The sequence below is a fragment of the Jaculus jaculus genome, chromosome 8, assembly GCF_020740685.1.
Source record: "Jaculus jaculus isolate mJacJac1 chromosome 8, mJacJac1.mat.Y.cur, whole genome shotgun sequence".
NCBI classification, from domain to species: Eukaryota; Metazoa; Chordata; class Mammalia; order Rodentia; family Dipodidae; genus Jaculus; species Jaculus jaculus.
This window is the reverse complement of record NC_059109.1, coordinates 123,774,248-123,845,762: the sequence shown is the minus strand read 5'-3', so window position 1 is coordinate 123,845,762 and position 71,515 is coordinate 123,774,248. Positions and strand designations below refer to the sequence as shown.

Below are 71,515 nucleotides of genomic sequence, written 5' to 3'. Positions count from 1 at the left end.
TAAGGTGCTTGCCTGAAAAGCCAAAGACACCAGGTTTGATTCCCCAGGACCCACGTAAACCAGATGCACAAGGGGGCATGTGCGTCTGGAGCTCGTTTGCAGTGACTGGAGGCCCTGGTGTGCCCATTCTCTCTTTATCTGCCTTTCTCTCTGCTTCTTTCTCTTCCTCTCAATTTAATAAATAAATGATATTTTTTATTTTTTTTTATTTATTTATTTGAGAGCGACAGACACAGAGAGAAAGACAGATAGAGGGAGAGAGAGAGAATGGGTGCGCCAGGGCTTCCAGCCTCTGCAAACGAACTCCAGACGCGTGCGCCCCCTTGTGCATCTGGCTAATGTGGGACCTGGGGAACCGAGCCTCGAACAGGGGTCCTTAGGCTTCACAGGCAAGTGCTTAACCGCTAAGCCATCTCTCCAGCCCAATAAATGATATTTTTTAAACTACAGAATATGAATGTGAATTTATTTGAAAATTCCAAAGATGAGCTTACTAAACAATGAAATGGCATGAAAAAGAGACCCAAGGAAACAAGTTGAGACCAAACACAGATTGCAGTTTACTACAAATGCAAAACTGGAATGGACCCCGCTGAAAACAGAGTTATGGCTCGACGGGTAGCGGATGCTGAGAGAGGAATAGGCAGGTGACTGATCAGAAAGAAGCTCGTGGACACTGAAGACAATGGAAGCTGGCCCTGTCCTAGAAAATCTGGTGAACCATCAACAAAGACACGGAAGTACTACAGACAGCATGCCGGAAAAGGGCCTCTGCTGGGAGATGGCCTGGTGCTTAAGGAGCTTGCTTATAAAGCCTCATGGGTGCTGGAGAGATGGCTTAGCGGTTAAGCGCTTGCCTGTGAAGCCTAAGGACCCTGGTTCGAGGCTCGACTCCACATGACCCACGTTAGCCAGATGCACAAGGGGGCGCACGTGTCTGGAGTTCGTTTGCAGAGGCTGGAGGCCCTGGTGTGCCCATTCTCTGTCTTTGTGTCTGTTGCTATCAAATAAATAAAAATAAACAAAAAACATTTTTAAATAAATAAATAAAATACAGCCTCACGGCCCAGGTTCAATTCCCCAGTACCCACGTGCTCACACTACCCCTGCGGTGCCATTTTTGTGTCAGTTCAGGAGAGAATGAAGAAACAGACTGTTGTCTAGCCACCATAGCCAGCCAAATGTCTCAAAAATTCATTCTTCATCTGTGAAATTCACTGACTTTATTTACATAAAATCCCCTAATTATCTGAATCAGTATATATATATAAAGGACATCTTCTTTTTTGAAAGTATTTTTACTTATTTATGAGAGAGCATGGGCACTCCAGAGCCTCCTGCCACTGCAAAGGATCCCAGCTGCGTGCGCCATGACGTGCACCCGGCTTTACACAGCTGCTTTGGTACTACCTCAAAAAAATAAAAGCCAGGTGTGGTGGCGCACGCCTTTAATTCCGGCATTTAGGAAGCAGAGGTAGGAAGATTGCCATGAGTTCAAAACCAGCCTGAGATTACATAGTGAATTCCAGGTCAGACTGGGCTAGAGCAGAACCCTACTTCAAAAACAAACAAAAAAAAAAAAAAAAAAAAAAAAACATGATTTTGAGCCAGGTAGGGTGATACAAACCAGTAATCCCAGTACTCAGGAAACGGAGGCAGGAGGAGTGTGAGGTGTGATAATCCATACCTTTAATCCCAGCACGTGGGAGGCTGAGGTAAGAGGATCACCATGAGTTTAAGGTCAGGCTGGGACTACAAAGTGAGTGTCAGCTCAGCCTGGGCTACAGTGAGATCCTGCCTCCAAAAATAAAAATAAAAGTTAGAAGTTAAAAAGGCATACAATTCTCAGAGAAACCCAAATGGGCTCCCATACATCTATTACAATGACTCTTTTGTTTGTTTGTTTTTTGAGGCAAGCTCGACAGACTGGGCTTTTTTACTTAAGAGGGAGAGAATTGGTGCTCCAGGGCCTCCAGCCACTGTACTCAAACTCCGGAAGCATGTGCCACCTTGTGTGCATGTAGAGCCTTGCCTGTTGGCATCACCTTATGCATCTGGCTTATGTGGGATCTGAGGAGTTGAACATGGGTCCTTGGGCTTCGCAGGCAAGCACATTAACTGCTAAGCCATCTCTCCAGCCCATAATGATGGTTTTTAATTGAAACAAGATCTTACCATAGTGTCCAAACTGCCCTTGAACTTCTGAATTCTAGTGATCCTCCTGCCTCAGCATCCTGAGGAGCCAGGACTACAGGCCATGCCACTGCGCCCTGAAATGACAGCGCCCAATTCCAGCAAGGACAAGGAGCTGCTGTTCTCACATGCTCTTCACTGGAGACACAGAATGCTACAGCGACTTAGGAAGCAGCTTGGCAGTTTCTTACAAAAGTTGAGAGTGGGGCTGGAGAGATGGCTTAGCATTAAGGCGCTTTGCTTACAAAACCTAAGGACCCAGGTTTGATTCCCCAGGTCCCATGTAAGTTGGATGCACATGGTGGCACATGTGTCTGGAGTTTGCTTGCAGTGCCTGGAGACCCTGGCATGTCCATACAGTCTCTCTCTCCCTCTCTCTCTCTCTTTCTCATAAATAAATAAATAAAAAGATGAGCACCAGCCAGCAACCTCAAATCCTAGACATTCACCCAGGGAGAACAAAAGCTCATGTCCACACAAAACCCTGTATGGGGCTGGAGAGATGGCTTAGTGGTTAAGGCACCTGCCTGCAAAGCCTAAGGACCCAGGTTCGATTCTCCAGGTCCCAAGTTAGCCAGATGCACATTGTGGGGCATGCATCTGGAGTTGATTTGAGGTGGCTGGAGGCCCTGGCAGGCCCATTCTCTCTTCTCTCTCTCTCTTCCTCTGTCCCTCTGTATCTAATAAATAAATAAAATAATAAAAAAAATTAAAAAGGAAAAAGAAAACACTGCATGAGGGCAGCTTCACTCAGAAACTGGGCAACCACCCAAGCGTCCTGGCTCCTGGGGACTGAATAAGCAAACACATCTGAGTGAGGGGCTCGGCCACAGAGAGGTTCCAGTACGTGCGACCTGGATGGACCTCAAATGCAAGTTAAACTGCAAGACTATCTTCTCTGTGAAAGAAACGATTTTCTACCAGGTAATGCAAGCAGACCAGCGGTGACCAAAGTGCAGGTGTGGAAGGAGAGGCCCCTCTGCCCCCACCGCCACAGGGACCGTCTCACGCCAGGGGCTCCGAGGAGAGCTGCTACCGCTCCGAGCCCCACGCAGCTCCCGGTTGCCTGCTCACTGCCGTGGGAGAAACTTCTCAATAAAGGGCAAGTCAGCCGGGCATGGTGGCGCACGCCTTTAATCCCAGCACTCGGGAGGCAGAGGTAAGAGGATCGCTGTGAGTTCGAGGCCACCCTGAGACTACATAGTGAATTCCAGGTCAGCCTGAACTAGAGTGAGGACCCACCTCGAAAAATCAAAAAAAGGAGGGGGGCAAGTGGTCAGATTTGAGGCATAATTTAGAACAATCATATTCTGGGATCTTCACATCCCTAGGAAGTGTCAGGGATCTACTTTGAACAAGATCTTTTACTTGTGTTGAGTCATTTCTATGGATTAAAAGTATGGCCTTGGGGAGCCTTTAATCCCAGCCCTCGGGAGGCAGAGGTAGGAGGATCACCATGAGTTCAAGGCCAGCCTGAGACTACAGAGTGAGATCCAGGTCAGCCTGACTTAGAGAAAGACCCTACCTCGAAAAACAAGAACAAAAAAAAAAAAAAAGTATGACCCTGGGGCTGGAGAGATTTCCCAGTGGTTATTGGCTCTTGCTTGAAGTCTGCTGACCTGGGTTCAAATCCCTAGCATCCACATAAAGCCAAATGCCAAATGCACAAAGTGGTGCATGCATCCAGAGTTCATTTGCAGTGGCAAGAGGCCCTGGAGTGCCCATTCTCTTTCTCTCTCTCTCTCTCTCTCTCTCTCTCTCTCTCTCTCTTTCTCTCCTCACAAATAAACAAAAAATACTTTTTTTAAAGAATGACCTTACATGATACATGCAGAGCTTCAAGTGCATCATTGATGGTAATGAACTTGGAAAGAGTAATCAGGCAACCAGTGCCACCTTGGACACGGGTGACTGACGCACAGCCACCCTGCTACCAGGAGAAGAGGGCCCCACTCAGACCTCATCAGCTACTATTCCAAGCAAGGTGCGGTGGTCGCAAGGGGCACCCAGTGCGCACTGATCTGCCTTAGCTCGGGTGCAAGGCCAGCACTCAGGGAAACATTTTCCCAAAGTCATAGCTGCCGACGCTCTACACAAAGCCACAGAATGGCCACGCATGGCCCGGGAAGTTTCCATCGCTGAGCCAAGCCACAGGAAGAGGCACACGGGGAGTCTGAATGCAGCCCCTTGGGCACAGAGAGCTTCTGAGCCAGGCCAGGGTGTGGTGAAGAAGCAGAAGCTTCCCTGTGAAGTCGCCACTCTGTCTGCTAAGAAGACTTTGATGCTGGGAACTTGTTCATTGCCCTGTTTGCTGTTGTAAGGATTCAATAAGAGGGAGAGGGGGCTGGAGAGATGGCTCAGTGGTTAATGGCGCTTGCTTGCAATGCCTGATGGCCAGGATTCAATTCCCCAGGATCCACATAGCCAGCTACACAAAGTGGCTCATGCATTTGGAGTTTGTATGCAGGGGCATCCGGCCATGATGCAGCCATTCATATTCATTCTCTCTCTCTCTCTCTCTCTCTCTCTCTCTCTCTCTCTGCAAATAAATAATCTATAAATAAGTAACTAAATAAAAAGAGGTGGGGTCAGTTTGCAAGGTAGGGGAGAGGGCAGAAGTAAAAGGGCTTGAAAAGACATGTAGTCTCTGGCCTTGATCACTGCGTGGACTTGGAGACTTCCCGAGACCCTTTGCTCCTCAGGTGAGAGCCTTACACAGTCTGGGGAGGAGAAGACGGGTCATGGCCTGGCAGCTGCCTCCGGCACTGGCCCTTGGCAAGTCTAAGGCATCTTCGTCCCTGACATTTCACGAGTGTTCCCTGGCTGGTTTCAGAATGAGGAGGCAACCGCTGAGCGGCCCGGGGGCCTCTGGAACCCCTGTGGGTGGTACCGGACACCAGCAACACCAGGTGAGAACCAGTGGACTCCAATACTCCCACGTGGGGCCATGCTGGGCTCACATTCCCAGAGCAGACCACAGGGGGCTTACAAACTAAACCACTGACCACCCCTGGGAAAGAAACAAGGAGGCTCTCCATGCAGTCTGGAATCGCTGGATTTCCAAGGGAGGGCCCAGTCCATAGCACCAAGCAGCCCCTTCAAAAAACTCTAAAGTATCCAAAATAAATAAATAAATAAAGCCCAGAGAGGTAAAGATAACATCCAGGCAGCACGCCTCCCATAAACACCACAGAACAACAAAACAGGAGACCCAAAAAGAAGGGTGGTGAGAGGGGACTATGATCATGGTATATTGTCTGTATGTACGGAAGTTGTCAGTTAAAAAATACATTTAGGGCTGGAGAGATGGCTTAGCGGTTAAGCGCTCGCCTGTGAAGCCTAAGGACCCCGGTTCGAGGCTCGGTTCCCCAGGTCCCACGTTAGCCAGATGCACAAGGGGCCACACGCGTCTGGAGTTCGTTTGCAGAGGCTGGCGCGCCCATTCTCTCTCTCTCCCTCTATCTGTCTTTCTCTCTGTGTCTGTCGCTCTCAAATAAAAAAATTTAAAAAATTTTTAAAAAAAATACATTTAGAGGGCTACAGAGATGGCTCAGCGGGTAAGGCGCTTGCCTGCAAAGCCTAATGACCCGGATTCAATTCCCCTATACCCACATAAAGCCAGATGCACAAAGTGGTACGTGTATCTGGACTTCCTTTGCAGCAACTAGAGGCCCTGCCATGGTCATTCTTTCCCCCCACCCTCTCTTTCAGATACATAAATAAATAAATAAAAAGTGTTTGAAATTTTTTTTTTTTTCAAAAACAAACAGAACTAAAAAATAAATAAACTGGACAGGCCCTTGAGAATCATGTGGTTTTAGTCCCTCGCATTCCGGGTGGAGAACCTGAGGCCTGAGGAACGCAGCGGTTAACGAAGGTCGTGCAGCCAGTACGTGGCAAAGCCGCTCCGGGCCTCGGCTCCGACTGCAGCTCTGGCAGCGCCCATGTCCCTCTCCCTCGCGGTCGGGCAGAGGACTCCCGAGCGCAGCCACGACAGCTGCAGGGAGCTGAGGCCAACTTTGGTGTCGTGCCTGCGGTGACAACAGAGTGAACCCGAATGTCACAGTCATTGCACTCAGAAACTGCTCAAGAGCTCCAGCCATCGAGGGTTCAGAATGAACCGACGTGCCAGCTCTCCTCTCCACCGGGCCGCACGTCTGAACAGGACAACCTTTCGAAACAACTCGAATAATTAGTTATCGTGGCCTAACTGAAGCAAACAGCATGTGCTCCAGTTTCACCTGGTTTCCAACAGGAGAGGGTCTCCAACAGTAAGCTTCACCCTGCTGAAGACGTGCTTCTGGCCCAGGGTGGTCAGGTCACCAAGGTGGCCCTTGCCCCAGCACCTGCCCAGGGCATCTCCAGATGCAATCATTTTTAAAAAATTACTTATTAGCCAGGTGTGGTGGCACGTGCCTTTAATCCCAGCACTAGGGAGGCTAAGGTAGGATGATCGCCGTGAGTTCAAGGCCACCCTGAGCCTAAATAGTGAACTCCAGGTCAGCCTGGGCTAAAGTGAGACCCTGCCTTGAAAAACCAAAAAATAAAAAAAAAAAAAAATTAACTTATTTATTTACAAGCAGAAAGATACAGATACACACATACACAGAGAGAGACAGTGTGTGTGTGTAGGCACACCAGGGCCTCCAGCCACTGCAAATGAACTCCAGGTACATGTGCCGCTTTGTGCATCTGGGCTTTACGTGGGTACTGGAGAATCAAACCCAGGTTGTTAGGCTTTTCGGGCAAGCGCCTTAACCTCTGAGCCATCTCTCCAGGCCCCAGGTGCAATCTTCAACCCTCCACTTGGCCACACTCAGTTTACTCCCCCATACAGACGCCATCTGTGTGCTGGTCACTAGCAGGTGATTTCTGGCTCACATGACAATCTTCTCTTGAGAACCCGAGGGTCCCGGCCCTGCATCCTGGTATAAATCCCCACTCCGGCCACTCCCCCTCCTTCCCTTGTCCCAGCCATGCTTGCACTTTCCGCACTGCGCACTCTCGAATACATCAGGGCCTTTGCACATGACATCCCTCTGCCTAAAACTGCCTAGTGAGTCCCTGCTCAGCTCTCAGGCCCCGATTCCAGCATAACTTCCCAAGGGAAGACACCCTGGCATCCTTCCCATACCTCTTGTTCAGTCACATGTCGGGAGCAAGTGGCACCCTCCTTGGCAGCTGCTATAAATTCCCACTTCATATTTAAGCAACCTTTTGTTATTATCCGGCTCCTCCACAGAAGCACAAACTCTAGGAGGTCAGGGATGGTGTCTGTCTGTCCACCACACCTAGTAGAAGGGACACATGTGAAGGGAAGGGATTAGTTACTATATGGGATGGATGATGGAAGAAGGGAGAGAAGATGGATGGTGAGTGGACAGAGGATGAATGGGTAGCTTTCCTTTTTTTTTTTTTTTTTTAGGTAGGGTCTCACTCTAGCTCAGGCTGACCTGGAATTCACTATGTAGTCTCAGGGTGGCCTCAAACTCACAGTGATAGGTGGATTTTTTTTTTTAATATTTTGTTGCTGTTGTTTGAGAAAGAACAGAGAGAGAATAGGTCTGCCAGGATCTCTAGCAACAGAAAACGAACTCCAGATGCATGTGCTACCATGTGCATCTGGCTTACATGGGCCTTGGGGAATTGCACCTAGGTCCTTAGGCTTCGTGGGCAAGCGCCTTAACCACCAAACCATCTCTCCAGCCCAGATAGATGGATTTTAAAAATAAAACAAAACAAAACAAACTTGCCAGTTATCCAAGGAAAAGGTGGCCTAAATGCAAGGCCAGCCTCCGATGCCCATACTGCACGCAGCATGTGCCTGTGGGTGCACATGCTCAAGACCCCCAAACTACGATTCTGAGTTGTGGGTCCACCTCTCTCATGCCCCTGGAGCAGTGTTCTCAAAGCTGTCATGACCTTGATGTCCAAACCACCACCCCTTCCCCCCGTTCCACCCACTTGCTGGTTTAGTGAGTGCAGGAGAACAACAACAAAAATCTACACTGGGGCTGGAGAGATGCCTCTGTGGTTAAGGTGCTCGCCTGCAAGGCCTAATGACCTGGGTACAATTCCCCAATGCCCATATAAACCCAGATGCACAAAGTGATACACGCATCTGGAGTTCCTTTGCAGTGGCTGGAGGCCCTAGTGCTCCCATTCTCTCTCTCTCTCTCTCTCTCTCTCTCTCTCTCTCTCTCTCTCTCTCCCCTTCCAAATCAATAAATAAAAATATTTTTTAAAAATCTACCTTGTTAAAAACCATATAATTTGGAAGGGAGGACTGGAGAGATAGCTCAGCAGTTAAGAAGCTTGCCTACAAAGCCTTTCGACCTGGGTTCAATTCTCTAGTACCCACATAAGGCCAGATGCACAAAATAGCACATGCATCTGGAGTTCGTTTAAGCAGCTAGAGGTCCTGGCACATCATCTCTTTCTCTCTTTCTCTCTCTCTCTCTCTTCTTAAAAATGAATAAAAATATTTGAAAAAAAAATAACCTTTGGGGAAAAAACAAAGGCTAGAGAGATGTCCCAGCAGGTAAGGTGTTTGCCTACAAACCCTAACTACCAGGGTTCAAATTCCCCAGTACCCACATAAAGCCAGATGCACAAAATGACATATATGTCTGGAGTTCATTTGCAGGGGGTTGGAGGCCCTGGCACACCCATCTCTCTGTCTCTTTCCCCCCCCCCCCTCTCTCTCTCTCTCTGCTTGCAAATAAATAAGTAAATAAAACGATTTTTAAAGATGTCTTTAAGATGGGGGTGGTAGTGCACGCCTGTAATCCCAATACTCGAGAGGCAGAGATAAGAGGATCGCTGTGAGTTCAATGCCACCCTGAGACCACATAGTGAACTCCAGGTCTACCCGGGCTACAGTGAGACCCTACCTCGAAAAACCAGAAAAAGAAAAGAAAAAAAACCACAAAAAGCTATCTTTAATTTGGAAGGGAGTGTGCCCCAGGCCTCCTGTCTCAAGGTCTCTAGAGTATGGTCCATCAGGAGAAGTCAGCATCCCTGGGGCCAGCCGCCAGGGTCTCTCAGCCTCCCATTCCAGAAGCCTGGACTGTGCTGCCCTCTGGTGGTCTCTGGTGGCGCTGCAGCAGTATGGCTTCCCGAATTTCACCCAGCTGCGAGGCGCCTTCTACCGGCTGGTGATGCTCTGGCCGCAGAGTCTCACAGGTTGAGAACACCTGGGTTCTAATCCTTGACGCTGCAGACTTTTTCTTCATCAATGGAACATGACCAGTGGCTGCAGAACTTCAGCTCTTTGGGCACCACCATCCTCCTGCCCATCTCATAACCCTAACCCTACCACGGACTGTTTTCTAAATACATATCTGTAGATAACTGACAACTAAACAAGCAAACCCCAGCTCTCACTCCAGTACCTGGCTCTGCACAAAAGCCATCACTGTCAAGAGCAGTGGGCCCCAAACACTGAAATCTGACTGTCATCTCACAGGCTTCCCTGGGGCCTCCCTTCCCTCTGGGGACCTCAGCCCTTCAGGTACTTTCTTTCTTTTTCTTTCTTTCTCTTCTCCTCCCTCCCCCTTCCTCTTCTTCCTCCTCTTCCTCTCTTCTCTCTCGTCCTCCTTCATGTATGTATATATGTGACACAGGGTCTTTGACTGGGACCTGGAATTCTTCCTACCTCTGCCTCCCAAACACTGGGTTGCGGGCAATGCACTTCTGCTCCTGGATAAGATCTGCTTGTAGTGACCGCGAGCTCCATCCTCAGCACGGAGAAAAATGACAGTAACGACAGCGGTGGTCTTCAATGGCGCTTTGCTATGGCCTGAATGTGTCCCCCAAAAAAAACATATGCTGAAAACGTTATCACAGTTCTGTGAATGTTGGGACGTGGGGCCTCCGTGGAGGTGGGAAGAACGCCAGTGGGAAATGAGCTGAGGCTGTCCACAAACGTTGCATCTCCTTCTCATCGACGCCCTCTCTCGCTCTTCCACCTTCCACTGTGGGATGACGCAGAGCAGCTTTCCTCGCCAAGTTCCAGCCCTGCGACCCTGGGCTTCGCAGCTTCCAGAGCCAAAGAAAATAAGGAGATGAATTGATTGGTGCTGTATGGCTGATTCCTGTACACTGAAATCAGTAAACAACCATGGCCAGCACAATCAAAAGCAGCTGGGAGAATTGGTGAAAGACCCTCAATCTTGAGATTGAGCCTGTTGACATTTCCCCCACAAGAGGCAGGACAGGGATGGAGAGATGGCTTAGAGGTTAAGGTGCTGACTGGCAAAGCCAAAGTATTCAGGTTCAGTTTCCCAGTACCCAAGTCAAGCCAGATGCACAAGGTGGCACAAGTATCTGGAGTTCATTTGCAGTGAAGGCCTTAGCATGCCTATGTTTTCTCCCTCTCTCTCTGTCTCTGTCTCTCTGTCTCTGTCTCTCTCTCTCTCTCTCTCTCTCTCTCTTCCTATTTATATATATACATATAATATTAAAAATAGAAGCAGGACTGGAGAGATGGCTTAGCACTTAAGGTGTTTGCCTGCAAAGCCAAAGGATCCTTGTTTGACTCTCCAAGACCCACATAAGCCATATGCATAAGAGGGCACATGTATTTGGAGTTTGTTTGCAGTGGCTGGTGGCCCTGGTGTGCCTATCCTCTCCCTCCCTCCCTCCCTCTCTCCCTCCCTATTTCTCTCTATCAAATAAATAAACATATAAAATATATTTTAAAGAATAGAGGCAGGACATGGGGAAGGTCTATCATCAGACCACCACCCGAGATCTCAGGCCCTTCCAGGCCAGCTGTTGCAGTGACGCATGAGCTCTTGTGGCCTCACGGGCAGGTAGAGCAGATGGAGGGTAAGAGCAAGGGGCCACGAGCTCCATCCATGCAGCCGTGGGGAGGTCGTCCTCCGTGATGGGCTGGCTTCTCAGGGCTGTGGATGCTTTGGGGTCCCCATGCTCTGAAAGTGAGTCCTCACCCTGAGGCTGAGGGAGGAGCACGTGTGAGGTAATTCCAACACAGGGAGCTCCAAGCAGCCACGGCGAGGTTGTTGCCCACGCTGGGATGAGACTTCTCTGTGGTGCGGATGCTCTCCGCGCTCATATTCCTGTTAGGAACCCCCCCCCCCATCCTCTTCTGTAAATAACCCCATTGAACTCAAAAGCGCACCAGAACTGGATTTGCTATAATGGTACTTTGTTCTGTCATTTGTGACTTCTCTGGGGTGAATAGGCATGTGTTCACGTCCCCACAGGGAAAAGGCTTCATACATTTTCCAGGGACTGTGACTCAGGTCTCTAATCCTAGCAGCACTCAGGAGGCTGAGATAGGAGGATTGCTATAAGTTCAAGGCCAGCCTGGACTGCATTGAGAGTTCCAGGTCAGTCTAGGCTAGAGTGAGATCCTAGCTTAAGGTTGCCTCCAATAAGGTGTGGAAAAGCAAGTACCCGCCCAAAAGATGTTCTCTGACCTCCACACACGCACCATGGCACAAGTACATGGGCACGCGCACCCACAGAACAAGAGGGAGAAGCCGGGCATGATATGGTAGTGTGTCTTTAATCCCAGCGCTCAGGAGGCTGAGGTAGAAGGATCACCATGAGTTCAAGGCCAGCCTGGGCTACAGAGTGAGTTCCAGATCAGCCTGGGCTAGAGTAAGACTCTACCTAAAGAAGAGAGGGGGCGGTAGCAAATAAGTTGAAAACTGCCCTACAGTGTTACAAGGCAAGAATAGAGTCAGTGAGTTCAGCAGGGCTGACGGCCAAGGCCAGGGGGAAGCTGCGGCCCTCAGAGGAGACATGAACCAGAGCGCAGAGCCTGTGAGGCTGGTGGGGAGATGGAACGCAGACAAGAAGGGAATCACCTGCTAGGTGTGGCCAGGTGTTCTCAGTCCTCGGTGAGTGGGGCATGGGAAGAGTTTTGAATACAGCATCATGGGGCACAGCAGGGCCCAGGGAGTCTGCATTTCTAAATGTTGCTCTGGGGCCCAGTGTAGAAAGACAGAAGCTAAAGGAGCTGGGGGTCCTTAGATGAGGACAGCTTCAGCTGCCAGGACTGATGACGGTGGTGAGAATGAAGAGAACTGGGAAGACGGGCTGGAGAGGTGGCTTAGCCGTTAAACCTGCAAAGCCTGGGGCCACAGAGTGAGTTCCAGATCAGCCTTGGCCACAGTGAGACCCCGCCTTGATTTAAAAAAAAAATTAAAAAGAGCTGGAGAGATGGCTTAGCGGTTAAGCACTTGCCTGTGAAGCCTAAGGACCCCAGTTCAAGGCTCCATTCCTCAGGACCCACGTTAGCCAGATGCACAAGGGGGCGCATGCGTCTGGAGTTCTGCAGTGACTGAGGCCCTGGCATGCCCATTCTCTCTCTCTCTCTCTCTCTCTGCCTCTTTCTCTGTCTGTCGCTCTCAAATAAATAAAAATAACAAAAAATATTAAAAATCCAGGGCTGAAGAGATTGTTTATCAGTTAAGGCATTTGTCATTTAAGGACTCATGTTTGATTCCTCAGGTCCCACATAAGCCAGATGCACAAGGTGGTACATGCGTCTAGAGTTTGTCTACAGTGGCTGGAGACCCTGACACACCCATTCTTTCCCTCTCTCTTTCACCCTCTCTCTCCATCTATTTATCTGATTCTTTGTCTCTCTAAATAAATAAATAAAATTACAAAAATAATTTTTCCAAAGAAGTCTAAGTTGCTATACTTCCAAGCCAGGTTGTGATATCTGATAATAGTTTATTGGAAGACCCAGGGGACCCGACACCCTGAAGCAGCAGGACTCGCTCACCACAAGGTGGCGATAGAGAGCCGCTCAGTGCCGAGGCCCCTGGGGCTGAGACCGAACCCTCCCCAGGGACGGTCCTTTGCCCAGCTGCGCACCCAGGTGCAGCTGACTTTGCTGCCAGGCACCCAAAGACCTTGAGCACAGCAGCAGTGCGATGCTGCATCCGCCCAGACGAGTTGGCAGACCACCATGCAGAAGGACAGCAGACAGAGTCTGACAGACCCCCGCCCATAAAATGCCCACGCCAGCCTCTCCTGAGAACACGCGGTGCCTGGGTCAGACCTCATGAGTGGTCTCAAAAGCTCAAAGGAAGAGAGGTCAGACCTGGGGGAGGACTTCTAGGAAGGAGGAAAGATTTCCGGAAACCCGTGTCTTTGTTCTTCAAGAAACAAGAGTAGGCTGGAGGGGTGGCTCAGCTGTTAAAAAGCACGTGCTTGAAACACCTGATCGCCCTGATTCGAGTCCCCAGGACCCACAGGTGCATGCATTTATAGTTCATTTGCAGTAGCAAGAGGCTCTGACATGCCCATTCTCATTCTCTCTCTCCTTGCAAATAAATACGTAATTTTATTTTAATTTTTAGTTATTTATTTTATTATTTATTAGAGAGAGGGAGGGAGGGACAGAGAAGATTGGCACACCAGGCCTTCTAGCCACTGCAAACGAACTCCGGACACATGCGCCACCTTGTGTATCTGGCTTGCGTAGGTTCTGGGCAGTCGAACATGGCTCCTTAGGCTTTGCAGGCAAGCTCCTTGACCACTAAGCCGTCTCTCCAGCCCCATAAAATATTTTTTTAAACTTCAAAGCATAGCCAGACATGGTGGCGCATGCCTTTAATCCCAGCACTCGGGAGGCAGAGGTAGGAGGATCACTGTGAGTTTCAAGGCCACCCTGAGACTACATAGTGAATTCCAGGTCAGCCTAGGCTAGAGTGAGACCCTGCCTTGGGAAAAAAAAAAATTCAAAGCACAGATTTGTGAAATATATATGTCAGCAAAAAACTAGCTGTTAGAGGTCAGCGTTTCACTACTGTGACAAAATACCTGGAAAAGGTTTGTGTGTGTGTGAAGGATAGGTTTACTTTGGCTCATAGTCTCACAGATTGAAGCCCATAGTTGCCTGGCCTGTCTCTTCTGGAACTGTGGGACACAGAACACCAATGGCAGAAGCACACACTGAAGCAAACTGTTCACCTCGCAGCTGCCAAGAACCAAAGGCCCTAATTTCTCCTTCAAGGACACACTACCAATGATCCAGGCTCCTCCCACTAGGCTCCACTCCCCCCACCCCGACCCCACCCCTAGTAGCGCCACAGGATGGGGACCAAGCCTTCAACACAGAGGCCTGTGCAGGACATTTCAGATCCAAACTTCAGGAGGCCAAGGAGCTGAGGCTAGCCCTAGGAAACACTGGATGAAGCAAACGCTGGCTTGTTGGGCCCTGCAACCTCTAAGCTGTGTCCAGTGAGGATTCTGCAGGACAAAAGACAGCGTGTCAATTCCCAGAGTGACCTACAGGGAGAACTTATGTTCTGAGGAATGCCAAATTGGAAAGATGAGCTTCACTGCATAAACTAGGCGTCATAGTGTAAACGTATCATCCCAGCACACCAGAGGCCGAAGCAGGAGAATCACCATGAGTCAATCTGATCAACACAGCAAACTCAAGATCAGCCAGAGTGAGATCCCATCTCCCACAAAAAAATCAGGGGCCGGGAAGATGGCTCAGTGGTCAAAGGGGCTTGCTTGCAAAGCCCTCCAGCCTGCGTTAAATTCCTATCACACACACTTAAAGCTGGACCCCAAAAGAATGGCACAAGCATCTGGTGTTCATTTGCAGTGGCAGGAGTGCTTAGAGAGTATACACACACACACACACACACACACACACAAAGTAATTACAAACAAACAAACAGAAAAAAAGGAATGAAGAAAGTGTTAGCATACAGAATACAGCCAGACGTGGTGGCGCACGCCTTTAATCCCAGCACTCAGGAGATAGAGGTAGGAGGATTGCTGTGAGTTCAAGGCCAGCCTGAGACTACAGAGTGAATTCCAGGCCAGCCTGGCCTAGAGCGAGACTCTATCTCAAAAATAAATAAATAAAACTATTGTCTCATCTGGTACTTCTTGACCCCCTCAGCCCCTGCTCCCCCCCCCCCCGCACCCCCAGCCCCAACCCTGCCTTGCTCTCACAGCCTTTAAAAGACCAAAGGTCTTCTTTATAACCCACGGTCACCCACTGCCTCCTTGACATCTCTCAAGCAGTCTATGCCTGGACACGGCGCTCTCCCCCAGAAACCTAGAAAGGAAACATTACGTTTCGTTCTACGGAATGGAAGCCTCATTGTGCTGCCTGTGGCACGGGGCTAACAATCTCCTAATTGAGCTCCAATTCTAAGAGGGCAGTTCTTCTCAGTGCCTCTTGTGAACCAAGCTGCCCTCCCTATCGAGTATCTACAAGGGAAAAAGGCGGGGAGGAAGGTATGTACAAACAAAAATAGCATTGAATTGGAATACCTGTACCGAAGTGAGAAGATTTCAGACCACAAGGAGCTCTTCGGAGATCTAACAGTTATTCCTCAAATCACATTACCCACAGTGCAATGAAGACAGAAAATTAAACCAAAAATACCTCACTTGGAAGTGGATTCCTTAATAATTCAAATCAAAGAAAGGAAAGCTGCAATTATAGACCATTCAAAACAACGTGGCCGGGCGTGGTGGCACACGTCTTTAATCCCAGCCCTCAGGAGGCAGAGGTAGGAGTCCTTAGGCAACATAACTGTACTTTTTCCCAGTTGTAACCCGAGGAGGGGCCCTGGAAGCCAGTGGGCGGGAGCACGCGCACGCGCGCGCGCGCACACACACACACACCATGTGAGAAGGGGGAGGAAGTTCAGCAGAGGTGCAGAGGGGAGCTCTCAGACTAAAAGAGGGGAATGAACACGTGTGCAATGAGAGTGCAACACCACCAGGCTGACCGATGCTAATCTTACCTCTGTTGAACATTTAAGAAAAGGGGACCCGTCTGACAGCACCTTCAGTTAGGCAGAATGATGGAAGTGGAAAAATACAGAGAAATTAAATTTATTTGGTTAGGAAAAAAAAAAGCCAAAAAAATCCCAACAAGCCAAACAGGGATTAATGAGGGGGTTCCCTGCTCCTTTCCCCTTACTTGCTCAAGTGTTCTCTTACCCTTGTCTCTATGGCAAACACAATCAAACTTTTATCAGGAACACTTATGATTTCCGAACTTCCATCGCCTGTAGTATCACCATGACCAGCAGGTGGCGCTCCACAAACACAAAGAAGTGAGTAGTCCTTAGGCAACATAATTGTATTTTTTTCCCAGTTGTGGGGGGAGGGGGTTGGACTCCAAGATCAAAGTCCAGCAGGATTGGTTTTTGGTGAGGCTCTCTTCTAGTCTTCAAATGTTAATTTCTCCTCTGTGCACAAGGAGAGAAGGCTCTCGAGTCTTCCCCTTCTTTTTAGAAAATATTTTTTATTTGTTTTGAATGGTCTCCTCTGTGACTCCTCCTCTCTCAAATCAACAAATATTTTTAAAGTTTTTTAAAACTTTATTATATTTGTTTGGGAGAGAGAATGGACACACCAGGACCTTCAGCCACTGCAAACGAACTCCAGACTCATGTGCCACCATGTGCATCTGGCTTACGTGGGTCCTGGGGAATCAAACCTGGGTGCTTTGACTTTGCAGGCAAGTGTCTTAACCGCTAAGCCATTTCTCCAGCCCAATAAATATTTTTTTTAACATAGGATGCTTCTTTTGGAAAGTAGGAGTTGCCTGATAGAAACTCGTGTTTTATGGGCCTGGGACATGGTCGATTGGGATGAAGCACTGGCTGCTTAAGTATGAATGCCTGGATTTCAATTTCCAGCACCCACAGGAAGCTAGGTGCTGTGCTTAGCCAGCACACCTACAGAGGGAGGTGAGACAAAAGCATCTCCTAGCATCTTGAGGGCTAGCTAGCCTGACAAAGAATAGAGCGGTGGGCTGGAGAGATGGCTTTAGCAATTGAGGTGTTTGCCTGCAAAGCCTAAGGACCCAGGTCTGACTCCCAGCACCCATGTAAGCCAGACGCACAAGATGGCACATGTGTCTGGAGTTCGTTTGCAATGGCTTAAAGGCCCTGGCACACCCATTCTCTCCCTCTCCCTCTCTATCAATCAATCATAAATAAATAACATTTTAGAAAACAAAAAGAATAAAGCCAGGCGTGGTGGCTCACGCCTTTAATCCCAGCACTCGGGAGGCAGAGGTTGGAGGATTGCTGTGAATTTGATGTTAGCCAGGAACTACAGAGTGAGTTCCGGGTCAACCTGGCCTAGAGTGAGATCCTACCTCAAAAAGAAAAAATAATAATAATTGTGTTTTAGTGTACACTGTGTTACTACAACGAAATACCTGAGGCACCTGACTTTATAAAGAGATGTGGTTTTTTTTTCAGGTGTTTTTGTTGTTGTTTGTTTGTTTTAGTCTTTTTTTTTTTTTTTTTTTTTTTGAGGAAGGGTCTCACTCTAGCCCAGGCTGACCTGGAACTCACTATGTCGTCTCAGGCTGGCCTCAAACTCACAGCGATCCTCCTCCCTCTGCCTCCCAAGTGCTGGGATTAAAGGCGTGCGCCACCACACCCAGCTGTTTTAGTTTTTCAAGATAGGGTCAACTTCTGGACCTGGAATTCACTCTGTAGTCTCAGAGTGTCCCTGAACTCATGGCGATCCTACTTCTCCTCCCACTCAAATTAAAGGGATTCAAGGCAAGCATCACCACGCCCTGCAAGAAGTTTCTTTTTTAAATATTTTATTTGTGAGGGAGAATGGGCTCATCAGGGATTCTAGTCACTGCAAACAAACTCCAGATGTATGTGCCACCTTGTGCATCTGGCTTACATGGGTCCCTGGAGAACTGAACCTGGATCCTTTGACATTGCAGGCAAGTGCCTTAACTGCTAAGCCATCTCTCCAGCCCTGCAAGACATTTCTTTTTTTTTTTATTTTAATATTTTTTAAAAATTATTTATTTATTTATTTGAGAGCAACAGACACAGAGAGAAAGACAGGTAGAGGGAGAGAGAGAGAGAATGGGCGCGCCAGGGCTTCCAGCCTCTGCAAACGAACTCCGGACGCGTGCGCCCCCTTGTGCATCTGGCTAACGTGGGACCTGGGGAACCGAGCCTCGAACCGGGGTCCTTAGGCTTCACAGGCGAGCGCTTAACCGCTAAGCCATCTCTCCAGCCCTGCAAGACATTTCTTAAAGTCATAGTTTTGGAGGTTCAAGTCAGGTCACCTCATTGGTAAAGGCCTTTGAGGGTGACACATCATGGCAGGAACACATGCAAGGAACAGGACAGTCATGTCTTGAACCAGGTCTCACAACCCCTTCAAAGACATGTCCCCAGTGACTTGAGGACCTGCCCCTGGGTTCCATCTTTTGTTTTTCTTTTTTCGAGGTAGGTGAGATGAACAAGAGCACTGCTTGCATAGTGAGCCCGACAATCTGCACCAGGGTGACAGACAGATGCTGAGGAGACTCAGCACCTATCGCAGCAGGAACCCAGAAGCTGCTGAGAGCTTCACACTAAAGCAGACTTAAAACACACCCACCATGACTCAGGGAATTTTATGGAAGAGAAGGTGAAAAGATTGCTAAGAGCCACAGGTCAGGAGGGCATACCCAGAGGTATCCCCATGCCCCCCTGCCACCCAGTGACTGACTTCTGCTGTCAAAACATATAACCCACAACCCCATAGGGAATGCCAGCAACGCCACTGAAGTGGGCCCTCAGCGGAGTGGGGGCAGGGAGGAGGGAAATGACAGAACCAACGCATGATGGTGTCCATACAAAGCATATTCTTTTTTAAAAAATATTTATTTTTATTTATTTATTAGAGTCAGAGAGAGAGTGAGAATGGATGTGCCAGGGCTTCTAGCCACTGCAAATGAACTCCACACACATGTGCGTCTGGCTTACACAGGACCTGGAGAATCAAACCTGGGTCCTTAGGCTTCACAGGCATGTACCTTAACCACTAAGCCATCTCTCCAGCCCCAAAACATATTCTTAATTTTGCAAAAAGGAAAGAAAGAAGAGAGAGAGGAGAAAGAAAGAAAAAAGGAGACAAGAGAAAAGAAAGTTCCCTGCCTGACATGGCAGAAGATTTGGTCCCCTGCTGACCTTATGCTTGGGAGAATGTTCCTGTGACAGAAGGCAGTGTCCACACTGAGAATGGTAGTGGAGGCAGATCAGCCAAGGCTAAAACCTCCCCCGTGGCAGCATGCCCTCCTTCTGGGAATGCTAGGGAGGAAACACTGACTTGGAGAGAGGCCAGTTTTGATGGCATCGTACTTTTTCTAAGGCTGAAGAGTTCAAGCTCATAATGCCAATAAATTCCTTATTGCTCAGCCATTGAAATAATTGCTAACTTGACTGACCAGGACACACAGGTTTTCGCTTTTGGAAAACACTGATTGTGCATATGCTATGGCCTCTCCAGCTCTGTGCCTGCATTACCAACCGTCAGCACCTCTCAGGGTGGAGAGCCAGGCGAGAGGAGAACAGACCTGATCTCACTGCACTGTGGGCCACACCCATGCGCACAGGCCTGAGAAACCCCGCACGGACAGGTTATGTGGGTACCTCTCTCTCCACTCAGGTTGCCATGGTGAGCAACCTGTCAGCTCCCAGGTTCAGAATGGATGCTGTGAGCAGGCTTGACAACCACGCAAGATGTCCTTTAAAAGCACAAACAAGCACGCTTTTCTCTTTGCCCTTAATGGACTTAACATCTTCCCCCTGCACTAATTGGTGTTAGGCCACAAAAGAACTTGCTGCAGCAGCTAACGCCTTGCTCTTTGGGACGTAGTTTCCAGAGTGGATAGCGTGCTCTCGCCGTGATCTGCACGTGCTGCCTTGTAGGGCCCTGAGAATACCCCCCCCCCCGCCCCGCGACCGTGAGTGTGAAAAAGGCGGCAGCCCTGGGAGTGAAAAGGCACCTTGGTGGGTTGAGGAGCAGAGGCTGAATAACTGCCTGCTGAGTCCCAGCTGGGCCAATGTCATGGCCTCTCCTCAGGTGGGTTGCAGCCTTGAGGAAGGGACTATCCTGTCACATAAATGGTAGGAGGTTGCAACTTACCAAGGACACCTTCTCCACATTGCAAACCAAGGGCTTTCTGGTGGTGGGGACCCTGGGTGCACTGAGCACGACTTCTCAGTTGCTCTCCCCCACCCACCACCACACATACACTCTCCGGCCCACAGGAGATGCTAGAATCCCACCTGCCTGGAGTGGGATCCTATCTGACTTCAAGAAGCCCTACCTACAGGGCTGGAGAGGTGGGTTAGCAGTTAAGCGCTTGCCTGTGAAGCCTAAGGACCCTGGTTCGAGGCTTGATTCCATGTTAGCCAGATGCACAAAGAGGCGCATGCATCTGGAGTTCATCTGCAGTGGCTGGAGGCCCTGACATGCCCATTCTCTCTCTCCCTATGCTCCTTTCTCTGTCTGTCGCTGTCAAATAAAGAATTTTTTTTTTAAAAGTCCAACCTACAATTAAAATTTTTAAGGGGGTGGGGAGGGAGGGAATTACCACGGGATTTTTTTTTATAGTCATGGAAAATGTTAATAAAAATTTAAAAATTAAAATAAATAAATAAATAAAAAATAAAAAATTTAAAAGTCCAACCAGCGTGGCCCTGGCCCAAGATCTCGACCTCTCACTCTGATTTGGGACCTGTCTTTTCTCCCTAGCGTAGGAGGGACTAGCTTCTGTGTGTAGAGAAAAAGAAGTGTGCTCTGGTAAGGAGAAGGGAGGTAGGTAGGTCCTTGGGACTAGAAACAAAGTTCTAGTCTCCTTCCAGATGTGTGGTTGGCCCTTCCTGGACCCCTAAAGCTAGGTGTGACCACAGAACGACTTTGAACCGTGAACATCAGCCGGAGTGGTGTGTGTCATTTTCGGGGGGGGGTCACAGTTCTCCATGTCCTGCTCCTCCCCCCAGGAGGATCCATGACCCAGGCCCCTTTGACCACAAGGGACAGATCCCCCTCCCTGCCCCATCCTAGGCACCAGCTTCAGACAGAACATGAGAAGAAGACAAAGTTCTGTGGCTCTCTGAAGACTGAAAGTTGGGCACTGTGCAGTTGCGTAGCCTGTCCTTGCCTATCCTGATGGCACACCCAGGATAATTAAGCTGGGAAAGTCCCATCTGCTGGAGTCATGTGTCTAAGCCTGGGTTTCCACTATCAGGTTTATGAGGCCAATGGAGGACATGTTTGCAGTCAGCCCCACATTGCTAGGACAAACATCCAACCAGGCAGTTTAGGGGAGGAGCAGGCTTGTTTCGGGCTCACAGATCCAGGGGAAGCTCCGTCAGCAGTGGAAGAAGCCGCCTCCAACATGGCAGCAAGCGGGAACCGCGCGAGCTCAAACTACTGTGCACACACCTTTTGGTCTGGACTCCAAAATCCGACCCCAGACACACCTTAGGACTGGACCCCAGGCTCCAGCCCCAGTGGCACACCCCCTTGTAGCAGGAATCTACCTGCTAGGAGCTGAAGCTGAGAGAGAGGGAGAATGGGTGCGCCAGGGCCTCCAACCACTGCGAACCAACTCCAGATGCATGTGCCACCTTGTACATCTGGCTTACGTGGGTCCTGGGGAATCAAACCTGGGTCCTTTGGCTTTGCAGGCAAATGCCTTAGCCACTAAGCCACCTCTCCAGCCCTGTAGTCAATTTTAATAAAACACCAGAGTCTATGGGGCCATACATTTATTTACACTATCATATTCAAACTACCACAGACATGTTACTATGTTGGCCTCTCTATATGACCTAACAAGACATACCGTGCTCAGTCACATCGCAACAATGCAACACAGCCAATGACTTCAAGACTCAGTCATGGCTGAACACTATGGCCAGGATGTGGAGACAGGGAAATTTACCATTTAAAATGGCCCAGAAGGACTGGAGAGATGGCTTAGCAGTTAAGGCACTTGACTGCAAAGCCTAAGGACCCATGTTCAACTCTCCAGATTCCACATAAGCCAGATACACAAGGTGATGCAAGCGCAAGGTCACACATGCACACTAGGTGGCGCACATGTCTGGAGTTCAATTTCAGTGGCTGGAGGCTCTGAAGTGCCAATTCTTTCTCTCTCATTAAAAATAAATAAATAAAATGGCTCAGAAAGGGGGGAGGGAACAACCTATAAAATAAAACACCCAAGATAAAATTTAAACTAGAAGTGTAACATAAGGAAAACTACCAAGTTTACTAGAAAATATACCATTGTTACAGTTTAGAAAATTCAAGACCCACTTATACACACACATGAATATATAGGCTCAGACTCACCCACACATACCCTTTGCTCAAGTCACAAAGACAATAAGAGGTGGGAGGGAAAATCTAAATCCAAACAATAGGCTGGAAAGATGGCTTGGCATTTAAAGCATTTGCCTAGAAAGCCAAAGGACCCAGGTTCGATTCCCCAGTGCCCACGTAAGCCAGATGCACAAGGTGGCACATGAGTCTGAAGTTCATTTGCAACGGCTAGAGGCCCTGGCATGCCCATTGTCTCTCTCTCTCCATGTATACATATATATGTGTATATACATATATATATCTGCCTCTCTCAAATAAATAAGTAAAATATTTAAATCCAATCTGCCTGCTTTCTGAGCCACAATGCAGGCTGAACAGACATGGCAAAATTTCTCTGCAATCAGCCAGCCAGCAAACATTTGAGGTTGTGTGAGCCATCTGGACAATACTCCAACTACTCAAATATAGATAACATGTAAACAAGTGGGTGTGGTAATGTCTCATTAGTTCAACCTTTATTTACAAAAGCAGATATCAGGTACCTTAGGCCAGTTTGTTGATACTTGATCTAATCCCAGCACTAGAGGGCATGGTGGCACACACCTTTAATCCCAGCACTCAGGTGGCTAAAGTAGGGATATTTCCTGAGTTCAAGGCTAGTCTGGGCTAGAGTGAGACCATACTTCACACACAATAAATAAACAAAATAAATAATTGAAGGAGGGAAAGAAAGAAAAGAAGATTCACTGGGGCTATCAGAAATAGTGAACTGAAGTATAACTCAGTGCTGGCGAGACAGCTCAGTGGGTAAAGGTTTGACAGGCCAGTTTGAGGACCTGAGGACGGACCCCCAGAGTCACATGAAAATTCTAGCTGTGGAGGCGTGTGCTGAGGAAGTGCGCAGGAGAATCCCTGGGCCCTACTAGTCTGGCCAAATCAGTGAGCTCTAGGTTCAGTGCCTGGCCCTGTTGCTAAATGACTAAAGTGACTGAGAAGGACACGTGCACACAAGCACACACATGCACACACACATATATATTCTGTGCTCACCATACACACACGTGCAAAGCATTTAAAAAAAAAAGTTTAGATCAGAAGAAATTACAATAGAGTACAAGGGGGGAAATCCAGAGGAGAGAGTGAGGCAGTGTAAGAAGACAGTGAGGTCTAACTTTGGGGTTCTCAGAAAGAGGAGAAAAAATGAAAGAGAAGAGAGGTAGAGAGAGGGAGGAAAGGAGGGAGAATGAATAAGGCAGAAGCAATATTTGAAGAGAGTGTCTGAACGTTTCCCAAAACTAACAAGAGCCATCCAAAGATTCAAGAGGTCAAATAAATAAATACAAAGAACAAATAAAATAAATCAAAATCTAGGACTGAGAGATGGCTCCGTGGCCGAAGGCACACGCACGCAAAGCCTGCCCAGCCGGGTCCAGCTCTTCAGTCCTCACCACATAAAGTCAGGGTGCGCAGCGTGGCACATGCTATTCATTGGCAGTGGCAAGAAGCCCCAGCATACCCATGCTTTCTCAAATAAATAGAAACTTTAACTATATATATTTTATTTATTTGCAAGGAGATGGAAAGAATGGGCATGCCAGGGCTTCCTGCCCACTGCAAATGAACTCCAGACACAAACACCACTTTGTGCATCTGGCTTTATGTGGGCACTAGGGAACCGAACCCATGATGTCAAGCTTTGCAACAAGCACCTTAACTGCTTAGCCATCTCTCTAGCACATGTGCATGTGTGCGCATGCACATATGTACACATATACCTTGAAAAAACAAAAACTATACATATATATATATATTTTTTTTTTAAGAGGGGGATGGTTTTCAAAGAAGGGTCTCACACTAGGCAATCTGGCCTCGAACTCATGGCAAGCCTTCTACCACTTCCTCCCAAATGCTGGAATTAAAAGTGTGTACCACCATGCCTGGCCAAATATACATACATACATATATATATAATTTATTTGAGAGAAAGAGGCAGATAGAGAATGGGCAGACCAGGGCCTCTAGCCACTGCAAACAAACACCAGATGTACGTGCTACCTTGTGCATATTGCTTTATGTGGGTCCTGGGGAATCAAACCTAGGTCCTTGGCTTTACCAGCCAGTGCCATAACCTCTAAGCCCTCTCTCCAGCCCCCAAATATACATAGGTTTTTTTTTTTTTTTCTTTTTTTAGGAGAGAAAGTGAGACCAAGAGAGAGAATTGGCGTGACAGGACCTCCAGCTACTGCAATCAAGCTCCAGATGAGTGTGGCACTTTGTGCACATGTACAACCTTGCACATGCATCACCTTGTACATCTCACGTATGTGGAATCTGGGGAGTCAAACATGTGTCCTTAGGTTTCGCAGGCAAGCACCTTAACCACTAAGCCATCTCTCCAACCCCCCAAATATATTTTTTTTATGAGAGAGAAAGAACTGGCATGGCAGAATGCAAAGCCACTGCAGTCAGACGTGTGCACTGCCTTGTGTGCATGTGCAACCTTACATGCTTGCATCACCTTGTGTCTGCTTTACGTGGGAACTGGAAAGTCAACATGGGCCCATAGGCTTTGCAGGCAAAAGCCTTAACCTCTCAGCCATCTCTCCAGCCTGCCCTCATTTTTGTTTTGTTTTTTTGAGGTAGGGTCTTGCTCTAGTCCAGGCTGAGTAGTCCTCCTACCTCTGCTTTTCAAGTGCTGGGATCAAAAGCATGCGACACCACGCCTGGCTTAAAATGTATTTTTAAAAAATGCTTTTATGGGGGTGTAGAGATGCCTTAGCAGTTAAGGCATCTGCCTGCAAAGCCAAAGAATCTTGGTTTGACTCTCCAAGGCCCTCATAAGCCAGATGCACAAGGGGGCGTATGCACCTTAATTTGCTTGCAGTGACTGGAGGTCCTGGTATGCCCATTCTCTCTCTGCCTCTTTCATATAATATATATATATATATTTATATATTTTTTTAATGTGTTTGTGAGGGAGAGAGAAACAGAGAATGAGATGAGCATATCGGGGCTTCTTATTGCTGCAAATGAACTTCAGACACATACAGCACGTGTGTATCTAGCTTTATGTAGATACTAGGAAATTGAACCTGGGCCCTCAGGCTCTTCATGCAGGTACCTTTAATCACTGAACCATCTGCCAAGCCCAACAATTATTTAAAAGTTAGAAGTCTTGCCGGGCATGGTGGTGCAGGCCTTTAATACCAGCACTTGGGAGGCAGAGGTAGGAGGAATGCCATGAGTTTGAGGCCATCCTGATTCTACATAGTGAATTTCATTCAGGTCAGCCTGGTCTATAGCAAGACCCTACCTCAAAAAAAAAAAAAAAAAAAAAAAAAAAAAGCCAGGCGTGGTAGCGTACACCTTTAATCCCAGCACTCAGAAGGCAGAGGTAGGAGGATTGCCGTGAGTTCAAGGCCACCCTGAGACTACATAGTGAATTCCAGGTCAGCCTGAACTAGAGTGAGACCCTGCCTCAGGAAAAAATAAAAACAGTAAAATTTAGAAGTCTTGCATGGAGCCACAAGTGAGCTTCATGTCAGGCTAGAGTGAAATGCTGCCTTAGAAAAAAAATCAACCACCAAAAAAAAAAAAAAAAAAGTGCTGGAGAGATGTGTTAGTGGTCAAGGTGCTTGTCTGCAAAGTTTAAGGACCCATGTTTGACTCTCTAAATCCCACATAAGCCAGACACACAAGGTGACACATGTCTCTGGAGTTCAATTACAGTGGCTGTGGCCCTGGCACACTAATTCTCTCTCGTGCTCACAATCTCTCATTTAAAAAGTCGTAGCCAGCAGTGGACCCTATGAGGCCAGGTGGAATCACTAGTACAATTATTCTGACTGGATGTGAGGCCTGGTACTAAAAACAGTCAAAAGCCTGTGGGCTGGGCATGATGGCGCATGCCTTTAATCCCAGTCCTTGGGTGGCAGAGGTAAGGGGATTGCTGTATGAGGTCAGCCTAAGACTACACAGGCCAGCCTGGGCTAGAGAGAGAGACCTTACCTCGGCGGGGGGGTGGGGAAGGGGGAGCTCAGGGGGCTGGGGAGATGGTTTAGTGGTTAAAAGGTGCTTGCTTGTAAAACATGCTTGCCCAGGTTTGATTCCCTAGTAGACATAAAGCCAGATGCACAAAGAGATGCATGCATCAGAGTTCATTTGCAGTGTCAAGAGAGACCCTGGAGAGTCCATTTCATCTCCCTGGCTATTTCTCTCTGCTTGCAAATAAATATATTTTTTTTAAAAATTGTCATGGTGGCACACACCTTTAATCCCAGCACTCTGTAGGCTGAGGTAAGAGAATTGCTGTTCACTTCAAGGCCTGCTTGGGCTACAGAGTAAGTTCCAGGGCAGCTAGTGAGACCCTGCATCAAAAACAAAAGGGGCTGAAGAGATGGCTTAGCAGTGAACGGCTTGCCTACAAAGCCTAAGGGCCCAGGTTCAACTCCTTAGAACCCATGTAAGCCAGATACACAAAGTGATGCATGTGCACAAGGTGATGCACATATCTGGAGTTCATTTGCACTAGCTAAGGCGCTGGCACACCAATTCTCTCTCTCTCTCTCATAAATTTTTTTTAAAAAGCACAAAATAAGCAGATAGATTGGAACCCAAGTCTAGCAGTTTTATTAAACAAATATGGATAGTTAGAAGACTGAAGTGACAGACTGGAGAGATGGCTTAGTAGTTAAGGTGCTTCCCTGCAAAGCCAAAGGACCAAGGTTTGATTCCCCAGGACCCAAATAAGCCAGATGCACATGGTGGTGCGTGCGAGTGGAGTTCATTTGCAGCAGCTGAAGGCCCTGGTGTGCCCATTCTCTCTCTCTCTCTCTCTCCCAAACAAGTAAAATAAATAAATATTTGCTGGGTGTGGTGGGGCATGGCTTTAATCCCAGCAGTTGGGAGGCAGAGGTAGGAGGATCACAGTTCAAGGCCACTTTGAATTCCAGATTAGCCTGGGCTAGATCGAGGCCCTACCTCGAAAATAAAGAAAAATAAAAAAGTGACAATGTTTGCACACGTTTGAATAGTAGCTTTCCTCAAAGCCACTGGCCCAAGCAATGGACAATAGCCTTTTCCTGATGGCATAAACTGCCCACTGTGGTCACCTGTAATCATCACAGGGTACCCTAGTCCTGCATCAAGCAGTCTCCTAATTTCACCTCCTTCTTGGCGATGGCCCCTGCTAAAGGCTCCCTGCATAGCTATCAGTGACAACACTTACATAAGAGCTTTGCCATACAGGTATTTCATTCACACCCCAGCAGGTGGGATATTCAACTTCAAGGACAATTTCTCTTGGAGCCAGGAGCCTTAGAAATCTGCCCTTTGTACCCATCGCCACTGAATCCCACTCAGATCTCAGTGCCACCTGGCATTGTGCAGGAAAAAGAACCCTTAGGAATGCCTCCCATAAAACGATACCTGCCATGAGATCCCCACCAGAGTAGGAGGAAAGTGAAGCTGTCTATCCACAGCTTTGTGGAGGAAGAGGCCATCTTGAGCTCTCTGAAAGCTAGTCTTCCATAGTCAGAAACAAACGTGCATCCACACAGGTCTCCTGGCTTGCCAACCATCAGTATCTAGAATGTCGATGGCACTGCCACCCGATATGTCTTTAATGTTTTGTTTCCCAACATTTTATGAAACTGACACAGAAGGGCTGGAGAGATGGCTCAGTGGTTAAAGGTACTTGCTTGCAAAGTCTGCCAGCCTGGGGTTCAAGGCTCCATTACCCTCGAAAGGCCAGATGCACAAAGAGCTGCATGCATCTGAAGTGCATTCTAGTGGCAAGAGGAGTTTTAAGTGTCACACCAGAGACAGAGACAGAGTGAGTAGACCAACCACCTGAAGGTCTTCCAATCAGATTAAATCAACAGGAAGAGAAGGAACACAGCTCTCAAATGCATTAAGTAGATATGTATCTCATCAGAATAAAAGTATGTATGAGCCGAGGAGATGGCTCAGCAACTAAAGGCATTTGCTTGCAAAGCCTTCTGGCCAGGTTTGATTCCCTAGTACCCGCATAAAGCCAAATACACAAAGTGGCACATACATCTGTAGTTCAGTTGCAGAGGCAAGAAGCCCTGGAGTGCTCATTCTGTTTCTGCTATTATTCTATATAAATAATGTATATAAACATATCCACAAACACACACACACACATACACATATAAGATGACTTTGGTTTTTTGAGGTAGGGCCTTGCTCTAGCCCAGGCTGACCTGAAATTCACCATGTAGTCTCAGAGTGGCCTCGAACTCATGGCAAACCTCCTACCTCTGCCTCCCAAGTGTTGGGATTAAAGGCGTGCGCCACCACGCCCAGCTTAAAATATGTCTTTAAAAAAAGAATGCAAAATCGGCTGCAGTGGGATACTGATCTCTCTTCTGTCTCCTAGCATACAGGTGAATTATCAAAAGGCTTATAAGTGCTCTGCTGCCAAAGTGTTTGGTTTACCACGCTGATGAGAACGTAAGTTGACCCGATCTCCACGGGGAACACTTCGATCACAGCTATAAAGATGATGAGTGCACAGTGGAGTTGAATGAGCAATTCCACCCCCAAGATTCCATCTGTAAACACATTCTCAGGCAGAAAATGAGGTTAAGTGCAGGATTATTCACCGTGGCATTAAAGGTCAGAAGTGTTCGCAGAGCCTGTAAATGAATCATGATGCACCCTCACAATGAAACACACTGCCATGAGTGGAGCGTACAAGCTTTCTCTACAGATGTGGACATAGCGCTTGACTCAGAGGTCAACAAATGTGTTCAGCAAAGTCTATACATTAGGCTTTGTCTCCCACATGGCCTCTGTGCAACTACTTGGCATTTAGACCAGTGAAGCTCTATCCCAACACCTTTAATACCAGCACTCAGGAGGCAGCGGTAGGATCGCTGTGAGCTCAAGGCCACCCTGAGACTACATAGTGAATTCTAGGTCAGCCTGGGCTACAGTGAGACTCTACCTCAAAAAATAACAAAAAACTAGAGATGGGTGGCAGGCAGGACTTGGCTGGGGAGACAGTTTGCCAAGGGCCAGACTTAATTGATAAAAATCAAGTCCAGAGTACAGTGTGCATAAAATGTCATTTTTACAGGGTTGAGGGAGACGACATGCATGTGGATTTCTATGCAGTCACACACTAGGAATCTGACCGCAAATGTTTACCACCTGGTCCCTCACAGAGCTTGCAGACCTCTTTCTGATAGCCTCACCAGCTGCCTATAGGGAAGACATGCCCATCCTTTCCAAGTACATATATGTAAGTGTATTACCTGCTCGGCATTAAAACATGTATCTTAGGCTGGAGAGATGGCTTAACGGTTAAGGCGCTTTCCTGCGAAGTATAAGGACCCAGGTTCGATTCTCCAGATCCTATGTGTAAGCCAGATCCACAAGGTAGCACATGTGCCCACAGTTCTTTGTAGGGGCTAGGGTCCCTGACACACTCATTCTCTCTCAAATAAATAATATGCATCTTTAAAAACAGTGGCTGGATTAAGTCTTTTCAAAGTTTAAGGGAAAGTCTTTGGTTTATTTTGACTTCTGTGTGTTTGGGCATACACGTGCCAGTCACATGTGGAGATCAGAGGACTGCCCTAAGTGTCTGTGCCACACTTTCTTTGAGACAGACTCTTACCACTGAAAACCAGCTTTGGCTTCCCGTCTCTGCCCCCGACTGCTCAGACACACTGGGATCACATGCAAAGCGCCACTTTGTACATCCAGCTTTACAGGTGAGCCAGGGAATTGAATGTAAGCCAGCAGGCTTTGATAGCAAGTGCCTTGAAGAGCCATCTCCCCAGCCCCTACTTTTCTTGTTGGAGACAGAGCCTCACTGTGTAGCCTTGGCTGACGTGGGACAATGTAGAGCAGGCTAGCCTGAAACTTAGTGAGCTTCCTGCCTCTGCCTCATAAAAGCTGGAATCACAGGTTTGTCCCCCCACCCTGGCTTAGGAAAAAAGTGTTAAGTATGAAGTTTTCTAACGAGAGTAACTTTGCCACCCACCCCCATCTTCACTTTTGCAACTGTTTCTATAAAGTTAACTATCTTCCTTCCCCCTCAGAAAAGAAGACATGTCTGGCACGGTGGCATACACTTTTAACGTGGGATATACCTTCCAAGGAGTTGTTGATCAGGGAGGCCCCTGGTGCCTCCCAAATACTACAAGCTATTGCCAAAGCTCTTGGCTGCCCAACAGCACTAGCTGGTAAGACCCTATTGCTGAGGACTACACAAGCTTGGGCTTCAGGACACTTTCGAGCTACGCTGAGTTGGAAGTCGCTTCCCTGTTGGCTATCGGGATGCTGGGAAGAACTATGCACCTTTTGGGAGTGGGTAGTCATCAACGGTGTTAACCAACAGTTGACTCTACAAACTCTATGGCTAGCCTGCCAGGCCAAATGTACCAACTGGTGCAATAGTGGCATATCTGTTATGGGGAGAACCCAACTGCTCTGATTGAATTCGAGGCCCACTCCTTGATGGAATGAATTTCTGCCTGGTACTGACAACCTAATCAAAAGCCTATGTCAGCTGGGCATGGTGGAGCATGTCTTTAACCGCAGCACTAGAGAGGCAGAGGTAGGAGGATCGCCATGAGTTTGAGGCGACCCTGAGACTCCATAGTGAATTCCAGGTTAGCCTGAGCTGGAGTGAGACCCTACCTCAAAAAACCAAAAGAAAAAAGAAAAAAGCCTATGTCACAGACTGGAGAGATGGCTTAGTGGTTAAAGGTGCTTGCCTGCAAAGTCAAAGGACCCAGATGCACAAGATGGTATATGCATCTGGAGTTCATTTGCAGTGGCCAGAGCCACTTGGGCACACATCCCATCTGCCTCTCTCAAATATATAAAGAATATAAACAGAAATTAAAAAGCCAGGGATAACGAGATGGCTTAGCAGTTAAGGTACTTGCCTACAAAGCCTAAGGACCCAGGTTCAATTCTCCAGGTCCCACATAAGCCACATGCACAAGGTGGCACATGCATCTAGAGTTTGTTTGCAGTGGCTAGATGCCCTGATGCACCCATCCTCTTTTTCTCCTTCCTCTCTCTAATAAATAAATAAAAAGCCTATAGCTAGGGAAGTCATAAGCCATGAGAAAGTACTATTACTGTCATCTGGCTAAATGGACATTATGCTCATCCAATACTTATACCTATTTATTAATGCTGCTCTCACTTTTTTAAAACAACTTTTTATTTATTCATTCATTTTTTATTTGAGAAAAGGGCAGATAGAGAATGGACACACCAGGGCCATCAGCCACTGCAAATGAACTCCCAAAGCATGTGCCTCTTGTGCATCTGGTTTACGTGGGTCCTGGAAAATCAAACCTGGGTCCTCTGACTTTGTAGGCCAGTACCTTAACCACTGAGCCCTACCCTCACTTTTGGTTAGAGAAGTGTCTCTTTTTAGATGGTGGCAACCACACCAGGGTGAGTCAAAATCACCAAAGTGCTGAGAAGTGACAGCAGAGTGTTCAGCACTAAATGATACATCTCTATCACAGCCTCCAAGACTCAGGGCCCACTGCAGAAGAAATAAAGATTTTAAGAGCCAAAGAAAGGGGAGGACGTTAATGCGCCATTCTACCATTTTCTCTGAATGTGTGTCCATTCAGTCCACCAACTTCTACCTCATCCACGGTTCTGGGAGTTTTGTTGTAGACGTGCCCACTCAGTACAGAGCCAAGAGAAACGGCTTCCTAGTCATGCGGCTCTCCTAGGGAAAAAAGTGTAGAAACTCCTGGGCTGGATTATATAGGCAAAGCTGCACTGCAAAGGTCTGGGCCCATGTGCCTGTATCCCAGAAAGGGACAGTCACCAGGGAACTTTAAGCAGGGCCCAGGAGAAAGGCAGAGTCCAGGGCTGCAGAGAAAGAAAGGCAATTTTTATTCTTTCAAGAAACTGTACCAACAGGGCTGAGGCATGGAACACCCCAGCCACATCCCCTGTCCTAAACAGGGGTCTGAGATGAGAGCCAGGCCTGACCAAAGCTTGGGTGAAGCTAAAAGGGTTCCCTGTAGCATCAGCAAAGGGACAAGTAGGCCCAGGAGTGGAACTTTGTTCTGTTAGCACCAAGAACTGCCCACAGCTGGACTTGAAGACAGGACAGTGTATGGTCCCTCCACTGCCACCTGAGCAGTCTGAGGAGGGGCTGGTGGCAGAAGGCTTCCTGGAGGTTGTCACCTGCACCTGAGGGTGACTTTCAACAAATCCCTTCCATGCTCACCCAAGCCCCTGTAAACATAAGAACAGGCTTGTGCCTGTCAGGATAGGATGAGGGTCCGAGACGTATGGCTGGGCTTCAGGCGGCCCAGGAGCTGCCGGGCTTTCTCCTGCATGAAGAGCTGGTCCTTGGTCCCTCCACAGGCCACCATCTTCCAGGCACTAGTCATCTAGGAAGAGGTAAGAAGTTTATCATCACACAGGATCATGTGCTCCCCACATACCCTGCAGGTCCTTGCCGGGGAGGGTAGAGACATTTCTAGAACCATCTCTCTAATAGAGGCCTGTGCTTGACTATCTTCTTGGGTAGCTCCAAGAGACTCATGACCCATCTGTGGCTTCCTCAACAGTGAAGTACAGGGCCGGGCCAGGAGACAGGGTGCCATGCCCATGAGCCTCACTGAAAAGTCACAGCCAAGCAGACTGGTGAGGCCAGAGATACAAGTGGCCTAGGGCTAGCTCCTTCCCTCAAGAACAGATGGACATTATGCAAATCGAAGAGACATAATGACCTAGTGACAAGTGAGAGCCACGCCACAGGAAAAGAATAAGGCCAGGGAAGGCCTCCTTGAGGAAGTGGCATTTGGATGAAGGTCAGAAGAGCCAGGCAGGCAGTTAAAGTCAGGAAGCAGGAGGAGCAGTCGGCCTGGGCAGGGGCCCTGCAGGGATCAGAATAAGAAGGATGGTCAGCACTCACAGGGGCAGGGGCTGGAATGTGGCCCCGGGGCTTCTGGGCTGTCATCACCTTCTCGGGCTTAGCCTGTAGGAAGCCCTGATTGAGCAAGCTGTTGTCCTCTTTGATACTTGGAAGGGTGAGGCTACAGGAGCCAGATGGGACGTTTGAAGGCTGAAACCAAAACCAAGTCAGTCACTACTTTACCACAAGAAAAAACAAAACAACACATCAATAAAACCTTCCTGGTCCCTTGCACTGCTCACAACTGGCTGCTGAGAGGATGTTAGCTTCTCTAAGCTTCCATTCACTCTTGCAGGTGTGAAGCTTAAACGAATGCTCTTCTGGTCTGGAGAGACAGCCCAATGGGTAAAGACCCTTGCTTGCAAAGTCTGCCAGCCCAGGTTCAATTTCCCAGTACCCACATAAAGTCAGATGCACTAACTAGCACATTTCTGGAGTTCTTTTGTACAAGATACACTGGTGCATCCCTTTCCCCCTTCTCCCTTCCTTTCTCCCTCTGAAATAAAAATTTAAAAAAAAAAAAAAAAAGTGCAGGAGAGATGGCTTAGCAGTTAAGGCACATGCCTGTGAAGCCTAAGGGCCCAGGTTTGATTCTCCAGGTCCCACATAAGCCAGATACACATGGGGGCGCATGCATCGGGAGTTTGTTTGCAGTGGCTAGAGGCCCTGGCATACCCATTCTCTCTCTCTCTTTCTTTAGAAAATGAAAGCTCTTCCGTCTGTTTACTTAGATGATTAGAGAGCCCTGCACTGAGCATGAGCCCGGCACTGCTGGCTTCCACACATAAAGCCCTACGTGGGGACCAGTAGTTTCTGGGCCACCTGGTCCAGAAACAACTACAAAAGGAGTGTGGCATGGGCCTATGAATGGACGCTGTGTCCAGCCCCTCCTGAAACGTGTCCAGCTCCTGTTCTGCCCAATGGCGCATCCCACTCCTGCCTGCACTCCTCTTATGGGCTTTTTGATAGCAAAGTGTGCCTAGCTGGAGCCCTTAAGTGTGCTGTGTGGTGTGGCTTTTGACTTTCTCTCTCTCTCGGACCTGTGAAAGCAAGGCCAGTTTCTTCTGCCATTATGGAGCTCACCCTGGATCTGTAAAGCTTCAATGAATATTCTTTTCTCCATAACTGTGCCTGGTTTGGAAGTTCATCTCAGAGACCCTGAGACACCATACAAAACTTGGAAACAACACAGTAGAGCTGCTAAGTGAAGGCTGGGCTGAGCACCCAGACCTGCCAACCTTTGCCAATCCTCCTGCCCGTCTCACTGCAAAGCCAGTCTTTCCAAAGCCCAGCCTGAGAATCACAGACGACTCCACCTGGAAGGTCTACTCCACAACTACAAAAAGGCAGAGGGCGGGGACAAGAAAGCCCTCTGCAGTTCTGCAGCAGTAGACACTGTTGACCCCTTACCAAGGACAGAGTCTTAGGCAGTGTAGACATCATCAGCTTCCCATCTTCATCCACAATGTCAAGAGCCAGAGATTTTCGAACTTTCTTGATGGGGCTCCTCCGCAGCTGGGGGTTGGGATAGAAGAGGGTAGTTATTGTGGCCACCAGGGGATTCCATAGTCAGCACCTTAATGTCCACAGCCATTGATAGCCACATAATCAGGCTTTACCAAAAGTGAGGCCTTCAAGGCCTAGCTGGTGGGACTTGCTTTATCTAGGGAAGACCAGGAGACCCTGGCCCATCAGACTCTTCTGAAGAGGAACTTCCCCATAGCAGCAAGCAGGACTCAAGAACATCCAAGCACCATGACACCCACTCCTCACCCAGAATCGGACCAGATACAGACCCCCAGGTCTCTACCACACCATGCTGCCTCTCAACATTCCTGGCACAGAATTATCCAAGTCCAGTTTCCCCCACCTTGCCCAGGCAAGCCTTCCCCTGTCAGGTTCCCACCTCTCCTTATGGCATGATACTCCCCATGACTCCAACCCCCTAGTCCTTCTGCCACTCACCCCAGGCTTCCTTTTCTGCTTCTCGGGCCTCACATCGTCCTCAATGATGAGCTCAATGCCAGCCTCGGAGCGCAGCACCTCCTTCAAGTCCTCCTCCAGGTGTGGGGTCTGGGGCTGTGGGCAAAGGGAAAAGTGGCCCACATGAAGCCCACTCCAGCCTTATTATTATTATTATTATTATTTGGACGCAGGGTCTCATGTAGGCCATGCTAGTCTTGAACTTGATATTTAGTATTTAGCTGAGTGTGACCTTGAACTCCTGATCCTCCTGACTCCACCTCCCAAGGGCTGGGCTTAGAGGGATAAGTAGTCACACCCAGTGCAGTTCTCTCTTTACACAGTATGTGTTATAAGCACTAAGTGTTTGTTTTAATGTCCACCTCTGACAACCGACACTCTAAGCTTCTACCAGGTTCCACTGGCTCCACCACCAGCTAATGCCAGCCTCGCACACTGCAGGCACTGAGAAAATGTTGCTAAGGTGACAACTATCAGCTTTGTCATTACCTTGGTGAAAGGAATCTGGAGATCTCAAAAGGCAGCTATGAGCCCTAAATGTTGGATGAACCAAGTACACAGAGACCCACAGACACCATACCACATACCAGGGGCTTCAGTGGTCCATATTTCTCCAGCGCGTTCTTGAACGGGGTTGGCGTGTGGGGAGTGTTGTCCATGGAGTACTTCTGATCTGGAGTTACAAACCTGCCAGGGGCCAGAGGAGGAGATTAGCAAGACAGAACAGATTCCTCCACTTTCTCTGTTATGACCTCATGTTCAGTGGCTACCCTCCTCCTCCCCACAAAAAAATGCTCTTCCCTGTCCCATAATACTGGTCCTATGGTGCCTGCCCGCCTGCCCCTGCCAGGTCCAGGACAGGGGACCAACAGAAGAGCTATCCTCAGAAAATAAAGAGCAAAAGCCAGGCATGGTGGTGCACAACTTTTATCCTAGCACTTGGGAGGCAGAGGTAGGAGGATCACTATGAGTTCGAGTGAGACCTGAGACTACATAGTGAATTCCTGGTCAGCCTGAGCTAGAGTGAGACCCTACCTCAAAAATAAATAAATAAAATAAAATAAAAATAAATAAATAAAGGGCAGAACAGAGGCAGCAGGAAACCCAGATATTGACAGAGAATGCTGTTCCATTCCAGAACTTCGCAGAAACAAAGCAGTCCTGTGGTCATGTTTCAGAGCCAGTGGGTGAAGGAGTATGATCCTGGAAGACCACAACCCTGTGCATCCCCTCTGTAGAAAGTACATCATAAGAGGCTAGAGATGGCTTAGCGGTTAAGACATTTGCCTGCAAAGCCAGGGGACCCCAGTTCGATTCCCCAGGGCCCACGTAAGTCAGATGCACAAGTGGGTGCATGCATCTGGAATTCATTTACAGTGGCTGGAGGCCCTGGTGTGCCCATACTCTCTCTCTAATAAATAATAAATAAATAGAAATTACATCATAAGCAAACTTAAGTGTAAGACTGTATGGCCATGACATCCCCAAGTTCACTGAAATCATCACGGTGGGGGCAGAAATATGAAGAGAACACAGTAGCGGTGAGCAATCCAGGAACAGCTGGACCATAGGCACAGCCATGAAGGCTCCTCTGTCAGATGTGGGCTACCCCACCACTCCTGCACGCAGGCCTGCTTTCTGCTGTGATGGAGAAGCCCGCTGGGAGAGGGGAGGGCCAGAAAAGGCACTTTATACGCCAGAATTCCAGGGCTGAGGGCTTGACAAATTTGAACTTTTCTGGTAGGTACAAGCCTCCACAAACATGTCCCTTCATGTTTCATATCATAAGGTCTGCTTGGTCCTGGTCACCTACAGATACTGCCCAACTGGTTTTCAGCGTATACCGGGGAAGTCAGACAAACATGGAGAGCAGAGGGCAACTTCTGGACATGGCAGCCTGTGCCCCACTAGCCCCTAGGCCATTCCACCGGGGGAGAGGAAGATGCCCAAGTGCAGATCACTCCCTTTCCTTCTTCAGGTTGTCGATTAAGTTAAACAAGGATCCAAACAACCTCTTCCCAACCCTCACTTGTTTTTTGTTTGAAAGTGTGAGCTGTTTATTGAATGCTAAGCTCACATCCTACCACTGAGCTACAATCCAACCACTGCGTAGAGCAGTTTTAACTTACACTGGGTTTACTGGGATATACAGCTCCATTGTAAACTAAGAACATCTATCTTTGTTAGTGATTGGTTCTTTCCAATAAACTACAACCCCCCTGAGAAGGAGGGGGAGGCGCCAAGAGTGGCGGATGATGCCTGTTATCCCTGCACTGGGGAAGTGGAGGAGCAGACGTCCAAGGCCCTCCTCAGCTATATAGTGAATCTGAGACCAGCGTGGGATTACATGAGTCCCTGACACAGGAAGTGAATGCTAGCAAAAGCCCCTCCAAAGAGCAGGCCAAGGGTGGACAGGAACTGATGCCCTCTAGGGAAGGTAGGGTCAGACAGAGCCCAAGGTCCTCTTCTGCTCAAACACACTGATTTGCACTTGGTATTCATAAAGTGGGGGCAGACACACAGATGAACAGTGTTTCTTGCGGCAATCTGAACTGTTCCTGTGGTTACAAAATGAAGGGGTACAGTAGCCAGAAGGGAGAAAAACCCTGCTTTCCAAGGCCAGATTCTCTGTTGCTTTTCCCAGAGCACCTCCCCAGTGCCCAAGATGAACAGGCAGGCCACTGCTGAGCTAGGACCAGGGACTGAGCAGCACTCACGCGGCGTGCTTCTGGTGCAAGGGCGTCTTGTCCCGGTGCAGAGGTGTGGTGACCACCACCTTTTGGCTGCACACTGGAGTGGATGTCAGTGAGGGGTTCTCCAGCTCCAAGGTGTCCTGTTTGTTCCAGAAGTTCAGAAACTACAAGGGGAAAGGGGGACAAGAGGTCCTGAGCCCTTCTTCATGCCATGACTGTTCACTGAGGCTGAGCCCCCTTCCTGACCTGCAGGCTACCAGCAAACAGTAGCACCAACAGGTTCTCAAGACCCTGGGCTCATCATCACTCAAATCCTATGAAGAAAGCTAACTGCGGGAGAGATGGCGCCTTTCAAAGAAACAAAACCAGCTCTTAGCTAACCTAAAGAGATCCAGGGGACAGTGACAGCTTTGTCCATGACCTGCTCCTACTAAGGCTCAGCAGGTGATAGAGACAAGCATTATTGCCACCACCATCCCCTTCACTGAAAACCCTAAAACCTTTATATCCTTGCACTGACAGTAAAGATTCAGATCCAGTTAGCGTCAGTGTCAAGGATCTCAAGCTCTTCCATTTGCTTTGAGGAGCAACCATGGGCTTCAGGTATATGAACAAAGACAGAGACTCTGGGTAAGATGACCACCACGCTCCATCCTTCCAGGATGCTGGAGCAGCTCCGAGCACTGTGATCTTCCTTCTGTAGCCAACAGCTCTCACTGGAGCAGCCTCACTCTTTAGCCACGGCCTTCCCTGTTTCTGGCTCTACGCAAGGCAATGAAGGCAAGGTTACCATCTGAGCACTTCCCTGGGATCCTACAACAAACCTGGTTCCTCTTTCTGTATTGAGTCCTTGGAGACAGACCAGAATCCAGACAGCTCTTGAGGACTCAGAAGTTGCTGTCACCAGAATCCTCTCCAACCTCCAGTCTAGTGAATTCATCAAGAGCCCATCCCAAGAGCTACCCAACAGCAAGACACAGCTGGGTCATGTCTACACAGCCACCCGCTGCCCAACCACTGCTGAAAAGGTTTCTGTGAACAGGGCATGGAAGAGCTTCTTTCTTCAACTACGACTCAATCCTCTGGCCCTCCTCCTTCCCTGCCCAGCAACTCCCTGCTGCTTCCTCAGTGCAAGCCATGTCCCCGGCCGCCTTCCTGAATCAAGCTAGCCACAAGCCCAGCACCATGAACTTCCGCTGTACACCATTTATCACCCTCATCTGAGTCTTGTTATAACCCACTGCAGGCGCCAGGCACATAGATCCCAACTGGGCACTGTGTGTCTGTAAACAGAAGTGACAGGTGAGCAGAGGGGCCCACGCACCTGGGAAGGAGAGAAAGGAAGGGTCTTGACAGGTGTGCTCTTCGGGGTGAGACTGTTACAGGAGTCCAGGAAGGATAGGCTGGCGCTGTTCTCCGTGACAGGGGAAAGGGCCACACGCCGCTTCTTCTGCCTCTTGAGCACTGAGGGCGGTGTGCCAATACCTGAGCCCCCAACCTCGGTGTTGGGGGAGATGGGGATCAACTCCCCCCGGCTGCTACGGCTCAGGTCCGAGATAGTGTGGCCATCGAGCCGATACTCAGTCATGCTGGGCCCCAGGGCAACGGCCTGATGGGCTGGCAGTGCCTGTGGCTGGTGCTCCTGTGATGACTGGGGTTGTCCTGGACTGCTGCTGCTGCTGTTGCCTTCTGCAGATGGCTCCTCAGGGAGGTCAAATTTACTTAGGTCACACCAAGCATCGGGGTCCTACCCAGAGATGGAGGTTAAAAAGTACTCTTCTTACAGTACAGTAGGACTTATCCACTAAAAGAAAATAAAGCTGGGCGTGGCGGTGCACGCCTTTAAGCCCAGCACTTAGAAGGCCAGAGATAGGAGGATTGCTGTGAGTTCGAGGCCACACTGAGACTATATTGGGAATTCCAGGTCAGCCTAGGCTACAGCAAGACCCTACCTCAAAAATAAATAAATAAAAGAAAGCCAGGAATGGCAGTGCACACCTTTAATCCCAGCACTTGGGAGGCAGAAATAGGAGGCTCACTGTTGAGTTTGAGGAAAGCCTGGGACTACAGAGTACCAGATCAACCTGGGCTAGAGTGAGACCCTACCTCAAAAAAAAAAAAAAAAAAAGGCAATGTCGCACATGCACCACAGGGTCACATGGGTCTGGAGTTTTTTTACAGTGGATGAAAGGCCTTAGCATGCCCATTCTCTCCCTCTCTTTTTCTTCTTCCCTCCCTCCCTCCTTCTAGCCCCCCTCTCTCACACTCACTCAAAAACAAAATTTTTTTAAAAACTGGGAAAGGGTTAATCAAAACTTAAGAGGTTATGAATATGGAAACCTACTTTTTTGGACAACAGCACACCCAGAAGCCATAGATTGTTAATAGGAAAATTTCACGGCCAAAAGATGGGATACCTTCCAGTGAGTTGTTGGTCAAGAGGTCCCTGATACCCTCAAAACATTACAGGTCATTGCCAAGACTCTTGTTTCCCCACCAGGAATTGATGGTAAGACCCTATTGCTAAAGAGTCCACATGCTTGGGCTGCAAGGTTACTGAGAAACCCTGCTGGAGTTGAGCTGAAAACCTCCACCATGTAGACCAGCTGACAGAAAGCTGGAAAAAGCTATACTCCATGCAGCCCTATGGGAGAGAGAAGTCATCAGTGGAGATAAATAACAGTGGACACTGCAAGCCTTAAGTTTAGCCAGCCAGGCCAAATGAGCCAATGGGTGCAATGGTGGCACATCTGTTATGGGGGAAACCAACCACTCTAATTAGACTGGAGGCCTGCTCTATAGAAGGGAATACATGCCTGGTATTGAAAACCAATGATGGGGGAAGTTATGAACCCTAGGGGTGTAAAGCCTGCTGGGGTCTGGCTAAATACATATGTTATGCTCACCAAACTGCACAGTAGGCACTGTTCTTAACATCCACACCCATATATTAATGCTGTTCTCACTTTTGGTTAGAGAGGATTTGAAGTACTAAGAAGTAACAGAGGAGCACTCAGCACTGAAACGTCTCTTCACACCCTCCAGGGATCAGAGTCCATTGCAGAAGAGGTGGAGGAAGTTAATATAAGAGCCGAAAGAAGAGTAAGACTGCTTACAATGCAGTTTTCCAGACACAAAATGGCCTGGGTCTTCACGACCTCTCAGTGCCTGGTAGTATCTACACAGGACCCTCATATCAGGAGAAAAAGATAATGACATTAAAATAGGAGAGTAATTGAGAGGAGGAGGGGAAATGATGGAGAGTAAGTAGATTTGTAAAGGGGAAAGTGAGGGGGGATTATCATGCTTTATTGTCTAGAATTATGAAAGTTGTCAATAAAAATAAAATAGCCAAAACTAGATAAAAGAAAAAGAAAACACATGTTGCTCAGTGACTAAAGGGGCTTGCTTACAAACCTGCCAACCCAAGCTTGCATCCCCAGCACCCACATAAGGCTGGACACAAAAGAGGTATAAATGTCACCACAAATGACCTTTGGCAATGGGAGGTGGAGTCAAGAGACTCCTGAGGTTTGTGGGACCAGCCTGGCCTGCCCAACAGCAAAACCAGACAGATCCTGTCTCAAATACAGTCAAAGGAGCCCAACACTTTAAGGTTATCCTCTGATCTTCATGCACACGGGCATGTCCACACACACAAAAGGAAACCACACAAGTACCATACATGGCTCCTACAGACCAATCATTAAGGACCAACCCTGAAAGAGTGGATGGGATGCTTGCCCATCCTGGCCTCCATTTTGGGGCACCTCACAAGTTGTTTGCAGTCCCCACAGCAACCCTGCTGGCCTCAATGACTTCCCTGCTTTCACACCAAGGAACCTGCACTGAGCTTCAAGGAACAAACCTGAGAGTCAGGACAGGTCCTTCCACCTTTACTCAAAGGCTTCTAGAAGGAGAATTCCACTGATTCTGAAAGTATTGCCTTGAGTTAATCCAGATAAAAGGGGAAAATTGTGATTCTTAGGATAGGCTGGAGCTTGGGGCAGTTCATTCCTAAGAGTGGAGATGAGTTCAACCACATTCTGACCTCAGAGGTTAAAGAACCGATTAAATCTGGAAGCCAGAAGCTCATCCTACAAGGACTGCCTTGTGGCAAATGCTGCAGGGAAGGGATAGCAGGTTTTTGCAATTGTTGTCACTCTGCTGCCAAAGGAGGAAGGTAACTGGAAAAAGCCCAAGCTCTGACCAAACATCAGGGTACCGTCTTAACTCCCTCTGGTACAGCTGAGCGGGACTGTCACACAAGTGGGGCAACACAGACCCACCAAGTCTGAAGCATGCTCTCCTGGAGGGAGGTTCTGAAGACAGGAAGCCCAGAAAGTTACAGGATTCACAAGGCTATAAAAGCAGAAAGGAATGGGCTGGGAGATGGCTCAGCAGTAAAAGGGGCTTGCTTGCAAAGCTGGCCAGCCAGGGTTCATTTCCCCAGCACCTATGCAAAAGCTTCTATCATTTTCAGTCTGGCAGTTCATTTGTAGCAGAGAAAACGGTCTCCAAGAAGGTAGGGCACAGACACCTCGAAGCTCTCTAACTGACAGAGCCAGGCGGCACGTGTGCATAGAGACAGATCAAGACAGTCTAAGGAAGGGGAGAGTCTCTGAAGGAGCGTCCTGCTAGGGTGGGCATTCCTCTAGTGATGTAGCTGCCTTTGAGGCACCCACACTCCTGTAACCATCTCCAGAAAACTTACCCGTTCAGAATCATCTCTTTGATCTGTCAGTGCCCTATCTGTGGTGAAGAGACATTTGTTCACATCTCCTCAGGAAGAGCCACACAACAGGGGCACAATGGACACCTAGCATAGCAATCACAACATGGCCTTGAACTAAGTAGCCCAATTCACTTAGCCAGCACCCCCAAGCAAGGAAATCTAATCGTATGGCGCCTGGGTCTGCTCTGCTATTATGGCCCAGTAGCTGTAGGCAGTGCTGTGCCCTCTCTGGGAGGGATTCACACCCCACCCCATGCAAGGGCAAGGACGGCACAGCGGGTCTGGTGCTCTTGCGCCCTGCTCAGGGCCGTGTTCATACTGGTCAGTAAATGGTAACAGGGTGACAGAAGGATCAAAAAGGTGCAGGCTCACAAGAGAAATACTCTCCACCCTGTGCCTGCTGTAAGGTGCTGGGACCAACATACCGACTCGATCAGGTCCAGGGCTTCAGAGAGGCTGGAGCCTACAGCAGGGATGAGCAGGTTTGCCGCCTCCACTACCCACTTGTAGGGCAGGCTCGTTTCTGGGGAGGAGTCCTCCTGGTCTTCACGCTTAGGGAAGACCTCCAGGGGCTGGGGGCTGTGCACGTCACACAGCCCTACAGGAATGGGCTGCTGCTCCTTAAGAGTGGCAGCTGCTGTGGCTTCCTCCTCACTGCTTTCCTCCTCTTTCATGGCAAGCGGCGCCAGGGGCCCAGTGGTCACAAGGCTTCCCTGTTAAAGACACAAGGCCACACCATTTGTACATGTTTGTGGAGATACAGACTATGCGATCGTTTCTACCTGAAAAATATACAACCCAAATCAACCAACACCTAGGGCTGGAGGGATGGCTTAGCAGTTAAGGTGTTTGCCTACAAAGCCAAAGGGCCCAGGTCTGATTCCCCAGAACCCACGTTAGCCAGATGCACAAGGGAGTGCACGCGTCTGGAGTTTGTTTGCAGTGGCTGGAATCACTGGCATGCCCATTCTCTCTCCCTCTTTCCGTCATATAAATAAATAAAATATTGAAAAAGAAAAAAATCTAATGTCGAAATGATCATGGAAAAATTGACCACAGACTACAGATAAGACAAAACTTCAGAACAGGGCTCGAAAGATGTTAACATGCAACACAGGTGAATCCGTAAAGTATTACGTTGATTGAAACAAGACACACAAACATAACTATGGCTCCATGAATACAACATGCTTGAAAAGTCAAAAACAGCAGGCAGGCAGACAATAGGCAAGTGGTTCCCAGGGGTCTATCGCAGCAGGGTAGACCAGCACAATCTGGAATTTGGGGGCTGATGGAAATGTATTTTGTTTGTGCTAATAGTCACGTGACAACTGTATGTGTTGCTGGCACAAGCAGAACTCTCAAGTGAGAGACTTTCACTGAGGGTGACATGTGCACTGCTAAAACCTTTCCTAACAGAAAGGAAGCTACCAACAAAATTAGGGGATAAACACTAAGATAAAGTAATAAAAAGATAATATGCAGTATAAATGCAAGATTTTTTTTTTTTTTTGAGGTAGGGTCTCACTCTAGCTTTAGGCTAACCTGGAATTCACTATGTAGTCTGGGGTGGCCTTGAACTCGTGGTGATCCTCCTACCACTGCCTCCCAAGTGCTGGAATTAAAGGTGTGTGCCGCCACACCCAGCTAAATGCAAGATTTTTAAAAAGGCAAAAGCAAACCAGCACATTCAGGCGCCAAGGAGAAAACTTCATGGTTAAAGGCATTCGCTCGTAAAGTCAGATGCACAAAGAGCGCACGGAAATCATTTGCGGCAGCTGGTGTGTACAGGCAAACAGTATATTCTGAACTTGGGTTGGTTTGCTTAGTTGTTTTGAGACATGAGCTATATAGCCACAGTCTGGCCTTGAACTTAGAATCCTCTTGTTTTAACTTCCCCAACACTGGTGTCTCTCACTTTCATGGAAACACAGATGAGCAACAGCGGACAGCCAACACTGTATTCAGGCCCATGCACGTGTGTGCACATACCTGTAACCCCAGCACTTGGGAAGCGGAGGCAAGATGATTGCCCCAAGTTCAAGCCCAGCTTGAGCTACACAGTGAGACCCTGTCTCATAAAAAGCAAACTCAAACACTCATGCTGGAGATGAGGGAGATTGAGGGCAAAGGTTCATGGCCTCCTGGGCTCAGGGCATTGGTGTGGGGCAGTCCTGGCTTAGCAAGGCCAGCTTCCTGGAGCACAACGGTGTGGGGGATGAAAGGAACATCAATAAACCGATTTCAACAAATCAGGATTTCTAAAGGCTAATGAAGCTCTCCCACTCTGCCTCAGGCTGAAACCTTCACCTCTGCTGGGATCAAAGGTGTAGGCTACCACACCTGGCTGCCTCCCCCCTCCCCCCTCCAGTCTCACTCTAGCCCAAACTAGCCTGGAATCCACTATCTAGCCTCAGGTTGGCCTTGATCCTATCTCTGCCTCCCAAGTGCTGAGACCATGCCTGACTTATTTTTTTTTAATATTTTATTTGTTTGAGAGAGGAAAGGAGAGAGAATGGGCACACCAGGGCCTCAAGCCACGGCAGAGGAATTCCAGACATATGCACCACTTCGTGCATCTGGCTTTCATGGGTACTGGGGAATCAAACTAACGTCTTTTGGCTTTGTAGGCAAAAGCCTTAACTGCTAAGCCATCTCTACCAGCCCTTACTTTTTCTTTTTTTTTTAATTTGCCTTTATTTGCGAGAGAAACAGGCAAGGAGAGAGAGAATGGACACACCTCCTACCACTGCAAACAAACTCCAGATGTTTGCACCCTTGTGAATCTAGCTTACATGGGTCCTGAGGAATTGAACCTTGGTCCTTTGGCTGTGTAGGCAAGTGCCTTAAACCACTAAGCTATTTCTCCAGACCTCTTACTATTATTTTTTGATGGCAAACCTGATTCAGTTCGGGGATTGGAAAAAGCAAATTTAAGAACATTTTTTTTTTCTCAAAAAACAAATGAGAAAGATTGTGATGGTTAAGGTGTTATCAACTTGATCTGCTTAGTAATCCACAGAAATCCCTTTGGGGTGGGTCTCCGAGGCTGCTTCCAGGAAGGATTAACTGAAGAAGGAAGTCCTTCCCCTAAAGCTGGCAACCTTTCTCGGAGAGGGACTTCATATAAGGAAGCTCTGGGTGAAAAGAGCCCTTGCTTCCTTCCACTTGGCTGTCCGAGCTGCTCGCTACCTTACAGTGCTGACTGAAGACCAGCAGCTCAGGAAGACTCCAGGCCTTCAGTGCAGCGTTTGGAATGCTGAGGCATCTGGCCAAGTGGACTGAGCAGCTATTGGGTTCCTTGATCCTTGGGCCTGCAACTACTATTGGACTACCATAAACTAATCCAATTCCTATTTTGTTTTTCGAGGTAGGATCTCACTCTAGCCCAGGCTGACCTGGAATTCACTACATAGCCTCAGGCTGGCCTTGAACTCATCGAGATCCTCCTACCTCTGCCTCCTGAGTGCTGGGTTTAAAGGCATGTGTCACCATGCCCAGCTAAATTCCCCTCTTAATATAAATAATTCTAGCAGTTCTGTTCCTCTAAAGAACCCTAATACAAATTTTGGTACCAGGAGTGGTTCTAGAGAAACAGAATTGTAAGGATGGATTTCTCTAGTGGGCTTGGTGCTATCTGGGGTTGGCTTTCCAACTTCAGTGCCACTAAAGGCCCTCCTGGTGATAAAGAGGGCTTTTACTGGAAATAATCCATGTGTGAACTATTTAAAGAACTCTGTGAGATAGATGTATTTGGTGAACTTCAGTCATGTCTTATGAAGAGCAAGGAATTTAGTGGCTCTGTATTTAAAACATTTGAATATTTGAGAAAGAGTAAGACAAACGAGGAGGCTGGTTGGTTGCTTAGATTTTAGATTTAACTCTGCAGTTCGTGCAGCTGGAAGAGGTACCAAGAGTTTATTTGGTTGGTTGGCTGGAGTATGAATACTTATACTTTGAATGAGCTCGAGCTGCCTGGTATCTCTTGGTTTAACACTGATGGAGGGATTAAAAGGTTCAGAGAACTTGGAATGCTGGAGTGGATTTGCCACGTAAACTCATCTTTTCCCCCACAATGGGAGTGTCCAGAAGATGTGCCCTTCACTAAGACTATAAGAAACAGATTTGTGGGCTGGAGAGATTTCTTAGCAGTTAGACACTTGCCTGTGAAGCCTAAGGACCTTGGTTCAAGGCTCAATTCCCCAGGACCCACATTAGCCAGATGCACAAGAGGGCGCACACGTCTGGAATTTGTTTGCACTGGCTGGAGGCCCTGGCGTGCCCATTTTCTCTCTCCCTCTTTCTCTGTCTGTTGCTCTCAAATAAATAAATAAGTGGAGCATGGTGGCACACGCCTTTAATCCCAGCACTGGGGAGGCAGAGGTAGGAGGATCACCATGAGTTTGAGGCCACCCTGAGAACACAGAGTGAATTCCAGGTCAGCCTGGACTACAGTGAGACCCTACCTCGAAAAACTAAAATAAAAAAATAAAAAATAAAAAAAGATTTGTGAGGAAAGCAGCAGCATACTTGAAATCCCATCATTGGTCTTTTATATTAAAAAAGACCTCACAGTGGGAGCTGCAGTTGCTGCATTAGGTGATTTAGATGCAATGGGTATAACTGGATCTCGGGGTAACAAGGGCCAAGTGGCAGTGCTGAATTGCCAAAGGTATGGTGAGTGTTTTTCATAAAAGACAGCATAGGCAATTGCACATAAAGGCATGACTCATATGGACCTTTGGCATTGGCTGATTAATCATGGTGTTCCCAGAAGTCAAATAGATAAGAAGCCTACTGAGCTCCTGCTTGATCTGTATCTGAACTGCAGAACAGTTCCAGAGCAAAGGAACATAAGGCCACTTTGACTTATAGCAACAGAGAATCAAGTCCTCTTAATCAGTTTCCATACTTGAGCCAGTTTACACATCCTAAGCCCCTTGACTGAAAGGGTGGCTGGATCCCCTTGAGGAAGTACCTTTCCACAATCCCCAAAAGTTTCAATATTAAGTTTATTCCTATCCTTCTTCAGAGGGACCTGTGGCCTTTTGCTGGAGTGACTGTACACCGAGGAAAGGAAATAACCAGACCTTTGGGGGCCTACTGGACCCTGGCTCTGAATTGACATTGGTTCCAGGAGACCCCAAAAAGCACCGTGGCCCTCCAGTTAAAGTAGGTGCTTACGGAGGTCAGGTGATCAATGAAGTCTTGGCAAATAGACTGACAGTGGGTGCAGTGGGTCCCAGGACTCACACTGTGGTTATTTCCCCAGTCCCAGAATACATAATTAGGATATACTTTAGAAGAACCCCAACATTGGTTCCCTTTGTGGAGGGCTATTATAGTTGGAAAGGCCAAAGGGAAACCATTGAGGTTCCCACCACCAGGAAAAATGGTGAATCAAAAACAGTATCACAGGCTGGAGAGATGGCTTAGCAGTTAAGGCACTTCCCTGCAAAGCCAAAGGACCCTGGTTCGATTTCCCAGGACCCATGTAAACCAGATGCACAAAGGGGAACATATGTCTGGAATTTGTTTGCATTGGCTGGAGGCCCTGGTGTCCCCATTCTCTAATAAATAAATAGGTTTTTCAAAATCCCTGGAGGGATTGCAAAAAATAATGCCACTATATAGGACTTGATGGATGCAGGGATGATGGATCCCACCACATCTCCCTTCAACTCTATTTGGCCTGTTCAGAAGACAGATGGATCCTGTAGAACGACAGTGGATTATCGGAAATTTAATCAGGTGGTGACTCCAATTGCAGCTGCTGGACCAGATGTGGCTTCTTTACTTGAGCAGATTAACACATCTTCTTGTACCTGATATGCAGCTATTTGTCTTGTGAATGCTTTCTCCATTCCTATCCATAAGGACCACCAGAAGCAATTTGCCTTCAGCTGGCAAGGTCAGCAGTACACTTTTACTGTTTTACCTCAAGGTTATATTAGCTCTGCAGCCCTGTGTCATAGCTTAGTTCACAGGGATCTTGATTGCCTGTCCCTTCCACAGGGTGTCACATTGATCCATTATATCAATAACATAATCTGATTGGATCTAATGAGCAGGAGGTGGCAACCACTTCAGAGGTGCTGGTACAGCATATGCGCATCAGGGGATGGAAAATAAATCTACCCAAAATTCAAGGACCTTCCACCTCAGTGAAATTTCTAATTTACTGGTATGGGGCATGCAGGGATATTCCTTCTAAGGTGAAGAATAAGTTGTTGCATCTGGCCCCTCCCACCACTAAGAAAATCATCTAGCGGGCCTATTTGGATTTTGGAGACAGCACATTCCTCATTTGGATGCTTACGCTGTCCCATACCAAGTGACTCAGAAAGCTACTACTTTTCAGTGGGACCCAGACAACAGAAGGCTCTTCAACAGGTCCAGGCTGCTGTGCAGGCTGTTCTCCATTTGGGCCATATGATCCAGCAGATCCGATGGTACTTGAGGTGTCGGTGGCAGATAGGGATGCCGTTCGGAGGCTCTGGCAGGCCCTCATAGGTGAATCACAGTGGAGGCCCTTGGGATTTTTGGAGCAGCACCCTGCCATCATCTGCAGACAATTATTCTCCCTTTGAGATAGCTCTTGGCTTGCTATCGGGCCTTAGTGCATCAAGTTACTATGCGGCTTGAGCTGCCCATTAAGAGCTGGGTGTTATCTGACCTGCCAGACCATAAAGTTGGATGTACATAGCAGCAGTCTGTCCATCAAATGGAAGTGGTATATACATGACCTGCTCGAGCAGGCCTTGAAGGCATAATAAGTAAGTTACGTGAGGAAGTTGCCCAAATGCCTATGACTTCTACTCCTGTAACAATGCCTTCTGTCCCCAAGCATGCACCTATGGCATCATGGGGTGTGCACTCTGATCAGCGGACTGAAGAAGAAAGGACAAGGACATGGTTTACAGATGGCTCAGCACATTATGTGGGCACCTCCCAGAAGTGGACAACTACAGCATTACAGCCCCTTTCTGAGACAACTCTGAGGGACTGTGATGAAGGGAAGTCGTCATAATTTGTGGAACTTTGGGCAGTGCACACGGTTGTGCATTTTGCTTGGAAAGAAAAATAGCCAGATGGATAGTAATACACTGACTCATGGGTTATGACCAACAGCTTGGCTAGATGGTCTGAGACTTGGAAGGAGCACAGTTGGAAAATTGGTGAGAAGAACATTTGGGGGAGGTGTATGTGGATAGAACTCTCTGAATGGGAAAAGGATATAAAGATACTTGTGGGTCTAGAGAGATGGCTTAGCATTTAAGGCGTTTGCCTGCAAAGCGAAAGGATCCCAGTTCAGTTCTCCAGAACCCACATCAGCCAGATGCACAAGGGGGCACATGCATCTCATGTTTATTTGCAGCGGCTGGAGGCCCTGGCAAGCCTATTCTTTCTCTCCCCCCTCCCTTTTTCTCTCTCTCAAATAAATAAATAAAATAATTTTTTAAAAATATTGGCATTCTATGTTAATACTCACCAGAAGGTGACCTCATCAGAGTATGGCTTTAATAATCAAGTAGATAAGCTGACCCGTTCTGTAGATGGTGGTCAACCTCTTTCCTCAGCAATCCCTGTCATTGCTTAAGAGGCCCATGAACAACGTGGCCATGGTGGCAGGGATGCAAGCTATGCATGGGTCCAACAACATGGACTTCCACTAACTAAGGCTGACCTGGCTACGGCTGCTGCTGAGTGCCAAACTTCCAGCATCATCTTCCAGGGATCAACTCTGAGCTCCTGATATGGTAGTATTCCTCGAGGTGACTAGTCAGCAAGCTGGTGGCAGGTTGACTACATTGGACCACTTCCATCATGGAAAGGGCAGCATTTTGTCCTTGCTGGAATAGACACTGCTTCTGGGTATGCATTTGCTTTTCCTGCATGTAGTGCTATTGCCAAAACTACTATCCATGGGCTTATAGAATGCCTTGTCTACCATCATGGTATTCCACACAGCATTGCTCCTGACCAAAGGAACTCACTTCACAGCCAAGGAAGTATGATAATGGGCTCAGGATCATGGAATTCACTGGTCTATGCACCCCACCACCCTGAAGCAGCTGGCTTGATAGAATGATGGAATGACCTTTTAAAGAAACAGCTACAATGCCAACGAGATGGCAATCACTTGGAGTACTGGGAGAGTGTCCTCCAGCAGGCTGTATATGCTCTGAATCAGTGTCCTATACAAGGTACTGTTTCTCCTGTGGCCCAGATTCACGGGTCCAGGAATCAAGGGGTAGAAATGGGAATGGTTCTGTTTAACATCAGCCGAAGTCATCCCTTAGCCAAATTTTTGCTTGCTGTTTCCACAACCTTACACTTGGCTGGTCTAGAGGTCTTGGTGCCAGAGAGGGAAGTGCTTTTGCCAGGAGACATGAACATTCCACTGAACTAGCTAAAACTTCCCCCTGGGCACTTTGGGCTCCTGATGCCCTCCACTCAACAATGTTACAATGTAAGCAGGTGTGAATGATCCAGGCTACTAGGGGGGAAATGGACTGCTCCTCCACAATGGAGGTAAGGAAGAGTATGTCTGCAGAACAGGAGATCCTTTAGGCGTTTTCTTAGTGTTACCATGCCCTGTAATCAAAGTCAATGGACAACTGCAACAACCCAACAGAGGTAGTGTGATAGGCACCTGCTGAGATGCTTGCTGAAGGTGCAGGAAATACAGAATGGATAGGAAAAGAAGGTAGTTACAAATACCAGCTAAGGCCATGTGACCAGTTACAAAAACGAGGACTGTAATTGCAATGTTTCTGTTCTACCTTGATATGGAATGTTTGTACATATCTATACTAATATTAAGATTATATCACTAAGTATTGTTGAATATATATAAGACCTATTAGAGACTAAGCATTCCTCAAGGAACCTTGCTTTGTGTTGGCAGACGATTTTGCATTTCTGGTTGTACATGGAATAGTTAGACCATGTTAAGCAGAATTATGAGCTTGTTACTGTTTTCATTTGGAAATTAACTATGCTGTAAGGAGATATGGTTTGGTGTCAAGTTGACAAGGGGTGGACTTGTGATAGTTAAGGTGTTGCCAACTTGATCTGTTTAGTAATCCACAGAAATCCCTTTCTAGTGGGTCTCCGAGATTGCTTCCAGGAAGGATTAACTGAAGGAGGAAGTCCTTCTCCCAGAGCTGGCGGCCTCTCTCGGGGGGACTTTATATAAGGAAGCTCTGGGTAAAAAGAGCCCATGCTTCCTTCCATTTGTCTGCCAGAGCTGCTCGCTGCCTTCCAGCGCTGACTGAAGACCAGCATCAACTGAAGACCAGCGTAGATTGAAACCCAGCAGCTCCTCAGAAAGCCTCCAGAACTTCAGTGCCTAATCAGGACTGCCGAGGCATCTGGCCATGTGGACTGAGCAGCTACCGGGTTCCTTGATTCTCTAGCCTCAACTGCTATTGGACTACCATAAACTAATCCAATAAATTCCCTTTTTAATATAATTCATTCTAGCAGTTCTGTTCCTCTACAGAGCTCTGACTAATACAAATACTCTGCTAATAAGGATATCCCGTGCCTCAGCATCACTGACCAGACTGCTGTTGTCCTGCAGGCAAGACAAGTGCCAGTCACTGTACAAAAATGTCACAAGGGAAGCCGGACGTGGTGGTGCACACCTTTAATCCCAGCACTCGGGAGGCAAAGGTAGGAGGATCATCATGAGATTGAGGCCACCCTGAGACTACATAGTTAATTCCAGGTCAGCCTGAGCCAGAGTGAGACCCTACCTCAAAAAAAGATTTTTAAAAAAAGGTCACAAGGGGGGTTGAGAGATGGCTCAGCGGTTAAGGTACTTGCCTGTAGAGCCTAAGGGCTCAGGTTTGATTCTCCAGGTCCCACGTAAGCCAGATACACAAGGTGGCACATGTGTCTAGAGTTTGCCTGCAGTGGCTACAGGCCCTTGTGTGCCCATTCTCCATCTCTCTATCTCTAATAAATAAATAAACAAATAAATAAAAATAAATCTAAAAAAAGAATGTCAGAAGGAAAGGCCCTAGAAACATGGAGGCCGTACTCAAGAGTGTGTAGAAGAAACCAGTGAGCAGCTAAGGATACAGGAGTCAAGAGAATAGTGCCAAGTAAGTGGGAAAGAAAAAAACTAACCATCTGGGAATGACACCGGAGAACCCCCTCACCTGCCCTTCTGCAGACTGGGCCCTCTGGTGGCCATCCTTGTCCTCAAGCTCCAGCAACAGGTAGACTGGGGGCTTGCAGTCTTTGGATTCATTCAGAAAGCCTCCTGTGTCCACCTTCCTTTTGATGGTGGAGTTCCAGTGATTCTTCACAGCATTGTCTGTCCTGCAAGGGAAAATGAGCGACCTTTGAACTGCAACTCTGGTTGCACGTGAGGCACATCACACCCACGAGCTGAGTTCTCACTGCTGTGAGTGGAAACTCAGTTCTAGAATGAAGTCTCACTGCTTCAAGCCCCCGACGGTTTACAGAGAACGTCCACACATCTTTATGAAATAAGCAGATGTAATTCAAGAGTATTTCAAGCTATGACAGAAATTACAAAGCTGAAAATGTGTTTGAAACCTTTATCCTCCTTCTTTTAAAAAATATATTTTAGGGCTGGAGAGACGGCTTGGCGGTTAAGCGCTTGCCTGTGAAGCCTAACGACCCCAGTTCGAGGCTCGGTTCCCCAGGTCCCACGTTAGCCAGATGCACAAGGGGGCGCACACATCTGGAGTTCGTTTGCAGAGGCTGGAAGCCCTGGCGCACCCATTCCCTCTCTCTCCCTCTATCTGTCTTTCTCTCTGTGTCTGTTGCTCTCAAATAAATAAATAAAAATTAAAAAATATTTTAAAAATATATTTTATTTATTTATTTTATAGAGAAAGAGGAAGAACGAGAGAATGAGCATGCCAGGGCCTCCAGCCACTGCAAATGAACTCCAGATGTGTGCGCCCCCTTGTGCATCTGGCTAACAGGGATCCTTGGGAATCAAACCTGGATCTTTTAGCTTTGCAGGCAAACACCTTAACCACTAAGCCAGCCCTCTAGCCCTTATCCACCCCTTAGCACCCTGTGCATCCGTAGAAATTGTAGGCAAACTATTGGCTGCTGCTGACTTCTCATCTGGGTCTGGATCTAGGTGGGCATGGTGGCACACACCTTTAATTCCAGTAATCAGCAGGCAGAGGTAGGAGGATTACCGTGAGTTCAAGGCCACCCTGAGTCTACATAGTGAATTGCGGGTCAGCCATGAAACAAATACAAATGCACAAGGACAAAGATAACAGGGTAGAAGAGGATGGCAAGTTTTCAGGAAATAAAAAGCAGTGAGGGCAGTGCTCACACTACCTACCTAAGACCATCATAATAGGAGGAAAAGATCAGGACATCAAAATAAAAGAGACTGACTGGGGGCGGGGATATGACGGAGAGTGGAGTTTCAAGGGGAAAGTAGGGGGAAGGAGGGAATTACCATGGAATATTGTTTACAATTATGGAAGTTGTCAATAAAAAAGAAATTAATTAAATTAATTTAATTAAATTAAAAAGCAGTGAGGGAAACTTGCCAAGCTGTCAGGGGACAGGGAATTGAAACGGAAGTGACCTCAAAGACAAGAGTCTGGCACAAACTGGGCCAAGTCATCCCAAGCTCCTCAGAGAACCCCAAAAGCCCCAGTATTGGAGAAACTAGGCTTAGGGAGGTACAGGGATGAAACACAGGCTGAAAACAGCAGAGGCTCTCACCCTGCAGGCGGAACAGAGGGTTTTTCTCTATGAAGAAATAGCCAGGTACTTATGACCATAAGACAGGAATGGAGCACAGGGCTGGAACTCAGTGAAAATCTGCACATTGGAGGTAACTCGCCCAGTCCCCTTCCTGCAAAGCTGCAGCTCTTCCACCAGGCCTGGACACTCCAGAGAATACTGAGTAATTCTTGGAAAGTCCTCCCAACAGGTCAATGGACAATCAAAGCCATCAGCAGATAAGTACAACCTGGGTGCAATGACCTTCCAAACAACTCATAATGACTGGTTCCTACAGGTGAATGGCCTGCCACTCATCAGCAAGCCTTTCAAGAGAGCCCTCCAATGGGAAACAGAACCCTGAGGGGAACTAGCAAAAAAAAAGTAACACTGGGCAGATATACAATGCAGGAAATAGGTGGTATTTTTTGTGTTTGAAAAATATTATCAATAATGAAATAAACTGTTAAAAACATACACTAGGGCTGGAGAGAAGGCTCAGCAGTTATGGCACTTGCCTGTGAAGCCTAAGGACCCATGTTCGACTCTCCAGGTCCCACGTAAGCCAGATGCACAAGGTGATGAAAGTGTACAAGGTCACCCATGTACACAGGCTGGTGCACCCTGTCTGGAGTTTGATTACAGTGACTGGGTGTCCTGCCATGCCAATTCTCTCCTTCTCTCACCCTCCCTCTCATAAAAAAGCAGTAAGTGAGCAAGGCTGCACACGCATGTCAGTGGTGCACTCATCTGGAGTTTAATTACAAGTTGCTGGAGGCCCTGGCACGCCAATTCTCTCTCTCACACTCTTGCATTAAAACAAAAAAGGGGGAGGGCTAGAGAGATGGCTTAGCGGTTAAGCTCTTGCCTGTGAAGCCTAAGGACACCCAGGACACATGTTAGCCAGATGCACAGGAGGCACATGCGTCTGGAGTTCCTTCGTTTGTTTGCAGTGGCTGGAGGCCCTGGCGCACCCATTCTCTCTCTCTTTTCTCTCTGCCTTTTTCTCTCTGACACTCTCATATAAGCAAATTAAAAATAAATTTAAAAATTTTTTAAAAATACAATAATGGGCTGGAGAGATGGCTTAGTGGTTAAGGTGCTGCCTGAAAAGCCAAAGAACCCTGGTTTGATTCTCCAAGATCCATGTAGACCAGATGCACAAGGTGGTGCATGAGTCTGTCTGGAGTACATCTGCAGCAAGTGGAGGCCCTGGGGCACCTATTCTCTCCTCTCTCATAAATAAATTTAAAAAGCATTTAAAAATATAAACAATAATAGGACCCATAAAATGACATAGTTGAGATTTGAGGACTTAATGAACTGCAGACACACTTGCTGCTTTGTGTATCTGGGTCTGTAGGTACTAGAGAATCGAACCTTTGAATGCGGGACATCAGGCTTTGCAAGCAAGTACCTATAACTGCTGAGCCATGTCCCCAGCTGTAGGGCTTAAAACTTTTTTCTTTTTTTTTGGTTTTTCGAGGTAGGGTCTCACTCTGGTCCAGGTTGACCTGGAATTAACTCTGTAGTCTCAGGGTGGCCTCGAAGTCATGGCAATCCTCCTACCTCTGCCTCCCGAGTGCTGGGATTAAAAGCATGCACCACCACGCACGGCTTTTAAAACTTTTTAATCAAAATCATTGCCAAAGGGTTGGAAGGGGAAACCAAAGAAATCCCTTAGGAAGTACAACCAGAAAGCAGGAGAAAGAAGAATACAGAATATTTTCAATATGCAGAAGGAAAGTTATTTTGAAACTAATTTATCCAAAGTATCACATCTTTGGACACACCATTACCAAAAAATACACCCTTCCTGAACTGCTCCCAGGATGCTACTGAAGGATGCACTCCACCAACACAAAGAAAGAAACCAGGAGAAGAGGGATCAAGCACACAGAAGAGGAGATGCAAAGGAACGTTCCCAGGGAACAACAGGGCAACAGTCCTAAAGGACAAGGGCACTCCAGGATGGCTCCTCGGAAGGCAACATTGTGACACATTCTGAGCACTCAGGAAACAGTGCTGGTGGAAGCTCCGGGGACAAGAAACAATGTCCGGGGACAAGAAACAATGTATCGCTCATAAGCAGGGAGGCAAATACCAGAAGAACTAAGAGAGATCAAGGCAAGCCTAGCTGGGCATGGAGATGCACACCTGTAATCTCAGTACTTGGGAGGCTAAATCAGGAGTATGAGGGCAGCCTGGGCTGCATGGAGAAGTCTAGGCCAACCTCAGCTGTATCCAAAAATAAACCAAAACAGATAGGCCAGCTTTAGTAGTAAGTGGTAAAGAGGGACATAAGAATTTTTTTTTCATCATAATTATTTTAGTAGGTTATAATAAAACCGGACATTCTGGTTGATGCATCCCCCTTGGTACTGCTCAGGACGTTCCTGGAAGGACTCGTTTTCATAATTATGCATGCCTCTGGGGGACCCGGAGGCAAGGCTGACAGAAGGAATAGAACCTAGGCTCACCATAGCCTCTCCGACCTGTTATCCTAAGGACCGGCCTCACCTCCTGGAACCACGCCCGTCACCGGACCCTCAGCAGGAAGCTCACCTTCCAGGCAGCATCTTGGCAATCTCAGCCCAGCGATTGCCCAGCACTTTATGGGCCTCGCAAATGATGCGGTCCTCCTCCTCAGTCCAGCATGACTTCTTCACCTCAGGGTTGAGGTGGTTGTGCCAACGTTCCCGGCACTGCTTCCCCAGCCGGCCCTTCAGGTGCTTGGCAATGAGTGTCCACTGCTTTGTGCCATACTTCTTGACCAGCTCAATAACCTTGGAGAAGAGCATCAGTGAACCAGGACCAGCCCTGCCATCCCTCATTATGGCCTTGAGGATCCAACACCAAGGATGACTTACCTCGTGCACACCAGGTGACTGCCTAAAGACCTACCGTATCCTTGTCATTTGTTGACCAGAAGTAACTAAAGGCCAAAATCACCCGAGACTCTTAAGGAACAGAAGCTAGTGTCCAGCTCCCTCCTCAAAGATCCAAAGTCAAGACATTTGGAAATGGGCAGGGAGTACTATAGGGCTTTGAACCCACTGTGGGGGTCATCCCCAGAAATGCCACATGATATTTACTACTAGCCCCTACAGACATTTTGCTTAAATAGGGAGAGTTGTGGCTAGTCAGAGCTGGAATGCAGGCTTTAGTTGTCTTCCCTTTTTTTTTTTTTTTTTGGTTTTTCGAGGTAGGGTCTCACTCTGGTCCAGGCTGACCTGGAATTCACTATGGAGTCTCAGGGTGGCCTCAAACTCACAGCGAACCTCCTACCTCTGCCTCCTGAGTGCTGGGATTAAAGGCGTGCGCCTCCACGCCCGGCTTTAGCTGTCCTCTTAATCAGAATACAAGCCACAACAAATGTAGCTACCCCAGCCAGGTCCCACAATCAATTCTGGACACACACACCTTATACACATAGGCTGCACAAACTAGGAAAAGTGGACATTTACAGGAAGTGAAATTTTGGTGAGGATATATTCCACTTCATCTCTGTACAGCCCAAGACTACAGAGTGAATGCCTAGGCTAAAGTGAGACCCTAACTCAAAGTAAATAAATAAAAATGGGGGGAGGGGCTGGAAAGCTTGCTCAGTGGTTAAGGGCTTGCCTGCAAGATCCAAGGACCCAAGTTTGATTCCGCAGTACCCACATAAAGCCAGATGCACAAAAGGGGTGCACACATCTGGAGTTCATCTGCAGCAGCTAGAGGCCCTTGCCCACCCATTCTCTCTCTCTCTCTCTGCTTGTAAATAAGAAAGTTTAAAAAAAATTTACATAAAAATTGGGCTGGGCATGGTGGCACACGCTTTTTAAAAATATTATATTTTTACTTATTTGACAGAGAAAGAGAGAGAGAATAGGTGCTCCAGGGCCTCCAGCCACTGCAAATGAACTCCAGATGTGTGCACCCCTTTGTGCATATGGCTAATATGGGTCCTGGGGAAGCAAACCTGGATCCATTGGCCATCTAAGCCATCTCCCCAGCCATGCTTTTTTTTTTTTTTTTTTTTTTTTTTTAATTCCAGCATTCAGGAGGCTGAGGTAGGATGATCACTATGAGTTCAAGGCCAACCGAGACTACATAATGAATTCGTGAATTCCAAGTCAGCCTGAGCTACCTACACAACCCCCGCCCCCCCCAAAAAAAAAACTAGATAAGGGGCTAGTAGTTTTTGCCTAGCATGCACAAAGATCTTCTGGGTTCAATCTCTGGCACCTAGGCTCCCAGGACTTGAGGGGTGAAGGCAAAAAAAAAAAAAAAAAAGAATTGAAGTTCAAAGTCACCCTCAGCTGCACATGAGTTCAAGATGAGTCTGGACTACACGAGACAAGTCTCAAACAGGATGGGGAGGGGCAAACCAGGTAACCTGCCAAAGTCCACAGGTGGAGAGGCCTAAAAACACTTAATTTAGAGCCGGGGTAATACAGGGTGTCTCGACATCTCCACATTGAGCAGGACACCTCTGCCAGCACACAGAACAGCCTCAGCGCCCAATTCTCTGGCAGTAGGTGAAGGCCCACTGGGCATACGAGCTCTGTGCCAGCAGTTTACCTTCTGGTCCTCCTCTTTGGTCCATGGCCCCTTGACCAGGTCTGGATTCAAAACCCTCAGCCACCGGTACTGGCACTGCTGATCTGTGCGGTTCTAGAACAAGGACAGAAGAATGACTGGGACTCTTGTTTAAGCACTGGGCTCCAGAGTCTGGGCAGTTGTGTCCCATCCCACACCCTCAACCTACTACAGATCTATGTGCCAGAAACGGGTACATTCTTTTTGCTACAAAAGAGGTAGGGGTGTGTGTGTGTGTATTTTTTTTTTTTGAGGCTAGCCCAACAGACTACCCGCCCCCACTTTTTTATGAGAGGGAGGGTGATAGAAGGAGAGAACTGGCATGGTAGGACACCCAGTCACTATAATCTAAGTCCAGACAGGATGCACCACCCTGTGTGCATGTGTGACCTTGTACACTTTCATCACCTTGTGCATCTGGCTTATGTGGGACCTGGAGAGTCAAACATGGGCCTTTAGGCTTCACAGGCAAGCACCTTAACCACTAAGCCATCTCTCCAGCCCCAAAGGTGGTTTATAAACCCGGACCTGAGCTGGAAAGATGGCTTAGAGGTTAAGGAGTTCGCTGGCAAAGCCGAATGACCCAGGTTCAATTCCCTAGTACCCACATAAAGCCAGATGCACGAGGTGGTACATGCATCTGGAGTTCGTTAGCAGTGGCTAGAGGCCCTGCTGTGTGAATTCTCTTTCTCTCTCTCAACAACAATAAAAAAATTTTAATGCTTTAAAAGATAAACTTAGGCCCTGTGTAAAGGCACATATACCATCTGAACCCAGGATACGGGGGTGTCATCTCCAAGTTTGTAACCCAGGGTGGGGGCAGACTGTAACAAACTCTTGGGGGACTTGTTATGAATTTCTATGTTCTCCTTGGAAAATGGACAGGGGCATCTGCAGACTAGGATCCTGGGCTGCCTGATGGACTCTAGTAGTCAGTCAGGAGGGCAGCTCTGCCACACTTCTCCCCTCCAAGACACCTGCAATCCTTGGGTGGAGGTACCAGAGGGGCCTCTGGCCCTCAGAAGGATTGGAATGTTCAGCTGTGGTAGCAACAACCAGCTCTACAGGGACTTCAGCCTGAATAAAGCCTACTGAAAGAATGCTTTCCTCCAAGTTCAGGTTACACAGCAGAAACTAAGTCATTCCCCAGATTTGCAGGAAGAAATGCAATTACAGGGGGGTGGGGGTGGAGGCTGGAGACTCAAAGCTTGCTTAAGGAGCAGCACAGAGATGCTTCAAAAGGTCGTACTCAGATTGTATTGTTGGGGGTGAGTGAAAAACTCCCTTTCCTTCTCCAGGGCACAAAATGTCTGAGGAGTTCTGATCACCCACAGCCCTTGCCCCTGGGGCATACTCACAGGGAAGTGGCTGGCCAGGAACTTCCAGTCTTGCTGTCCAAACTGCCTCACCAGGGCCCTCAGTTGCTCATCCTGCCAATGTTAGAGACAGAGGATTCCACTCAATGTGCAGAAAGCTTCACTATCACCTTGACGGAGCCTTCTCCTGAGCACCTACTACTGCTCAAATGCTAGTCACAGGAGCAGGTGGCAACATTTCTTCCCAGGAGGCAGGCAGATGTAATCAAAGCCTCAGGCAAGCAAAAGTAAAGCAGAAGGCCAAAAGAAGAATCAAAAGTAGTACAGAGTAGGTAGAAAGTGCGCTTAGGGGGGGAGGTCAAAGGAGCGCTCTGCCTGCTTCAAGGTGGAAAGGCTCAGAACGCAGAGTACACTCAGGGCTGGGAATGGAGCTCTGTAGCTGACATGTAGGAAGCCCTGCTTTTTTTGGCTACATAAGACTCTGTCTCAAAAAAACTCCACCTCCACCTGCCGTGGTGGTGCACACCTTTGGTCCCTGCCCTCTGGGAAACAGAGAAAAGGCTCGCTGTGAGTTCCAGGCCAGCCTGGACCTACAAAGTGCCAGGTCAGTCTGGTCTACAGTGAAACCCTACCTTAAAAAAAAAAAAAAAAAAAAAGAAAACCCACTCCCCAGAAAAAAAAATTCTGACACAGCCAGGTATGGTGGCACACACCTTTAATCCCAGCACTTGGGAGGCAGAGGCAGGAGGATCGCCATGAGTTCAAGGCCACCCTGAGACTACATACTGAATTCCAGGTCAGCCTTGGCTAGAGCAGGACCCTACCTTGAAAAAAAAAAAAAATTCTGACACAAACTACAACATAGATAATCTTGACAACATTATGCTAAATGAAATAAGCTAGTTACTTTAGAAAAATACTGCATGATGCCACTGTGAAGTAGTTAAATCATACAAATAGAAACTAGAAAGGAGGCTGTGAAGAGCCAGGAGAGGGTGGAAGACTCACCTGCAATCCCAACAGGGGCTAAAAAAAAGAGAGACGACCACAAAACTGAAGCTAGCCTGGTCTACACAGTGAGTTCCAGGCCAGTCTGGATGTTTCTCTGAATTGAAACATTCCCTCCTGGAGGCAGGTTCAAAGAGACTCAAAAGTAAACAACTAATAGGTCTTGTGAAGCACAAAGAAGTCTCCAGACCCCTCCCCAAAGGTTACAGAAGCAGGGAACAAACACTGGAGGGATCTCCTGCTCCTATCAGCAAGGCCGAGGGCCTGCAGTGAGCTCCACTCTGCTTCTGTGGAATACCTCCTATACTGGGGTGAGCTTTTCAGTGATTCACTTTCCTTCGAGTCATTCATGCCCCATAAGTAACCCCTCACCTTGCTCAATAAACTCACTGGCTCACCAATTTGGACTTTGTATAATCGTTACTTTGGTCTGATGTCTGCGCCCTATCTGGGGTGAACAGGTGTTTGTTCCCATCTCCTGGGAAAAGTTAATACAATACTGAGCTACAAGGCTGAGACCCTGTCTTCCTCAAAAACAAGCTGGGCCAGGCGTGGTGGCACACACCTTTAATCCCAGCACTTGGGAGGCAGAGGTAGGAGGATTACCCTGGACTAGAGTGAGACCCTACCTTGAAAAAAAAAAAAAAAAAAAAGCTGGGCATGGTGGCAAGTACACCTTTAATCTCAGCTCTTGGAAGGGAGAGGTAGGATTGCTGTGAGTTCAAAACCAGTCTATGATTACACAGTGAGTTCCAGGTCACTCTGGGCTACAGTAAGACCTTAACTCGAAAAATCCAAAAATAAATGAAATTAAATAGAAAGAAGAGCTGGGGAGATGGCCAGTGTTCAAAGGCACTTGCGTGCCTAGGCTCAATTCCCTAGTTCCTGTGTAAATACAGACACAAACTGGGTGCATACATCTGGGTTTGTACACAGTGGCAAGAGGCCCTGGCACATCCATACTCACTCACTTTCTCTCTCCCCCTTTCAAGTAAAAATTTAAGAAAAAAATAAGAAAAGAGCCAGGTGTACCTCTTGTCATAGGATGCTCTGTACTGCCTGGGGACACACAGTCTCCACCAGCAAAAAAACTCCATTAATTAGATATACCTCCATACGTTGGACCTCCCAGACTCTGGAATAGTGAGGTAAGGAAACATTTGTGCCCGGCATGGTGGCGCACGCCTTTAATCCCAGCACTTCTGGGGCAGAGGTAGGAGGATAGCCATGAGTTCAAGGCCACCCTCAGACTATATAGTGAGTTCCAGGTCAGCCTGGGCTAGAGTGAGACCTACCTCAAAAAAGCAAAAAACAAACACCTTTATTTTAAATAATGGCTCTTCCTCCATTAGTGAGGATGAGGACATCAGGCAGATATCCAGGCTCAGCTTTCTGGCCTGCCCCCAGCTGCTCTCATTCCCCACCAGTTGCATGGAGCAGCATGTGGCTCACCTCTTCATGGGTCCATTTGACTTTGCACTTGCTGTCTCTCGGCTCCAGCAAGTCTGAGTCTGTGTCCTGGTAATGCAGCTCATCCAGCTCCTCACTGCAGGAGGAAGGAACGGTCAAGAAAGGTGTGAAGTATGTCCATGTGCCTTTACATCGGGACTGGGCAATGTGACCAGGGCCCAGCAAACTCTAGGGGAAGGTTTGGAAGGCGTCTGAGCAGGGCTTTACTTTTCCTACTTTAAAAAAAAAGGCGGGGGGGGGGGGGGACTGGAGGGATGGCTTAGTGGTTCAGGCGTTTGACTGCAAAGCCAAAGGACCCAGGTTCCATTCCCCAGGACCCACATTAGCCAGACGCACAAGGTGGTGCATGTGTCTGGAGTTTGTTTGCAGTGGCTGGAGGCTCTGGCAGGCCCATTCTTTTCTCTCTGTCAAATAAATAAATTTTTTAAAAAGCCAGGCATGGTGGCACACACCTTTAATCCCAGCACTGGGGAGGCAGAGGTAGGAGGATCGCTATGAGTTCGAGGCCACCCTAAGACTACACAGTGAATTCCAGGTCAGCCTGGGCCAGATTGAGACCCTACCTCGAAAAACAACAACAAAAAAGGAGTGAACAAAAAACAAAAAAGAAGAGATGGCTCAGTGGTTAAAGGTGCTTGCCTGCAAAGCCTGATAACCCAGGTTCAATTCTCCAGTACCCATGGAAAGCCAGATGCACAAAGTGGCACATGCAAATCTGAAGTTCATTTGCAAGCCAGGAGTGGTGGCAAATGCCTTTCATCCTAGTACTCAGGAGGCAGAGGTGGGAGGATCATTTTGAGTTTTAGGCCAGTACCAAAGTGAATTCCCAGTCAGCCTGGGGTCTATCTCGAAAAACAAGGAGGGAAAAAAAAAAAAAATGAAGCTCTTTTGCAGTGGTAGGAGACCCTGTTGTTCCCATCTTCACCCTCTCTCAAATAAACAAAACTATAAAAAGCTTTAAAGTAACATTTGCTTTTTAAATTGTTTTAATAATGAAATGAGATTATGGACTTTCTCCTGATTTGTTGAGAAAACGTCTGGCTACATAGCTCAAGCTGACCTCAAACTCCAAGCACTTCCCCTGCCACAACTTCTGAGGTTACAAATTTAAGGCTACCAAGCCTAGTTTTTCTCTTCTTTTTTATTTGCAGGAACACTCTAATGATTTTTCAAAAGTTACAAAGGAAAATAAACGGAGGGGGCTTGAGGTATGGATCAGTAGGAGTGTTGGCCTTGCATGAACAAGGCCCTAGGTTGTTCATTCCCCAACATAACCATCAAAACAAAAACACATCTAGATTACACTGTGGCCAGGCGTGGTGGGGCACACCTTTAATCCCAGCATTCAGGAGTCTGAAGGCAGCCTGAGACTACATAGTGAATTCCAGGTCAGCCTGGGCTAGAGAGAAATCCTATCTTGGAAGATAAAAATTATAGATATTAAAACTGGATTCAAAATACAAAACAAAACAAAAAACAAGGTTCCTTGTTGGGCAGGGTGGCTCATACCTATAATCCCACCCATGAATTTAAGGCCAGCCTGGGCTACAATGAGTTTCAAGGTCAGCCTGAACTAGAATAAAACCCTGCCTCAGAAAAACAGCAAAAGGAGCTGAGGCTCGATTCCCCAGGACCCACATTAGCCAGGTGCATAAAGGGACACACGTGTCTGGAGTTCATTTGCAGTGGCTGGAGGCCCTGGTGTGCCCATTCTCTCTCTGTCTCTCTCTCTGCCTTTCTCTGTCACTTTCAAATAAATATATAAAAAGAAACAAAAGAAACAGAAAAGATAACAGCAAAAGGGTGGGAGATATAGCTCAGCTGTTAAGGTGCTTGCCTGCAAAGCCTAATGAGCTGTGTTCAATTCCCCAGTACCCAAATAAAGCCAGATGCTGTGGTTTATACATCTAGAGTTCATTTGCAGCAGCTGGAGGGCTTGGTGTACCCATCCTCTCTTTCTCTCTCTGTTACAAATAAATAAAAATATTTAAAAGAAAAAGATGCCCCCCAAAACCCCAGATTCTTTTTCTTTTAGGTAACAAATTTACACTTGCATTAGATATTTTAAAGATAGCATGCACCAGGTATGGTGACTTATACCTATAATATCAGCACTCAAAGTAGGAGGATTGCTATGAATTGGAGGCCAGTCTGAGCTAGAATGAGACCCTATCTTGCACCTCAAAAAAAAAAAAAAAAAGATAAGGGCTGGAAAGATGGCCCAAAGGTTAAAGCACTTTTCTGCAAAGCCTAATGACCTGGGTTCAATTCCCCAGTACCCACATAAGCCAGATGCACAAAGTGGCACATGCACCTGGAGTTCATTTGCAGTGGCTGGAGGCCCTGGCACTACCAGGGCCTCTCTCTCTCTCTGATTGCAAATAAATAAATAAATAAATAAAATACTTTTTAGAAACAGGTAACATGCAACCATCTAGCATAAGAATTTTTATTGTTTGGTTTTTCAAGGTAGGGTCTCGCTCTAGCCCAGGCTGACCTGGAATTCTCTAGGGAGTCTCAGGGTAGCCTCGAACTCAGGGCAATCCTCCTACCTCCCAGAGTGCTAGAATTAAAAGCATGCACCACTACACCCGGCTTAGCATAAGAATTTTAAGTATTAACTACTTAGGGAAAGGATCTCAAATATCTTCTTAGCAGCTAGCCATTCTTGTGTTTCCCCTCTCCACGCCTGCTCACACACGGGCGCAGTGAATGGAGAAAAAAGCCCGAGCACCTGCACCGGGATTCTGGAGGTTGTTTACTAACAAGCAATTTCTTAAGTGCTCCAAAAGCCCTTTCTATCTAACTTAATGGCTGCAAAAGGAGAGATCACACTATGAACCTCCCAAAATGTCAGGTATTCAGAGAGTTAGGAACTTTCCCCACCTCCGTGTGGCAGGACCTGTACCAGGCTCCTTGTCAATTAGGTCACCTCTATCAAGTATGTTCCCATATCAGGCATTTGTAAAACGTAAAAAGCAGACATTTTCAAGCAAGCTCGGGTCTTATGCCCAAAAGAAGGCTTCCGCTGGTGTGTACATGACTTCCATGCCTGAACTCAGCTCTGCTTCCTGGTGCTACCCTCTCAGGGCACACTGGGAACCTTAGCTCCACCCTTAGCTGCAATCTACTGTCTTGACATCACCTACAAAGGTCAGCTCCACCTTCATATCCTGGAGTTTGGCAGTGAAAGGCTTTAAGAAATGTTTGCCTAAGTAACTACTGAAAATGTGAATAAATGAACAGTTGAAGCTACTCCCTGTCAATCAACAAGAAATGCTAAGGACAATAAAATTTCTAAAAGAGGAATATAAGTTTCTAAGCTTTGTACATTCTACCACTCCTACAGGCCACCTCTATAGTGGAGGCAAAAAATCCCCAAAATACATGTAATGTCAGACAGCAAGAAAAACTCCAAGATAACACTTCTCACAGATTTTCATTGTCCCCAATTTAACAGATGTGGAAATTGGGGCCAACAAGGGTCATGCCATTTGTAACTCCACAACCAGGCTCTGACCCTCTTCAACCCCAATACCTTCAAATCTCTATCTCCTCCCTAACCCCAGCATTAAAAACAGAAGCCAGTTCAGAGGGGAAAACCACACTCTTGTACACATACCCTTACTCTTGCCCTTGGAAGTTCTGGGCTATGCTCCACAGCACAGGTGAGTCAGAAGCTGAGAGGGAAGTGGGGCAATGGGGCACAGAGGAGTTACTGAAAGTGGTCATGAAAAGGGCCGGGCATGGTGGCGCACGCTTTCAATCCCAGCACTCGGAAGGCAGAGGTAGGAGGATTGCCATGAGTTCGAGGCCACCCTGAGACTACACAGTGAATTCCAGGTCAGCCTGGACTAAAGTGAAATCCTACCTCGAAAAGCCAAAAAAAAAAAAAAAAGAAAAGAAAAAGAAAGCGGTCATGAAAGGAGTGAGGGGGCTGGAGAGATGGTTTAGTGGTTAAGGCGCTTGCCTGTGAAGCCTAAGGAGCCAGGTTCAATTCCCCAGGATAAGCCAGATGCACAAGGTTGTCCCATATGTCTGGAGTTCATTTGCAGTGTGTGGAGGCCCTGCCATTCCCATTCTCTCTGCGTCCCTCTCTCTCTCTCTCCAATTACTTAATTTAAAAATAGTTTGTTTGTTTGTTTGTTTTTTTAAAAAGTGAGGCTTGTGGGGATGGCATGAGTACAAAGCCCATCTTTAACACTGGTCCCTCCACTGAGCCCGGAGGAGATTCCCTCCTGGAATAACACATCCTAGGCACTGGAGCTGCCCCAGGAAAGTGAGGCCTGAGGAAGACAGCCCCTGCACCAGGCGCCCTGTCTACTGCCAGGGACAGCCCGCAACCAGAGTGTCTCAGATCTGCACCTCCGCTTGCAAAGGACAGCACTGCCATCTTAAGAGGAGGCCGAGGTGATCTGGACGGCAGGCAAGGATGGACCCAGCGAGGGATTACAAATACAGCTGGGTCTTCTCTCTCCCAGAGAGGCCGCCAAGCCCCGCGCTCGCGCCCCAGACCCACAGGGGTGCCAAAGGTCCAGGCGTGACTCTGACACGTCTTCCCTGGGGACTAAGTAAAATGGAAACACCCGGTTCCTGCCTTTTTTTTTTCTGCCCCAGGCGGTGTGTGTATTGGGGGGGGGGCAGAGGACGGCGATGGGGGTTGCTGGCAGAGCGGTCTCGATGCACATCGTCCGTCTCTTAACTTTCAAGCGGCTGCCCCCCCAGGACTCTTGCGGAACAGGAAGAGGCGACTGGGAATCCAAACCGAGCCGGGCGCCGAACTCCAGGAGGAGAGACAATGGAGCTCCAGCCTGGGCACCCGCTTCAGAACGGGACGGCGGGCCCGGGGCTCCCCAGACACCTCCACCCGCGAGACAGATCGGAACCACACCGGAACAAGGGGCTCCGGGTCTTGAGCACACCCCCGCCCCCAGGCGCACACACACACAGACTTGCTGTGACTTGGAGACCCATCCCCGCGCCCCAGTAAAGGGCCTTCCCCGCGCGCACCCCGCAGTTAGGCGGGAGACAAGTGACATCACGCAGGCTGGAGGGGACTCGCTCTCGGGACCCTCGCCCGCCCAAGCCTCCGGGGCCCAGCAGGCCTGGGGGGGGGGAAGGGGTGTCCCAGGACCCCTCCCACGGGGACCCCACCACCCCTCACTTTTACGGGAGCGCCGACGGAGGAAGGGGCCCGGCTCCGCTCACCCGCGCGTACGTCGAGACATCTCTCTCCCCCCACCCCCCGCCCGCCCCCGGCCCGGGCCACACGGCTGAGCCCGGGGCGGGAGCCGGGCCGGGGTCAGGGACACGGGCTTGCTCCGGGCCCCCCGGGCGGCGCTCCGAGGCGTCGGCGTGTCCCGGGCTCTCCCGCCGCGCGCGCGCGCTCGCAGGAAGAACTGCGGCCGCCTCAGGCGCGCTCTGAAGCACTTTCCTATCTCCCGCCAAGTGCGTCGGCGCCGCCCGGGCCCGGCGCGCCAGCGTGAGGGGCGTGGCCAGCGCGAGGGGCGTGGTCTTGTGAGGTGGGCGTGGTCTGAGGAAGTGGGCGGGGCCTGCGGGAAAAGACTGGCCCGCTGAGCGACCGGGTGGATGAGGCAGTATAGCTGGGACCTAAGCGGGGACTTACCCGGCGGGAAACATGCCAAAGTTGCCCCTGCTCTAATGCAAAGACATTCCTCCATCCTTGCGGACGCCACCCGAAAGCAGCGCCTCACCCCTGCTTAGACTGGACGGTGCCTACAGCGAAGAAAACACCAAACAGGAGCTCTCTCTCCCAGCTCAAACCTGTCTTCTCTCCCTCCAGGGAAATTCTTTTATTTTTATTTTTTCGAAATAGGGTCTCACACTAGCCCAGGCTGACCTAGAATTCACTATAGAGTCTCAGGGTGGCCTCGAACTCACGGCAATCCTCCTACCTCTCCCTCCCGAGTGCTGGGATTAAAGCCTCCAGGGAAATTCTTTATTCCACAATCAACTTGGTAAAGTTCTTTCAGATTACCACCCCTGCCCTGGCTACGGAAAATTTAGCCTCCCAGCCCTGACTTGACCCAAATCTGGGTCCCATCTCTCCCGCCACTCACTGGGGTCTCCTGCCCACCTGCTTGTGGTCATGTTCCTTTCCCCTCTGAACCATGAGCATCCTGGGGTCAGCGCAAGACTTGGTGTAGGTGTGTTGACTTAAATTCAGTTACCACTGGCCAAACACTCCATTTAGCACGGAGTTTCCATTTTAGGTTGTCATGTATCAGGAAAGTACTGCGTGTGGCCCCCGGGAGGACTGGTGAGGCTTTTTTTTTTTTTTTTTTTTTTTTTTTTTTTTTTTTGGTTTTTCGAGGTAGGGTCTCACTGTGGCCCAGACTGACCTGGAATGCACTATGTAGTCTCAGGGTGGCCTCGAACTCACGGTGATCCTCCTACCTCTGCCTCCAAAGTGCTGGGATTAAAGGTGTGAGCCACCACACCCGGCTGTGAATGAACTTTGAAAGAGAAGGCTGGAAGAGACCATGCCAAAACCTCGACCTCTGAACCCCAGCTTAGGCCTCTCAGAACTCTCTTGTAGAATCTGCTGGCCTCCTGAGGACAATCCAACTAACTAACCTCTGCAAACTTCATTTAACACAGTAGATGGAGAGATTGCTCAGTGGTAAAAGGTGCTTGCTTGCAAAGCCTTCTGGCCCAGGTTTCAATTTCTTAGCACCACATAAATCCAGATACAAGTCCTGTCTCAGAAGGTGACACAAAAGAAAGTAGACTGGGAAGTTGGTTTAGCATGTAAAGGAGCTTGCTTGCAAAGCCTAATGGCCTAGGTTTGATTCCTCAGAACCCACGAAAGCCAGATACACAAGGTGGAATATATTTCTGGAGTCCTAGTATGGCCATTATTTCTCTCTCTCTCTCTCCTGTCTACTTCTGCCTTTTTCAAATAAATAAAAATATTTTTAAAAAAAGAATTAAAGAAGAGAGGAAAGAGCAAGAGAGAGAAAGGAAAGAGGGAAGGAAGAAAGAGAGAAAAGATTCTCCCTGGCATCCTTTAAAACATGTGCAGTACCTGGACATAGTGGCAGACACTTTTAATCCCAACACTTAGGAGGCAGAGGTAAGAGGATTGTTGTGAGTTTGAAGTCATCCTGGGACTACAGAGTGAATTCCAGGTCAGCTTGTGCTACAGTGAGACCATACCTCAAAAATAAATAAATAAAGCTGGGCATGGAGGCACGTGCCTTTAATCCCAGCACTCGGGAGGCAGAGGTAGGAGGATCTCCATGAGTTCAAGGCCACCCTGAGATTACATAATGAACTCCAGGTCAGCCTGAGCTAGAGTGAAACCCTACCTTGAAAAACCAAAATAAATAAATAATCAAAAAATTAAAAAACCTTACAGACATACACCTATCATATGATCCAACCACTACAGGAAAAGTCCACACATATATCCACTAAAAGATTATTTTCTTTTTCTTTTTTCTTTTCTTTTTCTTTTTTTCTTTTTTTTTTTTTTTTTGGTTTTTTGAGGTAGGATCTCACTCTAGTTCAGACTGATCTAGAATTTCCTGTGTAGTCTGAAGGTGGCCTTGAACTCACAGTGATCCTCCTACTTTGATCCTCCTCCTTTCTCTGCCTCCTGAGTGCTGGGATTAAAGGCATGCACCACCATGCCCAGCCTCAAACTAAGACAACCCAAGTATCCATCACAATTGAATGGACGAAACATATATATAAATATATATATAATATATAATATGTATGTGAGGCAAAATATAAATGAATTTCAAAATAACTTTGCTTAAAGAAGGCAGAGGGAACAAATATACTGTGTGATTCTGTTTATATAAAACTCTAGAAACCACAAACCGTTCCATGATGACCGTTGTTGTAGAGGGCGGGCTCACACAGGGACACAGGAAGTTGGGCAGGTGATTTTGCTGCTTTTGAGTAACTCCAGACATGTTTCCAGAATCACTGCAAGAAGTGTGGAGCTACTGAACAAAGCACAGGGCCATCAACCCTGCCTGGTTTGTCCAGGTTCATATACTTATATCTGTCAGCTACCATCCTTCTTATTTATTTTTTAATTTATTTTTGGTTTTTCAAGGTAGGGTCTCACTCTAGTACAGGCTGATCTGGAATTCACTATGTAGTCTCAGGATGGCCTTGAACTCACAGCAATCCTCCTACCTCTGCCTCCCAAGTGCTGGGATTAAAGGCGTGTGCCACCACGCCCAGCTACTTATTTTTTTTTAATTTACTTATTTTGAGAGAGAGCAAAAGAGAGTGGCAGATATATAGAGTGAATGGGCACATCAGGCCTTCCAGCCACTGCACATGCACTCCAGATGCACACATCACCTTGTTCATCTGGCTTACATGGGTACTGGGGAATCAAACCTGGGTTCTTAGGCTTCACAGGCAACTGCCTTCTCTGTTAATTTTTATTTACTTATTTTGAGAAAGAGAGAGAGTCAATCTATCATTTACCACCGTCTAGTGCAAATCCTAATTCCTTGAGTTTCTGATGGAGAGCCGTGCTAGGATCCTGGGCTATTTTATATCCACAGGCTGAAGTCCCAGATAGACTCTTTACTGGATCTTCTAGGACATCTGCTTTCATCAAAATGTATTTATTTTGTAACAAAGGGATGTGAGGGAGATGGGCTGCGACTGGACATCTGTCACCCCATTGATCACCAGGGTTGTAAGTTACTTACAGTTCAGCAAGGACTTGTGAGGTTTGAAAGTTTGA

At 47.9% G+C, this 71,515-nt stretch overlaps 1 protein-coding gene across 1 annotated transcript; it reads right to left on the bottom strand.

Moving 5' to 3' along the window:
* Window positions 1-32,188: 32,188 nt before the first annotated feature.
* Window positions 32,189-68,094, bottom strand: Mybl2 (MYB proto-oncogene like 2). Its single transcript, XM_004669291.2, has 14 exons — window positions 67,984-68,094; window positions 62,758-62,851; window positions 60,340-60,411; window positions 58,964-59,056; window positions 56,960-57,180; window positions 52,828-52,990; window positions 43,081-43,368; window positions 39,245-39,667; window positions 37,945-38,084; window positions 35,815-35,914; window positions 35,210-35,323; window positions 34,655-34,759; window positions 33,245-33,394; window positions 32,189-32,717 (listed from the first exon to the last, which is right to left on the bottom strand). Exons 1-14 carry the CDS (start codon window positions 68,001-68,003, stop codon window positions 32,589-32,591), a joined length of 2,112 nt encoding a protein of 703 aa, XP_004669348.1. The 5' UTR covers window positions 68,004-68,094; the 3' UTR covers window positions 32,189-32,588.
* Window positions 68,095-71,515: the final 3,421 nt, after the last annotated feature.

Excerpts from the sequence above, each read along its gene's own strand:
- Mybl2 (XM_004669291.2), bottom strand. The coding sequence starts at position 68,003 with ATGTCTCGACGTACGCGCGG. Across the intron at positions 38,085-39,244 it reads TTCCTTTCTCTCCTTCCCAG|TTTCTGAACTTCTGGAACAA; the intron begins GTGCGTGGGCCC and ends TTCCCCTTGTAG. Across the intron at positions 34,760-35,209 it reads AGCAGAAAAGGAAGCCTGGG|CTGCGGAGGAGCCCCATCAA; the intron begins GTGAGTGGCAGA and ends CCCAACCCCCAG.